At 39.9% G+C, this 71,595-nt stretch overlaps 3 protein-coding genes and 1 pseudogene across 8 annotated transcripts; 2 read left to right on the top strand and 2 right to left on the bottom strand.

Moving 5' to 3' along the window:
* Positions 1 to 17,343: 17,343 nt before the first annotated feature.
* On the bottom strand, positions 17,344 to 20,374 carry C3H7orf25 (chromosome 3 C7orf25 homolog). 6 transcript variants are annotated; one of them, XM_025378088.1, is made up of 2 exons: positions 20,295 to 20,374; positions 17,344 to 18,989 (listed from the first exon to the last, which is right to left on the bottom strand). In XM_025378088.1, exon 2 carries the CDS (start codon positions 18,966 to 18,968, stop codon positions 17,703 to 17,705), a length of 1,266 nt encoding a protein of 421 aa, XP_025233873.1. In that variant the 5' UTR covers positions 18,969 to 18,989; positions 20,295 to 20,374; the 3' UTR covers positions 17,344 to 17,702. The 6 variants fall into 6 exon arrangements, with proteins under 6 accessions (XP_025233873.1, XP_025233868.1, XP_025233871.1 ...); XM_025378083.1 differs by lacking the exon at positions 20,295 to 20,374 and adding an exon at positions 19,987 to 20,234; XM_025378086.1 differs by lacking the exon at positions 20,295 to 20,374 and adding an exon at positions 19,987 to 20,162 and having other exon boundaries at positions 17,344 to 18,984.
* Positions 20,375 to 24,956: 4,582 nt separating this feature from the next.
* PSMA2 (proteasome subunit alpha 2) lies at positions 24,957 to 39,746 on the bottom strand. The gene is made up of 8 exons (XM_025378089.1): positions 39,641 to 39,746; positions 34,947 to 35,023; positions 34,110 to 34,242; positions 32,653 to 32,775; positions 31,427 to 31,508; positions 29,948 to 30,021; positions 25,870 to 25,927; positions 24,957 to 25,782 (listed from the first exon to the last, which is right to left on the bottom strand). Exons 1-8 carry the CDS (start codon positions 39,679 to 39,681, stop codon positions 25,666 to 25,668), a joined length of 705 nt encoding a protein of 234 aa, XP_025233874.1. The 5' UTR covers positions 39,682 to 39,746; the 3' UTR covers positions 24,957 to 25,665.
* Positions 26,538 to 28,710, top strand: LOC112620543 (annotated as a pseudogene).
* On the top strand, positions 39,723 to 45,310 carry MRPL32 (mitochondrial ribosomal protein L32). Its single transcript, XM_025378091.1, has 3 exons — positions 39,723 to 40,039; positions 42,472 to 42,653; positions 44,781 to 45,310. Exons 1-3 carry the CDS (start codon positions 39,910 to 39,912, stop codon positions 45,033 to 45,035), a joined length of 567 nt encoding a protein of 188 aa, XP_025233876.1. The 5' UTR covers positions 39,723 to 39,909; the 3' UTR covers positions 45,036 to 45,310.
* Positions 45,311 to 71,595: the final 26,285 nt, after the last annotated feature.

The raw sequence follows: 71,595 nt of genomic DNA, 5'->3' as shown, positions 1-71,595 counted from the left end.
CTAAAATGAATGAAGATTATTGCCTTTCCCAGGAGGTACCAGCCCCACGTCAGTCAATCCTGTGGCTCCCTGGGGAGATGACCACCTACTCCCTGAAATCTTTCCTACTAAGCCCCTCCAGTTTTCACCACAATCTCTCACCCTATATCTCCAAACATCACCACTATGATCCCTCTCTCCCCTTACTCTTGAGAAATCTCCAGCACTCAACCACAACTGCCTTACTTTTGAATAAGATACCAAAGCACCAAGAGGTGAATTGCAGTGAATTTCATTCAAAATGAAACCTAAAGTCATATATGGACTTAACTGACCAATTAAACATCATGATTTTCAAATTTGATCACATAGCAAAACTCAAACCTGTGCTATAAAACAAGAGACGTATTTAAAATATAGTAACTCCAAGGACTAGATTGCAGCTTCAGACAGAGCAGCATGCAGAGGCTTGCATTGTGAATTTTAGCTCCAGATCAACTGCAAGTAAAAGCCAGCAATCCCGAGAGGACCCACAGACCCTCTGAAGGAAGCAGGCTGCTCCTGCAGGACCCGGGAGACACCCCAGACACTGTGAGTGCCCCAACTGCGGAGTGGGAAAGGGTGACCCTCCTCTCCCAAACACATGTCCTCACTGGAGAAGCTGAACTTCTGTTTGCAGAAGTTTCCAACTTTACCTGGAGCTGAGTCAGGTTAGAGAACTGAGCGAAGTGCAGGGGTAGAGGAAGCAGCAGAAAGGCCCTGGGGAGCTCGCTGGGTCCCCAAGCAGCCCGTTCCTGCCTGGCACCACAGGGATCCATCGGGAGGGTGGCCAGAGGAACAGGGGTAAACCTCCACAAGGAGAAGGAATTCTCTACCTGAACTTTGTAACAATTTGAAAGGTGGAGAAGCCTCCTGGCCAGAGCTCAGTGGGAGGGCACAAACTGGGCATGCACACTTCACAGGCCGGGAAGAACTAAAGTGCTTTTCTATCACAGCTGGGAGGCAGACAGCCTCTGGCAAATTTTCAAGCCAGTCTTGCCCTTCACCTGGAAATGGACTCAGGATGTTGGGGGAGTGCCCGGTGGGAGTGAGACTGGCCCTTCAGTTTGCGTGGGAGCTGGCTAAGGCCAGCCATTGCTGGCTTTCCCCCACTTCCCTGATAACCTGCATGACTCAGCAGAGGCAGCCATAATCCTCCTAGGTACACAACTCCAGTGACCTGGGAATCTCACCCCCTCCCCATCCCCTACAGCAGCCACAGCAAGACTGGCCCAAGGAGAGTCTGAGCTCAGACACCCCTAGCTCCGCCCCCACCTGATGGTTCTTCCCTACCCACCCTGGTAGCAGAAGACAAAGGGCATATAATCTTGGGAGATGTAGGCCACACCCACTGCTGGTCCCTCTCCACAGTACTACATAGAGCTAACGCTTTCTGGAAAGCGCCACCTCCTGGCAGGAGGCCAACCAGCGCAAAAATAGAGCATTAAACCACCAAGGCTAAGGACCCTCAAGGAGTCAATTGCACTCTTCACCACCTCCACTGGAACAGGCCTTGGTATCCAGGGTTGAGAGACTGATAGACTGTTCGCATCACAGGACTCTGTGCAGACAACCCCCAGTACCAGCCTGGCACAGGTAGACTCACTGGACGGCTAGACCCAGAAGAGAGACAACAATCACTGCAATTAGGCTCACAGTAAGCCACATGCATAAGAAAAGGAGGTGAGTACTACATCAAGGGAACACCCTGTGAAACAAAAGAATCCGAACAACAGTCTTTAGCCCTAGATCGTCCCTCTGACAAAGCCTACCCAAGTGAGAAGGAACCAGAAAACCACCCCGGTAATATGACAAAACAAGGCTCTTCAACATCCCCCAAAAATCACACTAGTTCACCAGCAATGGATCCAGGCCAAGAAGAATTCCCTGATTTACCTGAAAAAGAATTCAGGAGGTTAGTTATTAAGCTATTCAGGGAGGGACCAGAGAAAGGTGAAGCCCAATGCAAGGAAATCTAAAAAATGATACAAAAAGTAGAGGAAGAAATATTCATGGAAATAGGTGGCTTAAATAAAAAAACAAAGACTCAGGAAAATTTGGCCACACTTTTAGAAATACGAAATGCTCTGGAAAGTCTCAGTAATATAATTGAACAAGTAGAATAAAGAAATACAATAACACAATCCAACAAAGACAAAGAAAAAAGAATAAGAAAATATGAACAAAGTCGCCAAGAAGTCTGGGATTATGTTAAATAACCAAACTTAAAAATAATCGGCGTACCTGAGAAAGAAAAGAATTCTAAAAGCATGGAAAACATGTATAGGGGAAGAATTGAGGAACACTTCTCCCGCATTGTGAGAGACCTAGACAGCCAAATACAAGAAGCACAAAGAACACCCGGGAAATTCATCACAGAAAGATCTTCGCCAAGGCACATTGTCATCAGGTTATCCAAAGTTAAGATGAAGGAAAGATACTTAAGAGCTCGTGAGACAGAAGCGCCAGGTAACATATAAAGGAAAACCTAACAGATTAACAGCAGATTTCTCAGAAGAAACCCTGCAAGGTACAAGGGCCTAGGACCTTATCTTCAGCCTCCTCAAAAAAACAATTATCAACCAAGAATTTTGTTTCCAGTGAAACTAAAGCATCATATATGAAGGAAAGATACAGTCATTTTCAAACAAACAAATGCTGAGAGAATTTGCCGTTACCATGCCACCACTACAAGAACTGCTAAAAGGAGCTCTAAATCTTGAAACCAATCCTGAAAACACATCCAAACAGAACTTCTTTAAAACATAAATTACACAGGACCTATAAAACAAAAGTACAAGTTAAAAAGTAAAAACAAACATACAAAAAACAAAGTACACAGGCAAAAAGGGCATGATAAAAGCAACAGTACCTCACATTTCAATACTAACATTGAATGTAAATGGCCTAAATGCTCCACTTAAAAGATACAGAACCGCAGAATGGATAAGAACTCACCAAACAACTATCTGCTGCCTTCAAGAGACTCATGTAACACGTAAGGACTCACATAAACTTAAAGTAAAGGGGTGGAAAAAGGCATTTCATGCAAATGGACACCAAGAGTGAGCAGGGGTAGCTATTTTTATATCACGTAAAACAAACTTTAAAGCAACAGCAGTTAAAAGAGACAAAGAGAGACAGCATATAATGATTAAAGACCCTCTCCATCAGGAAAATATCACAATCCTAAACATATATGCACCTAACAGTGGAGCTCCCAAATTTATAAAACAATTACTAATGGACTTAAGAAATGAGATAGACAGCAACACAATAATAGTGGGGGATTTCAATGTTCCACTGACAGCACTAGACAGGTCATGAAGACAGAAAGTTAAAAAATAAATAATGGATTTACACTATACCTTGGAACAAATGGACTTAACATGTATATATGGAACATTTCATCCAACAACTGCAGAATACACATCCTATTCAACAGCACATGGAACTTTCTCCAAGATAGACCATATGATAGGCCATGAAATGAGCCTCAATAAATATAAGAAAATTGAAATTATATCAAGCACTCTCTCAAACCACATTGGAATAAAACTGGAAATCAACCCCAAAAGGAACCTTCAAAACTATGCAAATACATGGAAATCAAATAACCTCCTGCTGAATAAGCACTGAGTCAAAAACAAAATCAAGATGGAAATTTAAAAATTCTTCGAACTGAAGACACAACCTACCAAAACCTCTGGGATGCAGCAAAGGTGGTGCTCAGAGGCAAGTTAATAGCCCTAAACACCTACATCAAAAAGACTGAAAGAGTACAAACTGACATCCTAAGGTAATACCTCAAGGAACTAGAGAAACAAGAACAAACCAAACCCAAACCCAGCAGAAGAAAGGAAAGAACCAAGATCAGACTCCAACTAAATGAAATTGAAACAAACAAAATACAAAAGATAAATGAAGCAGAAACTGGTTCTTTGAAAAGATAAATAAAATCGACAGACCATTAGCAAGATTAACTAAGAAAAGAAGAGAGAAAATCCAAATAACCTCACTAAGAAATGAAACAGAAGATATTACAACTGAAATACAAAAGATCATTCAAGGCTACTATGAACACCTTTATGTACATAAACTAGAAAACCTAGAAGAGATGGGTAAAAACCCTAGCTTAAATCAGGAAGAATTAGATACCCTGAACAGACCAATAACAAGCAGTGAGGCCGGGCGCGGTGGCTCAAGCCTGTAATCCCAGCACTTTGGGAGGCCGAGGCGGGCGGATCACGAGGTCAGGAGATCGAGACCATCCTGGCTAACATGGTGAAACCCCGTCTCTACTAAAAATACAAAAAACTAGCCGGGCGTGGTGGCGGGCGCCTGTAGTCCCAGCTACTCGGAGGCTGAGGCAGGAGAATGGCCTGAACCTGGGAGGCGGAGCTTGCAGTGAGCCGAGATCGCGCCACTGCACTCCAGCCTAGGTGACACAGCGCGAGACTCCGTCTCAAAAAAAAAAAAAAAAAAAAAAAAAAAAAAAAAAAAAAAAAAAACAAGCAGTGAGATTGAAGTGGTAATTTAAAAATTACCAACAAAAAAAGTCCAGGACCAGACAGATTCACAGCAGAATTCTACCAGATATTCAAAGAAGAATTGGTACCAATCCTTTTGACACTCTTCCACAAGATAGGAAAGAAGAAACATGCCCTAATTTTTCTATGAAGCCAGCATCACCCTAATATCAAAACCAGGAAAGAACATAACCAAAAAGGAAAACTACAGACCAATATCCTTGATGAACATAAATGCTAAAATCCTTAACAAAATACTATCTAACTGAATCCACCAACATGTCAAAAAGATAATCAAGTGGGTTTCATACCAGGGATGCAGGGATGGTTTAACATAAACAAGTCAATAAATGTGATACACCACATATACAGGATAAAAACAAAAATCACATGATCATCTCAATAGATGCACAAAAAGCATTTGACAAAATCCAACATCTGTTTATGATTAAAACTATCAGCAAAATCAGCATACAAAGGACATACTTTAATGTAATAAAAGCCATCTATGACAAACCCACAGTCGACATAATACTGAATGGGGGAACATTGAAAGCATTCCCTTTGAGAACTGGAACAAGACAAGCAAAGTTTCTGGATACGAGATTAATGTACACAAATCAGTAGCTCTTCCAAACACCAACAGCAGCCAAGCAGAGAATCAAATCAAGAACTCAACTGCTTTTACAATAGCTTCAAAAAATAAAATAAAATACTTAGGAATATACCTAACCAAGAAGTCAAAAGACCTCTACAAGGAAAACTACAAAACACTGCTGAAAGAAATCATAGATGACACAAATGAATAGAAACACATCCCATGTTCTTAGATGGGTAGAATCAATATTGTGAAAATGACCATACTGCCAAAAGCAATCTACAAATTCAATCCCCATCCGAATACCACCATCCTTTTAAACAGAATTAGAAAAAACAATTCTAAAATTCATGTGGAACTGAAAAAGAGCCCGCATAGCCAAAGCAAGATTAAGCAAAAAGAACAAATCTGGAGGCATCACATTATGGGATTTCAAACTACACTATAAGGCCATAGCCACCAAAACACCATGGTACTGGTATAAAAATAGGCACATAGGCCAATGGAACAGAATAGAGAACACAGAAATAAACCCAAATACTTACAGCCAACTGATCTCTGACAAAGCAAACAGAAATATAGAGTGGGGAAAGGACATCCTTTTCAACAAATGGTGCCAGGATAATTGGTTACCCACATGTACGAGAATGAAACTGGATCCTCATCTCTCACCTTATACAAAAATCAACTCAAGATGGATTAAGGACTTAAACCTAAGACCTGAAACTATAAAAATTCTAGAAGATAACATTAGAAAACCCTTTCTAGACATTGGTTTAGGCAAGGATTTCATGATACCCAAAAGCAAATGCAATAAAAACAAAGATGAATAGCTAGGACCTAATTAAACTAAAGAGCTTTTGCACGGCAAAGGAACAGTCAGCAGAGTAAACAGACAAGCCACAGAGTGGGAGAAAATCTTCACAATTTATACATCTGACAAAGAACTAATATCCAGAATCTACAACAAACTCAAACAAATCAGTATGAAAAAAACAAACAATCCCATCAAAAAGTGGGCTAAGGACATGAATAGACAATTTCCAAAAGAAGATATACAAATGGCAAACAAACATATGAAAAAATGCTCAACATTGCTAATGATCAAGGAAATGCAAATCAAAGCCACAATGTGATACCACCTTACTCCTGCAAGAATGGGCATAATAAAAAATTAAAAACACAGTAGATGTTGGCATGGATGTGGTGATCAGGGAACACTTCTACACTGCTGGTGGGAATGTAAACTAGTACAACTACTATGGAAAACAGTGTGGAGATTCTTTAAAGAACTAAAAGTAGTACTACCATTTGATCCAGCAATCCCACTGCTAGGTATCCACCTGGAGGAAAATAAGTCATTATTCAAAAAAGATACTTGCACATGCAGATGCATGTTTATAGCAGCATAATTCCCAATTGCAAAATCATGGAACCAACCCAAATGCCCATCAATCAACAAGTGGATAAAGAAACTGTGGTATATATATATATATATATATATATATATATATATATATATACACACACACACAATGCAATACTATGCAGCCATAAAAAAGGAATAAATTAACATTTATAGTGACCTGGATGAGATTAGAGACTATTCTTCTTATTATTTATTTATTTATTTATTTATTTATTTATTTATTTTTGATATGGAGTTTCCCTCTTGTTACCCAGGCTGGAGAGTGATGGCACAATCTCAGCTCACCACAACCTCTGCCTCCTGGCTTCTAACAGTTCTCCTGCCTCAGCCTCCCAAGTAGCTAGGATTACAGGCATGCACCATCACCCCCAGCTAATTTTGTATTTTTAGTAGAGAAGGGGTTTCTCCATGTTGGTCAGCCTGGTCTCGAACTCCTGACCTCAGGTTATCTGCCTGCCTCAGCCTCCCAAACTGTTGGGATTACAAGCGTGAGCCACTGTGCCTGGCCTAGAGACTATTATTCTAAGTGATGTAACTCAGGAATGGAAAACCAAACATCATATGTTCTCACTGATATGTGGGAGCTAAGCTATGAGGACACAAAGGCATAAGAATGATACAATGGACTTTAGGGACTTGGGAAGAGTGGGAGGGGGACGAGGGATAAAAGACTACAAATATGGTGCAGTGCATACATGGGTGATGGGTGCACCAAAATCTCACAAATCACCACTAAAGAACTTACTCATGTAACCAAATATGACCTGTACCCCAATAACTTATGAAAAAATAAAAAAATAATAATTCAAAGGCTAAAAAGTCAAAAACAAATAAAAAGAATGGAAAAAGGTATACTAGGCAAATTAATACTATATTCACCGGGAGGTCCTGATCTTAATATCAGACAAAATAAAAAGAGTATTAAGGATGACAAAGATAGATACTTTCTAATGATAAAAGCTGTACTTCACAATTAGAAGTTAACACATTTTTATATACCAAATAAAAAGCAATTTGCACAAAACAGAAACTATTGAATATTCAAGGAGGTGTTACTATACTTTCTCAATAAGATAGATTAAATGAACCAGAAAATGAGAATATATAGAAGAAATGAACAACATAGGCAGGATGCAGTGGCTCACACCTGTAATCCCAGCACTTTGGGAGGCTAAGGCGGGCAGATCACCTAAGGTCAGGTGGTTTGAGACCAGCCTGGCCGTCATGGTGAAACCCTGTCTCTACTTAAAATACAAAAATTGGCTGGGCGTGGTGGTCAGCACCTGTAATCCCAGCTACTCAGGAGGCCCAGGCAGGAGAATCACTTGAACCCGGGAGGCAGAGGTTGCAGTGAGCCGAGATCGCACCATTGCAATCCACCCTAGGTGACAAGAGCAAAACTCCATCTCGGAAAAACAAAGAAAAATAGAGGAACAACATAATCAAAAAGGTAGCCCTAAGAACACATGGAATGTTCACAGACAAAAATAAAAATGCAAATTTCCCTTAAACACAGAAAAAGTTTCTCAAGCTCATTCTTAAAAGGGAAAATGCAAATAATTAACTAATTAAATAATGCCATAGTGAGACAATACACTCTACTGATGAAGCTACGGAAAAACAGTCACTCTAGCACATTACTGGTGAGAATGCAAACTGTTAAAATTCCCAATGAGAGACACTGGATAATACCTGGCTACCAAGACACCCTTTGCTAACAAATTCTCACTTGTATAGATGCACTTTCACAAGGACAAACAACAACAAAACAAAACCACAAACGATGCACAAGCTATCCTACTGGCTTTGTTTGGAAAAGCAAAAGTTTGAAAACAATGCAAACATCCATCAGGATGGGGATAGTGGCCTACACTGTGGCCAACCCAAACCTTTGAGTACTATGCTCCTTTCATAGGCTTGATGAGGATCACTATCTCGAGGAGTGACCTCGGGCTTATATTTTTAAATGAAAAAAAATGACAAATTGCTACCTCTTATGAAGAAAAGGAATGGGGAATAAAAGCTATTTGTATGTATGTGCTTTATATGAGAAAGAGAAGAAAAAAGGAAAGAGGGAGAAAGGAAGAAAGAGAGAGGAAGGAAAGAAGGGAGGGAAGGGGAATGGAGGGGAGAGTAATGAGTGCAGAGGGAGGGACATACAGAAACGCTACATTTGTGATGGCAATTTTTATGTAGTTTTTGCTTTTGAGCCACAAATTTTATATCCTTATATTTTAAAGAATAAAATTAAGTCAAAAAAGAGAACTCTAAAATTGAAAATAAACTAGAACAAATGAAGCTCACTATATATCAAATTAGTAACATAGCCTCACAAAAAAAATACAAATCATATGACTTTAAAACAGTACTTTAACCTTATATCTGGCATAAAAGGACAGAAGAACTGCAAAGAAATATTCATATTGATTCAGTGACTTTATTGTAACCCGTAATAATCATATGTTGAAACATTTTCATGTACAGCACAGCATAAAGCAAATAAGTATGTTAGGAAAAAAGATTTAAAGAGCAAAAGTTTGAAATTAATGTTAAGTAAAAATCTGGGAATGTTATATAATATTACTTTAGATCTTCCCCATCAGTTGAAGATATTTTAATTAATTTGAAATATGTAAACATTTCCATTTTGTGCATTGCAAGAGCCCGGGATCAATGACAATGGAGTGGCACTGAGTACCCCTAGCCCTTGGACTTTTCTTTGGAAATGCCACAAACTAGGAAAGGCTCCCCAAAGAAATAGTGGATTCCAGGTCTCCGGCAGAAAGCACAGGCAACTCTGAGACATCTTGTTCTGCCAGAAAGCATGAAATCAAAGAGCATGGGATTATGTGAAAAAGACACAGGAATCTTGAAGGTGTTTCTAATGGCCAAAGTTTGGACAGTTAAACCATCAAAAAGAATGATAAATAAAAGGGCAACATGAGAGATCCTACAGTGGTGGAAATACTCGGCATCTTGACATAATCAACATCAATATCCTTGTGATATTGTACTATAGTTTTTCAAGATGCTCCCACTAGCAAAGACTGGGTAAAAGGTACACAGGTTCTCTCTTTTATTATTTCTTACAACTTCACATGAATCTATAATTATCTGAAAATAATAACTTTAATTTTAAAAAGTAAGGTAATTGATGTGGGCATATTTGAATATATAATAATTCATGAGTCCAATATAGTACTCACAACATACAATCTTCTTCCTAAAAGGTTCATTTGATATTATTGGAGGTGATCATAACATGACTCCCTCACTCTGAAATCATTAACTGGAGAGAAAGAATCAAGGATACGAACTGCCATTCCAGAAGGGGAACCAAATGGCCTCAGTTCCTAAGGGAAAGCTCTTCTTCATGGAAGAATGATAACTGGTAAGTGTAAAGGAAATGATAGAATTGGGGAAATCACCATTTTGTCACTTGAATGGAATAACTGATTAGGGTTATAATCATCAATGCATGCTAAAATCTTAGGCAAAAGGGCAATGGGTAACTGAACATTCACAGTGGTGCCAAAGCATGACTTCACAGTTTACTTACTAGTCACGAGGGCAAAAATGTAACTTCACAATGGAGAGTTCTAGCTGTTACCACCTTATTCAAGGAACAATACTTAACATCACTAACAGGGGAAAAACCAGATTTTATGTGCCCCCTGGTGTAACGAAAACGAGGAACACAGTATCAACCACAAAGTATTCTTGCCCAAAATGTTTAACCAGAATTGAATCCAGCCTTTAGATCTCCTTTTCAGTTTACAGGAAATCAAACTGACCACTGGAAAATAACCAGAGAAATCAAGAATATAGGATATTCTGTAAGACAACTGTCCTGGTGTCTTCAAAAAACTCAAAGTCGTAAAAGGGTAGGGTAATACCACAGATTGCAACAGAATTAAGGAACGCTAAACCCAAATGCAGTATCTGGTGTTTCACTGGATTCTGGTAGACAAATCCCCTGACATCTGATTATAGATAGGGCACTAAAAGATGCTCAGAATCATTAATTTAATTAGATGTATTCATGGAATCATGGTTGTCTAGAAAAATGTTCTTTTTAGAGCCAAGTGCTGAGGGATATATGTTAAATATCATGATGTCTGTAATTTATTTTAAAATAATTTCAGCAAAAGAAAAACCTAGATAAAGCAAATAAGGCAAAATAATGACTCTGTTTAAACCTCGGTGAATGGTACACTGGTGTTGGTATTCTATTCTAATTTTTTGTCTGTAAGTTTGAAAAATGAATGTGTTCCCTTGTTCCCATTCTGTCTATTGTCTCTTTGTGGAACAAATAAACTTTAATATCAGCTAGAAATATTTTCAACTATATGTAATGGAAAAACCAACTACAGTGGCTTAAATAAATTGGGATTGATCTTTCCACATAGCAAGAAGTCCTGCGGGAAGCATATGTCAGCACCAAAGGCTACAAGCTGCACTTGGTCTTTCTCTCATCACCATAACACAGAGGCAAGTACAACCATCGACCATATCCAACCTTGTGGTGGAAGGAGAAGGCAGCACTATTGCACTTCCACTCGTGTCTCAGAGGCAAGGAATCTGGCCGCCCCAGCTAAATGCAACACTGGGAGTGTGAGGGTTTTAGTCTCCAGCCTCTATGGCACAGGCAGGCAAAGGCGGTGAGGACGGGAACCCGGCTTTGTGCTCAGTCCATATTGTCTGCCAGAACCTTTGATGGAATGGACTTATTTTTTCCTTCATGTCTCAGCATCTTGTTTATATTTTTCATAATTTAATTTATTTGTTGACTCCTGGGAAATTTACTAAGATCTATTCATTTCAGAATTTTTTAGTTTATCTTAGCTACTATTTGAAACTTTATTTCTGAGATTGTAATTTTAGTGAGTTTTCTATTTCCTGAAGTTTTATTTGCTTGTACTCTTTCCTTATAGCTTCTTTTTTTTCTTTCTTTTTTTTTTTTTTTTATTTTTTATTTTGAGACAGAGTCTTGCTCTGTCCCCCAGGCCGGAGTGCCGTGGTGCAATCTCAGCTCACTGTGACCTCCACCTCCTGGGTTCAAGCGATTCTCCTGCCTGAGCGTCCCTAGTAGCTGGGATGACAGGCGCACACCATCATGCCTGGCTAATTTTTGTATTTTTAGTAGACGTGGTTTCACCGTGTTAGCCAGGCTGGTCTTGAACTCCTGACCTCAGGTGATCTGCCCACCTTGGCCTCCCAAAGTGCTGGGATTACAGGCGTGAGCCACCACACCTGGCCCCTTATAATTTCTATGCCTTCTTTTATCCCCTTTAATCATTTGTTATTTAGGTGAAGAGGGAAATGCCTTTTTTCCCCATTCTTACTTGCATGATGGCGGGGAAATGGAGGGGTTATATCCCCCAGTATACTCCTGGCCCTTCTCTCCTGAGAATATAGAGAAATATATTTGATTGCAAGTTTGAGAGGAATGCCTGGAAGCTTGGCTTGGCTCATCTCTGTGCTTTCTCCTCTTGTGAATAAGCTTGCCACAGGGTGAGGTGTTCTCTGCAGCCCTTTTGGGACAAGCTCTTCCTGACACACGCCCCAGAATTACCTGCAATCAAGTGGTTAATGTCTGCCTAATTCTGGGCTTCAGTGTTAGGAAGCATACTTGCTGCGCAGATAGACCACATCCTCCACCTGAGCTGTGTGTGCAATGTTTGATTGCAGGTGGTATTTTCAGCCTCCCTCTGCCGCTTTGAATTACTACTTCTTTTTTTTTAACAGAGGATAGATAGAGAACAACTTAGAAGATCTCAAACTTACTTTATATTATATTTTGCTATTATATATTTTACATATATATTCTATAATATCATATATTTTATTTTAATGTATTTTGTTATAATCTTAAATTTTTGAAGAACTAATGCTCCTCTTTCTGTGTTGCTGACTCACTGGTGGTGGAAGGTTTCCTTCTACGTTTTGACAATTTCTCACTGTAAGCGCATCCAATCAAAGCTCAGTTTTTCTATAGAAATCTACGTAGCTAGGAAACTGAAGAGTCCCTAAGTCCAGAATGAGGTTGCCTATGTTGTTCTCAGGTGTCTGAGAGAGAGTACTTGCCAGTGGCCAATTTTTATACTAATTTCACATCTCTAGGTTTCCCCCATGGTGCTGTTAAAAGACTTGAACTCTATGTGGGGCATAGTCTGGGCTTTGATTTCTTTCAGACTTCTTCCCCCCACCCCTTCACCCCGCCTCCGCAGAACCACTTGAGTCAAACCCTTGCTGTGTCCCTGCACAAAGTTTACAAGATCCTCTTTCATGGGCATTACAGCCTTAAGGTTCTGGTTCACTCAGTGGGGGTCTTGGGGTTACCTCTTTACCTCAAGCAGGGCTTGTGCCTCTGATTCTATCCCAGCATGGGGTTAATCCCCACAGTCCTACTATTAAGGTTGGGAACTCATCCTTGTCTTTCTTCCTCTTGGGAACAAGATTTTCAGGCGCAATGGCTCACATCTGTAATCCCAGCACTTTGGGAGGCCGAGGCGGGTGGATCATCTGAAGTCAGGAGTTCGAGATGAGCCTGGCCAACATGGCGAAGTCCTGTCTCTACTAAAAATACAAAAGTAGAGAAGTCCCATCTCTACTAAAAATAATCTACTAAAAACACTCTACTAAAAACACCACTGGCCGTGGTGGTGCGCGCCTGTAATCCCAGCTACTCAGGAGGCTGAGGCAGGAGAATCAATTGAACCCATGAGGTGGAAGTTGCAGTGAGCCAAGATTGTGCCACTGCACTCCATCTAGGGCAACAAGAGTGAAACTCCATCTCAAAAACAAAACAACAACAACAAGATTCCCACAGCATGAAATGTTCTCTGCCTGAATCCATTTTGTCTGTAATGCCATTTTGTCTGGCATTTGTCTGTTTATGTATCTTTTTAAACTGAAATTTTGTTCCAGCTTCTTTTTTATGCAATCTTGTTAGGTTTTAGTATCAGAGTTATACTCATGTTCCGTAAAATGAGTTTGAAAACATTTCCAATACAATGATGACCTGAGACAGCCTGTTATTACATGAGTCAAGAAACACCCCATGGGCTTCAGTCCCATACCCAGGCCCTGTTCTCAAACAGGAGAGCAGGCCAAAGTTCTCCTCTTGGGGCAGGGGACAGGGAGTAAGTGGAACAACACATCTTACCATGTTACATATTTCAACCCCACTTACAGGGTCATGCTGCATATTACCTTTTAGAGCATGGGGATTATTCAGTATTTTAAAGTAGGTAAAAACTTGTCTAATAAAGTTAACTGGACCTGCACATATTTCGGAGAAATTATTTAACTACTTTAACAATGTTTTAAATGGTTATTGCTTATTTAGGCTTTCTATTCAATTCTAATTTACATTTCCTAAGACAGTCATCTGTTCCAATGAGATTTCCCAGTATACCACAATTGTCTATATGTTTCCCTCCAAAGCTGTTTTATATCCTTCTTGTGCTTGCAGCTAGCACTCTTATTTTATGCTTCCTGCTTTTTATGCCTCATTCACAATTCTTTTGTCTTTTTCTTTTTGAGACAGGGTCTCACTCTGTTGCCCAGGCTGGAGTGCAATCAAAATTCACTGCAGCCTTGACCTCCCAGGCTCAGGTGAGCCTCCCACCTCAACCCACCTTGTACCTGGGACTACAGGAGCACACTACCATGCCTGGCTAATTTTTGTATTTTTTGTAGAGACCAGGTTTTGCCATGTTGCCCAGGCTGGTCTTGAAGTTCTGGGCTCAAGGGATCTGCCCTGCCTCAGCCTCCCAAAGTGCTGTGATTATAGGTGTGAGCCACAGCGCCCAGCCCGACATGTCTTTTTCTACACGGACTGCGTTTATTCTCCATCCTCACCTTTCGTTTGAAATTTATTCAGCTATTCAGCTTGGTTTAATTTATACTATCAGTTATGTTTCCTGTTTGACACTCAAAACTAAATAGCTCTATTTTTCAATAGCAAAATTTCAAAGCGTCTGTTGACTCTAAGTAAGATGAGGATTTTTAGCATGCTTTTACTTTCCTCAACCACTTCCAATTCCCAGGCATAATGATAGTAGATTACATATCTTCACTCTTTAGAACTATTTGGATATTTGCTTTATAGCTATAGCTATGTGATTCCTTTGACATGCCAGTTAACTGATATTTAATTGAACATTCCTTTTATAACTTCCCTCATTTTTTTTTTTTTTTTGAGACAGTCTTGCTCAGTCACCTGGGCTGGAGTGCAGTGGCATGATCTCGGCTCACTGCAAGCTGTGCCTCCTGGGCTCACGCCATTCTCCTGCTTCGGCCTCCCGAGTAGCTGGGACTACAGGCGCCTGCCATTACGCCCTTTTTGTATTTTTAGTAGAGACGGGGTTTCACCATGTTGGCCAGGATGGTATCCATCTCCTGACCTCGTGATCCATCCGTCTTGGCCTCCCAAAGTGCCGGGATCACAGGCATGAGTCACCGCGCCCGGCCCCCTCATTGTTTTTATTGTCTCTTTTTTTTTGAGATGGAGTCTTGCTCTTGTCACCCAGGCTGGGGTCAATGACACGATCTCGGCTCACTGCAACCTCCGCCTTCCAGGTTCAAGCGATTCTCCTGCCTTGGCCTCCTTAGTAGCTGGGATTACAGACACCCACCACCATGCCTGGCTAATTTTTGTATTTTTAGTACAGACAGGGTTTCACCATGTCAGCCAGGCTGGTATCAAACTCCTGACCTCAGGTGATCCGTCCGCCTCGACCTCCCAAAGTGTTGGGATTACAGGCGTGAGTCACCACATCCGGCCTTTATTGTCTAATTTTTTACCTTTATGAAAGGAATGTTTTGGCCAGCTGGAATAGACCTTGGGATACAGTGGTTTCTAGGGAAGGTGTTATTTCTTACATTCCAGGATCCAATGCCCTACGACTTGAGCATATGTACTGCTTGCATTATTTATTACATTGTTAAAGAATTGTAATCACTGGAATGCTTGAAAAAACATCATGGTGTTTGGCAGGGCCACAGCTGTGGTCACTTCACAGAGCACTTTCCTAAAGAGTGCTGTGGCCTGTCCACTTCCTAGTTGGCAAAGATCCCAAGTTCTTAAGTATTGATTGATTCATAGGGAGCAAGGATAGAAATCTACCTTCTTCCTGATGCCCCTTTAAAAAAAGTCTTTTATATGCCATGCCCCTTGTACTGTGTCTGACACATGGCTGTCACTCGATGCTTATTAAATGAATGAGTACATTAATATGTCAATTCTGCCTCAAACAAATCCAACATGTACCCATGACTCTACAGTCCATCATTCCTGCTCTAGCTAAGGTCATTATAGTCCAAACTTTCCTTCCTTTAATTCTTTATCCACACTACAGATTTTTGTGGTTTCCTTAAGAGACCTGATCATAAGCCACACACTTTCTTAAAAATCACCAATGACTCTCTAATGCCAAACTCTTTAGAGAACTTTGACTTTTTTTTCTAGCTCCATCTCGTTTTATAAACTGTCCACTTTAGCCTGGTCCCTGAACAGGTCCTCATGTTCACAGTTCTGGTACTTTTCCAATCCCACTTCTCCATGTACTTTTGAGTACCCTTTCTCACACATCTTGTGAAATTTCACACCCCAAACCCTCAAACGTCACTTCCTCTCTGACTTCCTGACCCCATAACAAGTACTCCCTTACTCTGTCCCCATAGTATTTTAAACGTATCCTAGAGAATTTAGTACATTTAATTGCACTTCAGTTGTTTACTTCCACTTTAGACTTAAGAATTCCTTAGAGGAAATATTCATCTTTTCACACCAAACTATTATAATGCTTGGTACTTAATAGTACCAAGTACTATGTGACCTTAATAGGTGCTCAAAAAGCTTAAATTCAATTTCTAACACTAAACATACACCACTCTACACTAAATTGGAAGCAAATCACAGCCTTTCTGCTAGGAAATGTATTCTGACTTAGCAAAACAATCTCTCCCCAGAGAACCACCCCCATACACTTAATTCTGCATTCATTTCAGGGTGTTCATGAATGCCAATAACCAAATTCCACCCCCTCAACAAACAGCGTGGCTGTAAACTGAGATTCTCTTCTCAACAAATAGGACATCTGGCATGGTAGAAAGAGATCAGACTGTGGCTAGAAACATCAAGTTTTAATACCAGCTCTTACACTTAGCATGAGTTAATATTTAAGCTCCAGGGCTCAAATTCCAAATTTTTTAATGTGGTGAATACATATCAACTTTGCTAGTTTTGCTTTATTGAAAACTGATAAAAGTAGCGCAATGTAGCCACAGAAGTGTATTTTTAACTACAACCTGTGTCATGCAATTGGTATGGAATATTCTGTCACCATCTCATGAAAGTGAGGTAATGCAGTTGCCACTTGCAAATGAAACATGAAAATAGTATTCATTGTTCAAATACTTACAATATGGGGGCTTTTTGTATTTAAAAATAAAATTGGAATTTTTAAAATCTTTTACATAATCCTTTTTCAATTCATTCAAATTAGTATTTTTACCTTAAGTGTCCTGGGTTTATCTTATAGTAGTAAGATTGTTGGCTTTCTTTTCACAAAGGTCTACCAATGGGTTCATGGCACTCAAATAACCATAATTCACTTTTTCATTTCTTCTGTATTATGTACTTTTTGTAAAAATACCTATCAGACTGCACCTGACATACAGCAATCAAGTAAGATTTTCATTAATGGTTATTAACTTTAGAATCACCATATAAAGCAATACAATGAAAAACAGGCTTGAGGTTTCTCCAGATATTTAATGCAAGATGCAATGTAGCCATATTCCATGAAACGTGGTTAGCAGTAGGGAAGTTGTAGCCCTACTGAATCAAACAAAGTATTACAATACAGCTGAAAGCTTTATATAGATATATTTGTTCTTAATTGCACTAATGCAGACAATTTGATAGATAAGCTTGTCTCTTGTGCTTTTTCTACTTTGGGAGGTTATATACTTTAGATGCGACACAAAAGAAACTCTACTGGTTTAAGAGTCGTAAGTTTTACTTTTACTATAGACCTTTTTTCCCCCCAGTTTAGATGGGAAGACCCAGCCTTTGGTATAAATAACTTACTTCCACGACAATATTTAAAGGGTATCTTTAGTGTTCACTGTCAGTTGTGTAGTCTTTTGGTAAGGGGGTGGCTAAAGCCTCTTTACTCTCAGTAAGTGCTCTGGGCTGATGGATAAACACACTAAATTTAACACCCTGGTTGTTTGCAGCTCTGACAAAACCACTATTAGCAGTCATTGTGATGGCTTTTAGGGTGTCTCCTGTCCCAAAAATTGTTAATGAGCGGCTATTAATTTTCGAACTGGCCACTAGTCTCAAGGCACGCTCAGAAGGTTGGTCTGGTACCACATTAATTCGCTTAATTAACATAGTGGCCCTCTCTCTCTCCCCAGGTCCTCCTAAGGTATCTAAAATAGACTGAAAGTCCTTGACAGCAGATTCACAAGCAAACAACTCCTTGTCCTTCATAAAGGCCTCCAGCTGAGGTAGAACCTGCTCTTTCCTCTCTTGCTCTGCTTGTTCTGTGAGCACTTTTTCTTTGAAAATAAAGTGGCAGCCTCCATAGCTGAGGGCAGATACATATGTAATTAAAGTAGTAATGTCCAGATTTACTCTTCTGCACACATCGACCTTAATTTCTGTTGGAAACGCAACACTTGCTAGTATATTTTCTCGGTCGACTCTGGTCACCTGCAAAAGTTCAGGGCCCTCATCATCTGATTCACTCTCACTCGGTTGGAGCTCTTCAGGGTGATCTAACAGAGCGTTGACTGCTACTATGTCTCCTCTCACAGATATGCCCATTTCTTTCAGCTTCTCTGCCATGGGGCTGGAGACACTGTTATAAAACGCAAAGATGATGTGAGGGTTGCTATACTGCACTGGCTGCTGGTGACTGGCCTGGAGGAAGTCTTCAGCCTGCTCAATGATGCTTTTGTCACCATACTGGCCCCTGCCCAGCCAGATGTTATGAAGAGCTTCAGCCTTCCGGCCAATGGCTTTCACCCAAGTATGACCACCATTTGCAACTACATCTACCACAAGGGTTTGCTTTTCTCCAAAGGTATCTGTATAACCAAAGACATGAAGAACACTAACAACTTCTTCCAGGTTTTCTGCTGATTCCACAATGGCTCTCAGGTGTGTTAGGTTAGTGCTTTGTAAATGAGATTCTTTAATAGCTACTTTCCCAGCTTCTACTTTCTGTAAGAATTTTAATTCTGCCTTCAATTTGCTGCACAGCTTTGCACCACCTTCTATGCCACCTTTTCTTGATCTAGAAAGTGATTCTGCTCTCTTGATCAGTTCCTTGGCTATGGCGATTCGTTCACAGAGCATGGAATGTGCAGACATGCTGTCAGCATTATTCCTTTCCTAGGGAAAGAAATAAGGCAAATTTGAGTAGTCTCCTAAAATTATGACAATCGATTCTTCACTGGTGATTAAAAACTTCAATCTAGCAACACAGCTTATGGAGGCTGAGTCTATGAACCTGGGCTTGTGTATGTCTCATTTTGGAGTGGCTCCTTCCTCTGATAGCTAAGGGAAGGATGGCAGCTACACTTCTGAACTCTTTAGGTATGTCTGACCTAAGACCTTCATTTCTTCAGCTTGAAAGCCATGGGGACACGGCATGGTCCTAGGTTTGGATACAATGCAAGAGTTGGGCAATCTGCTATATAAATAATTCCCTTATGTCTATCAGCGGCCTGTTTAACTGCTGAGAAATTTTAATGAAAGGCTTGGACACTCAAGACAAAAATGCTGAAAACAAAAATAAACACAGACTGGCTAGTTAACTGTCCAAAGCAAGTGTCTGTCCTAAACTGAGCACCTCAGCCTCCCTAACCTTTTCCTCCTTCCTTAGTTGGTCTCCTTCAACCGGTTGCCTCATGATTTCCGCCCAAGGCTCGGGGTACTTACGCCAAAAAAAAAAAAAAATCAACACTGCCTCATTTCTGCATTTGACGTCAACCCAGATTATTTTAAAAGATGGAAGAAGACCACCAACTTGCGCGCCACTCCCACTTCGAAAGAAAACCCGAAGATGAAACTAAACTCCGAGGCTGCACCCCGTGGCGGCCGTGCAGGCGGCCACAGCGCAGGTCGCCCGGTGGGCGGGCCAGAGGCCGGCGGGGCCTTCTCGGTGGGCTGCGGGGCCCTCGGCCCTGCCCGGCCACCTGCACAGCCGGGCCCTGCCAGGAGGGGCCGGGGCCGAAAAGCCCCCACCGCTAGCGCCGCGGCTCAGGAGCGAGGCGCTGAGAGCGCGCGGCCGACCCCCTTCCCGCCGGGTCGGCCCTGCCCAGCCCCCTCTGGCCTCAGAAGGGGCGCCCAGCTCCCAGCCTCCCCGCCTCGCTCCCCGGCTCCTCACCGGCAGCGCCAGAACCGCGAGCGCGAGCACGCAAGCGCGTGCAGGCAGAGGCCAGGACCCGCCAGGAAATCTCAACCGGGTAGCCCCCACCCCGCTCGAACGCCGAGGCGGCTCCACCCGCGCGAGCCCCGCCGCCTCGGGTGCCTCCTGCGTCACGTGGTTCCGGGCCGGGTGACGCCAAACCTGCGATTCCCAAGCGGCAGCGCGGCCTCCCGAGCCGGGTTGACGCCGCCGCGGCGGCATGTTTGTTGAGGGCACCTGGCTTCTCCCGCTTGCGCCGCCAAGTGAGCCTGGAAGCGCGCACCCACCTGGCTCCAGGAAGGAACAGGGACCGAGCTCGCGTGCTGGGCCTCACTCCCAATGGGGGCGTCGGCCACTCCATCGCAACCGGGTCCTAGGCATTTTGGGGGCTCATTGTAACAGAAGAAACACGCTGGAGAAGCTTGTTAGAGGTGACAGCTGAGAAGTACTGCTGCTGGGGCTTCTGCCTCCCAACCAAAGTACTTTCCACTGCATTGTTCTGGGCCCTCCATAGAAGATGTGCTGTCCTTCTGAAGAGAAAAAATGATTGCATGGCTTCTGCATATTAGCATATTAGCCTAGTAGAGTGTCCAGAGTCACCCAGAAAGATTAGGGCTGTAAGAAAGTAAAGCTAATTTAAAATATTAAAGAGGACTTCCAGTTATAATTAATCCTGTGTATCCTGCTCCTTCTCCAAACCTTAAATAACGGTAAAGCAATGACAAAGGGAACAAACCCACAAAGGCAAAAAGAACGAGAAGAGATGACTGCAGACCGGTTATACCAACACATTTTTGGAGGACAAGAGCAATAACTTACTCATTCCTTACAGCGTGGCAGACATTGTTCTAAGTGTTTTACACATCGTTCAATCCTTTAAACAACCTAAAAGGGAGATATTTAGTATATGTTACAGATAAGTGAGCCATAGAGAGGTTACCTGAACCCAAGCACCCTCTCTGCAGATGGAAGTGTCAGGAGAACTGAGGAAACTGCCTGTAGAAGGGGATATTTAGCCAGTGATTCACAAAGCAGAACCCCAGAAAGCTTCAGGTGCCTTGAAGGTAGAAGGGAGGGCAGGCAGGATTGAAAATGTAAATTGTTCAGGCAGAAGACTAGTTTAAGATGCTAAAGACAGGGCATCAGAGGGATTCTAGACACACAGACTAACAAAGGACAACAGGTGCCATCATGAAGTTTTCCTACTGAACAGAGCAATGCTAGCAGCCACCTTCTCTGCCCCTCCCATAATGCAGGCACCCCTCCACCGCTCCCCACCACTCTCTTCCCATAACCCTATTTTTCTCTGAAGAAATGAGTAGACGAAAGACCCTAGAGAACTGGCTCGGCGATACCAACATTCAGCATCCCCTGGTGTGAGCCTCACAAACACAGCATTTCCCAACATTTTTGTTTGATATTTGAAGGAAATGGAAAACGGGAAAAAATGGTCTCAAAAAGTATTTTATAACTAGGATCTTCAAATAAAAGATATCTCAGCTATGAAACAAGAGGATTTCTTTTTTTAAGAGGAGACAGCAGAGCACAGGAAATGGTTCTTCTATAGTAAAAATGATATCCCCAATTTTAAAACATCAATATGAGTTGGAAAAATTTAGAAAGTAGAAACAGACGAAAAATGGAGCAAAACCAAAAGGATCCAGTATCCAATTAACAGGAGTTTAGAAACAAAAACAAAATGAAGAGAAAATTTTTCAAAAACCTAATACTAGAAAATTTAGCAGACAGAAACGTTTTTCACAGTGCAACGGCCCAGAGTGCTCACCACAATGACTATTAAGAAACCCACACAAAGGAACATAGTTGTTAAGTTTCAGAACACAGCAGATAAGAGAAAAACTAAGAGCTGCAGAGGGGAAAACTTACAAAGGACTTGGCATCACATACACAATAGTATCAGGCTTCCTATCAGCAACACTGGCATTTAGAAGGGAGTAATGCTTTCAAAATGTGGAGATAATTTATGTCTAACTTAGAGTTTTAAAACCCAGCCAATTCAGAGAGAAACCAAGGTGAATAAAGATAGTTTCAAACAAGCACCTAGCCTGGATTAGAACAGGAAGACAGGGGGTTCTAAGAGAAACTTCTCTGAGGTGTGGGGAAGTGAACTGATACAGACTGCCTGATATCTGACTGATGAGGAAAACAGTAAGCAGAAGGTGTTAAAATTTCTGTTGGGGGAATCTGGCAAGAATTGGTGACAGCTACACAGAAAATAAAGTAACCAAAAAAGTGGGCTGGGTGCCGCCATGGCTCATTTGTAATCCCAACACTTTGTGAGGCCAGGACAGGCAAATCACTTGAGCACAGGAGTTCAAAACCAGCCTGGACACTGTAATGATGAGATCCCTGTCTCCACAAAAAATAAAAAAATTAGCTGGGCATGGTGGCTGACATCTGTATTCGCACCTACTGCAATGGCTGGGGTGGGAGGATCGTTTGAGCCCAAGTCAAGGCTGGGGTGAACTGATTTGTGCCACCTCACTCCAGCCTGGGTGAGAGAGTGAGACCGTCTCAAAAATAAAAATAAAAAAATAAAAGCAGTTATCACCCCCAGGAAAGTTGTTCAGAAAATGTAATAGTAGTATACTTAGTCACAAGAAAAATCTTCAACATGATTTAATTGAGGTAGGAAGAAGGAAGTCAGTGTGATATGAGGATTCTAAATTCTCATCTTGCACCATGGGAAGTTTGGCAGCTCAACTCCAAGAATCCAAGAAAAAGGCATATAATCCGACTGTTTTGAAATATGGAGGCAAGTACCTGATGAAATACCTAAAAAATTCAAAAGTGATGGCTTTCAGGGAGTAGCACTCACATGTAACTTTTCAAATATGCTCATGCTTAGGAAGTTACCAGTTAATTGGCAGCCAGATATTGCTAGTTCCGTAAGTTTCTTGAGAACAGGGTAGAGGGAAGAGCTCTAAATTGAAGGAACTGTGTGAAGCAAACGTGACATTCATACAGAACCACCAGGACTGGTTTTCAGGAAATTAGGATTCTAATCCAAGGGAACTCTCAACTCCTATATGTTCTTGGGCAATTCACTGAACATCAACTTGCTCTTCTTTGCAATGGGGGGCTCAGAGAGCTTGCCTACATGGACGAGTAGACTCCTGAAAAAAAGGTGAGGTAAATACTAAGAGTTGGCAGTTTCATTCTATGAAGAAAATTGAGGAATAGATGAAAACCCTTCAGTGTTCATTTATCACCTGCTTGATGCCTGAGAGACTGTGCAAGGTAATTATATCAAGGTCGGGTTTTTTTTTTTTTTCTTTTTTCCAGGGATGCTTGAGTGTATCAGCACCTGATAATTATAAGGCTCTATATTAGTCTTCTTTATTCCCCATGTATGTGAATTTTAAACATCTCCATGTTTCATTGCTAATAACTGCTTTGCAAATTTAAATTCATGGTTCGGTAGGGAACTGGGAAGAAGTAGAACAAATGGAGTTAAAATGTTTTAAGGGTTAGAAGATACAAAAAGAACCAAAAGAAGGGAGAGGCTGTGAACATTAGGAACATTATGATACTTAAGCTAAAATCCACAGGCTGGAAATGGTTCAAGAGTTTTGGAATGTTTAGGGATGCAGTGAGTTGCTACATCAAAGAACTCTTTCCTAAGAACTGGGACAAAAAGGAACAACTTAATTTTAAGGTTCGTGGAAAGAATACACAGAACAAAGGAAGAAGTGTTGTAGGCAGCTTGAACTGGAACTGGGCTTTGCATTTAATGGGGGCAGGAGGCGGAAAACAGAACCTGGATCAAATCTCGTTCCGCTGATTTCTCCTCCCTTTATTCTTTAGGACTAATTTTGCTGGCACACAATAAAAACCTACACGAGTCTTCCTTACCTCTGAAATATTATATGCCTTTAATTTTCCCTTCTTTGATTTGTAGAATTTTGACATTGCTTTGGTCTTTTGATGCTGGACATTACAGAAGGACTAAACAAATTCAACAGCAGCTAACAGAGTAACTATTAACCACACCAAGCTTTAACTTGTGTTATCAAATTTAGTCCTTAGGAAACCCTGAGATATGGCCAGGCAGAGTGGCTCATGCCTGTAATCCCAGCACTTTGGGAGGCCGAGGTGGGTGAACCACTTGAGCTGAGGAGTTGGAAACCAGTCTGGGCAACATGGTGAAACCCTGTCTCTACTAAAAATACAAAAATGAGCCAGACATGGTGGTACATGCCTGTAGTCCCAGCCACTCGGGAGGCTGAGGTAAAAGGATTGATCACCTGAGCCGGGGAGGATGAGGCTGCAGTGAGCCAAGATCATGCCATTGCACTCCCGCCTGGGTGACACACACTGTCTCAAGAAACAAACAAACCCTGAGATAATTACCTCGCATAGTCACTCAGCCAGTAGGTGGGATAGCTGAGACTTGACTTCAAAGACCCTTTTTGCTACTATGTCCGCTTTCTAGTGTGCTAAAGTGAAAATATATCAGAAGCCCATAAGAGAGATTATTAGATGAGGCCAAGATAAACATCTTGAAACAGGAAGTCAAAGTTACCATCTTTCATCTCCTATAATGCTTTTGCCACCTAAAACAAGATATGGGTGTTATAGTGATGGTAGGTAACAGAACTGGGGACCCTGAGAAAAATCTCCAAAATAAGATTCTTTTGCCCTTAACTAAATCTTAGAATCTTTGAGCTACATTTAAATCATGGAATTGCCCACTATACTTTCACATTGGTAAGAATGATTATGCTTATAAACTCTCCTTATGTTCTGTAAAGAAAATTAATGATTTTATCCTAAGATGCCTTTAAAAAAATTTAAAAAAAAAAAAAAAAAAAAAAACAGAACTAAGCACTGCCTTCACGAGTTCAGATACTTAATTATAACTTTCATTATAGTGAAGGTACTTATTATACTGAGATTAATGAATTAACAAGAGTCTTAAGCCACAGTTTTGACACTTATGTATTAGAATTTTATTTCAAGCACTTATGCTCATCCTTGAGTTTAAAAAGTCTAACAAAATCTAAGAACCCAGGTTCCTTTAAAACCTACTTGTGATGGAGACACCAACAGGAACTAGCAAACCATTGTTTATTTACTTACATATTGTATCTCCCATGGAGACCTATTTGGCTTACCACTCTTCACAGGCCTAGTACAATCTCATAGAGCACCCTAGGATTTCACTGATCAATACCTAATGGCACCTAAAAGCACCTATGCTTCTTTTCTTGTCCTATGAAGCTGTGAAAGTCTGCAGATCCTCCCAGCTCTAGAAGCAATGATGTTTTTCACCAAAATCAGCATTTTGCTTTATGGAAACACAGGCAACATCTGATAGTGAAGAGGGCAATAAGATTTAACTTAACCAAAATTGCTTGACAACGAAAAAGTGATTTCATCACTCTGCTTCGCAATGTAGTCTTCAGAAATCAACTGTGATAAAAAGCAGGAAGTAACTGTTAAAATTTTAGCAACTCCTAAAAGGCTGGAAGGTGGGTTTAACAGTTTATTAGGATTTATAAGTGTCATTTTAAAAACAGTCGATTTAAACCATGTAGAAATAAGTATGCAAAAAGTCTGCAAAACAAAACATACTTTAAACATGTTTAAGTAGATAGATTATCTGAAATTCTGGATTTTTCAGTCACTTCACTGTTATGCTATGGCAGCCAAGTAATCCTTAACTTCAGTTGGAGTAAGTCTTCTAAATCCAGCTTCATTGCAGATTCCAACTTCTATGTTATCCTCTGTCATTTGCCCTTCAAAGCTTTCCTATTGAGGACGGAGGAAAAAAGGTCAATTTTCTAAGCAGTTAATCATGAAATCATTGTAAATCCAGTTGTTGAATATTGAGCTAACCTTTAGGGTTAAGATGGCTGTATGAATGGCATCTTCAAGTTCCAGATCTTCATTATACCTGAAGAATTTAAAAAAAAATTACTTATATCATTGTTTATATTCTTTATTTAAATACAATGACAGCAACAACCTAAGTTAAAACTCTAAACATCTTAAAAATACTAAATTACACATTCTTTTAATCACCTCCTTGTAGCTGTCCCCAGATAAAAAAACTGACAATATCTGGTGCTCAATTCCCAACATCATGAAGGGTATGACCCTAAAATGAGTTTAGTTTAGGAAACTTTTCTCTTTTTTGAGACAGAGTTATCTTGGCTCACTGCAAGCTCCACCTCCTGGGCTCATGCCATTCTCCTGCCTCAGCCTCCCAAGTAGCTTGGACTACAGGCACCTGCCACCACGCCCAGCTAATTTCTTTGTATTTTTAGTAGAGACAGGTTTCACTGTGTTAGCCAGGATGGTCTCGATCTCCTGACCTCGTGATCCACCTGCCTCGACCTCCCAAAGTGCTGGGATTACAGGCGTGAGCCACTGCACCCAGCTGGGAAACTTCTTAAGTATAAATATTTTAACAATCAGGATGTGGTGGCATTATAATTTTTAAAACACAGAAAAATCAGAACTTTGCTAAAATCTCATCTTTTTCTCATAAGCTAAAACATAACATGTCACTTCCTGCCAATACCAGTGTGGACAGTGTGAATAGTGGCTGGGTCGTTTCTTTGGTTCTCCCCATCCCCTACTTTCCTCCCTCCGTTGTCAACTGTTGCTCACCCTTCCCCGACTCCCCAGCCCCTCCCTAGCTCCTTCCTAATTTCGGTGCCACCTTTTCCTGTTTCCCTGCCCAGCCCCAGTGCTAGGGTGAGGCCTGAAGGAACCCCGGGCGCTGTAGCAGAGAAGAGAAGACAAGGATGACCCTCAGTCCACCAGCCCAATCACTGGGTTCACCAGCTCCATAGCAATGAGACTGATGCTGCTCACCTGTTCTGGCCACACACGGCCCGTGGCTGACCTGGCCTTCAGTGGCATCATGCCTTAGGGGCTTTTTTTTCCCTCGAGACAGAGTCTTGCTCTGTCACCCAGGCTGAAATGCAGTGGTGCAATCTTGGCTCACTGCAAACTCCACCTCCCAGGCAGGTTCAAGCAATTCTTCTGCCTCAGCCTCCTGAGTAGCTGGGGTTACAGGTGCGTGCTATCACTCCCCGCTAATTTTTGTATTTTTAGTGGGGGGGGGGGGCGCGGTTCACCATGTTGGCCAGGCTGGTCTCGAACTGCTGACCTCAGGTGATCCACCTGCGTCAGCATCCCAAAGTGCTGGGATTACAGGCGCAAGCCACTGCGCCCGGCCAGCCTTACGAGTATTTCTAAATCAGTGCTTGCAAAGACGGCAAACCTATGCTATGCCAGGGAGATATAGGAGACTGATTTGGAATCCTTTTGGGTCATAAAGATGCTGTTTGGGGTATAACACTGAATAAGGATGCCATCAAAGCTGCCACAGCAGCTGCAGATTTCACAAAGTGTGGGATGCTATCCCAGGAGATGAACTGATGACCCTGGCTCATAAAAACATTGTCAAGACTATGGATTTCATGCAGGATAGTAATTATTTGTTAACCAGGGAACAGGATAAACTGTTACGCATATATGACTTGAACAAACCCGAAGCAGAACCTGAGGAAGTTAGTGATCACAGCTCTGATATAAAAAAGGCCCTATGGTGCAGTGTGGATAAACAGATTCTTTCTTCTGATGACAAAACTGTTAGACTCTGGGATCATGCTACTATGACAGAAATGAAATCTCTAAATTTTAATATGTCAGCTAGTAGTATGGAATATATTCCTGAGGGAGATATTTTGGTAATAACTTATGGCTGATCCAGTGCTTTTGATAGTACAGGAAGTTTGGAACCAATTAAATCCTTTCAAGCTCCTGTAACCATTAACTCTGAATCTCTTCACCTTAAGAATTTCTTTTTGCAGGTGGTGAAGATGTTAAACTTGTAAGTATGATGACAATAGTGGAGAAGAATTAGAATCCTACAAAGGACACTCCAGTCCTATTCACTGTGTGAGATTTGGTCCTGATGAACTGTATGCCAGTGGTTCTGAAGATGGAACACTGAGACTGGCAAACCATGGTAGGAAAAACATACAGCCTTTAGAAATGTGTGCTTCCTGAAGAAGATAGCAGTGAGCTGAAGAAGCCAAAGATTGGTTTTGCAGAGACAAGAGAAGAGGAGCTAGAAGAAACTGCTTCAGAGAATTCAGATTCCATCTATTCTTCAACTCCTCAAGTTAAGGCCTGAGCATCAAGCATGTGCCACAGATAATATACAACTGGACTAGAACGAGCAAGCAGAGAAAAACATCAGCCTTCCAGAATTACTCTCTGCTTAAGGCAAAAGCAGTAATAAATAATGAGGAATATGAATTAGCTCCATTGCTGGAACAACTAACTTGGTGTTACCTGTAAGTGAAATCTCAAGAGGATCAGATGAAGGGAGGCTGAGTTATCCTCTTGTAGTACAATGGCCTGTCATCTTTTTAATGAGTATGTACAAGACAACATCCCACTTCTCTTATTACAATTAAAAGTTCTTACAGCTGTTTATATCATTATGGAGAAGAAAAATATATTGGCTTATTTGTCTGACTTTCCCTTAAAGCAGAATGTCTTTGTTGTTGTTTTTTGCTTTGGTTGTAAAGAGGGAATACATGATAAAGTAACTGGTTTAATTTCTCTTTCATTGTACACTGGTTCTGAACATCTAATTATTTTTAGTTGTCTAAATAAAATGCCTCTGAAACAAAAATAAAACAAAACATATCATGTAATAACAATGTGAAATATTTGGAAGACTCATTAATATAAAAAAGAAAAATGAAAAAGTACCTTAAGAGCCTAAGATTAAATTTACCATTTAAACCCAGGCCTAAGATTTTTAATAACTTAACATTACATGAAAAATGTACTGTGAAGGCTCATCTGTTAAGCGGAGTTACAAAATTTTTTATTATTATTCAGCCATGAAAAAATGAAATCCTGTCATTTGTAGCAACATGGATGGAAATGGAGGTCATTATGTTAAGTAAAACAGCCAGGCATAGAAAGATGAATATTGCATGTTCTCACTCATATGTGGGAGCTAAAAAAAGTGGATCTCATGGAGGGAGAGAGTAGCACAGTGGTTACCAGAGGCTGGAAAGGGAGACGGGAAGAAGAAATGAAGGAAGTTGGTGAAGGGGTATAAAAATGCAGTCAGATAGGAGGAATAAGTTCTGGTGTCCGATAGTACACTCAGGAAATTATTTTTCTTCTCCCTATTTCAGAACAGCTAGAAGATCTGCAATGCTCCCAACACAAAGAAAAGATAGATGTTTGAGGTAACGGATATCCAATTACCCTGATTTGACACACTGTATACAGGTATTAAAATATCACATATACTGCAAAAATATGTGCAACTATTACATACCAAGAAATAAAACATTTTCCTCTTCAAAAGCTTGGAGAGTTTTGAAGGACTACAGTAACACTCAGACTAGAATACAGCTGGAAATAAGTGAGGGCAGCTTGTACTTGGGCACCGACAGATTTTTACATAGTGCTCCACTTTTTATCAAGCACACATATCAAATATTTAATATACCTTCAACTCCAGGCATTTGGTTTCACAATTTTTTTTACTGTCATAATGTAAACTATTATCATTAAATCATTTAAAAATCTGTCTCCCCAAATTTTTTATTCCAGATTCAATGTTCTTTTTCTCCCTCCTAAAATGGCAGAAAAAGTGAAGTAAAAAGTAAAACAAAACAAAACAAAAAAGCATTTAGGAAACCATAGAATGTAAAAAGACAACTCCTTAGGAAATGAATATTAATTACCACTCGATATACTGAAGGCTAGGAAACTAGGAGGGAGATAAGTTTTTGATTTATCTGTAACTAGATTAATATACAGAGTAATACAGCAATTTTCTTTAGTCCCATGATATTAATTACTTAAAGAGCACCAAAAACCATAAAGTGAGTTTGCTAATGAATGTAGTTACAGTGAGTGAGCCTACCTTTTCTCAAGGAAAGTTTTCCCATTCACATAGTTCTTTCCCATTGCTGTAGCTTTCCAGGCAAAGTAAGCTCCCTAATCAGGATAGAAAGAGTAAAGAACCGTATTTTAAAACACAAATACAATTATATTGCCCTGCCATTTAATTTTTAGCTTTATTAATTGTTCTCTAACTTTGAAGGTCACAGAATATTATTAGAATGGAAAACATCACAGAATAGGTTATTTTTTTAAGAAGGCTAGAAGGATGGAAACCAAAGAGGCATGAAGAAACTTTTGGAGGTTCTGGAAATTTTTGATATCCTCATTGTAGTAATGGTTTCTTCAGACATTTACATATATCAGAACTCATCAAACTGATGAAGCTGGTGATGATGCAATTAAGTGTACATAAATTATGTAACAAAGCCAGTTAAAAGAAATTGAGGTTAACTTAAACAAATAATCAAGAGTAGTATTTTAGCTTCACAGACAAGCGATTTAAGTCTCTCATATAAATCTGAAAAATGGTGACCAACTCTTGATCATTAGTGAATAAATTAAAAAGAGAGCATCTCATCAGAAAAAATACCAAAAGAAACATAATCCATTATGTTTTAAATGAAAACAATTGTTTTTTAGATACAACAGAGGAAAATAGGACAAAAGAAGAAATCTGGATTCCAGAAATGGTGGCTTCCGCTACCTTCTGAAAAGGAAGATAAGAGGGCTTGTCATTTAGCTTTGGAAACTCAAAGATGGAGTAACAGCACTATCAAAGTTCCCCAAATACTTATTTTTTCTGATTTAAGTAACAACCAAAATATTTTTCTTTTGCCATCTCAGGTTTTAAAAGTAGATCATAAGGTGTGCATTGAGTAAACTTGTAATTATCTAATAATCCATAAAACATGAAAGGTAATTTCCTAATCTTGAATTTTGTCTTAAGGTTCTCATAGCAAATGGGACAGATGTGGAGTAGTATTATCCTTTACAAATCCCTTCTATTCAGATACCATTCTTCTGCATTACAGCAGATAACTCACCCAAGGTACCAATTTCACAATCATTCTTGCAAAACACTGAATTCAAGACAGATTAATGTTTTTGCTGGAAAAGTCACTCAAGTCAACCCCAAGATTCAACTGACGGCAAACACCACAACACTGTCCTCCAGATTCACATCTTCAATTGCAATATTTCCCAAAGTTACAGGTTTAAATACATTTGATAATAACTATTTCAACAAATCACCCAAGTGTATGAAGTAAACATGGCAGAAGAAAAGAGGGTAGAACTAATACAGCTTCCTTATCAGAAGACCAAATTACCAAAATTTTAAATATACACACAAAAATGCACGACCTCATACCTTCTAAAGCCCAGGTGAAAAAGAAGAAAATACTGCTAAATTGTAAAGTTTTTATGGCTTCTATTTCTGTTAGATATTCAAAGAGCACTTTTAAAGACAAATCCCTCAAATACATCTACTGATACTTACAGATGGATCTGACTGAAATAAATATGGTCGTCCCTCATTCCAACCACAAATAAGTAAAGAAACTCCAAACGGACGAACACCACTGCAGACAGGAAAATGAAAATTACTTGGCATTTTCATGAAAGTCATCCTCAAGAATTTATCAGTACTCTCAAATAAAGTAAATTATCAGGCAAACTGAATTAGACTTGTAAGTTCCTTAAAACGTATTTAACACCTTTCTGAATGAATCAATTCAAAACTAATTCTCTTTACAGTAGTGAGGAATAGTAGCCAAAAAAAAAAAAATTTTGGATTGAACAGAGTGTCACCTAAGACACTGGGGTTAATAAGTGTGGAGTAACATTTAGTGTCCTAACAAAATAACAACTTTTAATTAATGCAGCTTTTTCACTAGGTTTACTTGTCACAAAATGACAACTTTCAACTGATGCAGCTTTTCCACTAGGTTTACCTATTACAAAATGACAATTTTCAGTTAATGCAGCTCTTCCACTAGGTTTACATATCAACAACTACCTATATGCTATCTCATCCACACCCAAAGAAGCTGGGGAATGAAAAGAAATATGAATGTGTCAAAGAGCTGCTTTCATCATGTGCTTACAATCATTTCTGGTTAGAAACATAAATTTGAAAGTAGAGGCCAGGTGCAGTACCAACACTTTGGGAAGCCAAGACAGGCAGATCACTTGAGGTCGGGAGTTTGAAATCAGTCTGGCCAACATAGTAAAACCACATCCCTACCAAAAAAAAAAAAAAAAATTAGCTGGGCATGGTGATGCATGCCTGTGGTGCCAGTTACTCGGGAGGCTAAGGCATGAGCATCACTTGATCCCAGGAGGCAGAGGTTGCAGTGAGCCAGGATCATGCCATTGCACTCCAGCCTGGGTAACAGAGTGAGACTCTGACTCAAAAAGAAAAAAATAAAAATAAATAAAAGTAGCAATGAATTTCTGCCCAGAAAGTGTTTTAATCACTGGCAAAAGAACTTTTTATATCTAGAAGCTGCTTTCTGCTGTTATATGAGCAACAAGAAAACATATTTTTTTTCCTTAAGTAAATATTCTAGATCCAGATAAGATCAGAAATATTCATCATAGTGATTTTGTCCACTTGTTAGGCAAATATAGGAATGGTAAGTCCCATTCTATGTATACATCTACTCTTTAAAATGACTTCCCCCTACAATTCATGGCACATTTCAAGTAAAAAAAGCAACTTACCCTGACTGAGTATATTCTTGCATCACAGAAGCTACTCTCTGTACCAGCTGAGCTGTAGGAATGGGTTCTTGGTACACAAGATAGTACTGTTGAGCTAGCTTTCGAGCTCTGTGCACAAGCACTCTAACAAGGAAAAAATAAGATTTAATTACAAGGAAGATGCTCTACTACCCAAAGACTCATTCTTCTTTTACAGGCACGTACCTGCAGCACCAGTTTAACATGTATTGCTTTAATGGTGGCTACTGGATCAAAGCTAGTCTTACTCTAACATTGGATTCCAGTTGATATAGAAGAAAATATCGAAGCATCATAGAGTACCAGTTAGCTTAAAAGTAACAGATTTAATGTACAAAAATGAGAATTTTATCTCACTCCATGGCTTCTTCAAGACTGTCCCCCTTATCCAAGGGCAGCCACTTGTCTTTTTATAGCTCACCCCAGTCCACACGTGCATACAAGCACACATAAACACACAGGCACACAATTCTGGGCATATTTTTCTCACTTCAGGTCACTACTTCCTGCAGACTGTTTTAATCTCTCTGCCTGTGCTTCAAAGAGTACCCTTCAGAGATTAAGAAACAGTAAGAAACTACTTGTAACTAAAAATGTAAAATTCAGCTGGGTGCAGTGTTTCACACCTTAATACCAACACTTTAAAAGGCTGAGGCAGGAAGATCACTTGAGGCCAGGAGTTTGAGACCTGCCTGGGCAAGACCCTGGGTTACTTTAAAGAGAACAACTCAGATGTGAAATAGGAGTGAAAATGAAGTGAAACTTTGCGTCTACCTATCTTGCTCCACAAAATCATGAGCAATAAAGTAATACTCCTTTTACTTGTTTAAATGACAGACACAGAAAGCTGTCAATCTCTTTCAACTTGGCTGGTACCCTGAGTAACAAGATTATTCTCTCTTCCTGTGAAATATAAAGGGGGTGATTATATGAGCACTGGGATCCTGGTTGGCTGCCACACTCAGTAACTTGCAGTGGTGTTTGAGAATTTTGTTCCTTTGTGAAGAACAGGAAAAGAGGTAAGGTTAACTCTGGATGGCGATGCTTTCTTTTGTTGCCTCATACTTTTTAGAATATAGTTTATTATAACATAAATTGCTCTTATCATTTTTAAACTGCATTGGCGAAAACTAAAGCCCTTATGCCCAGTTCCTGGGTAGTAGAAGAGGAATATGTCAGAAGGGAAAGACCACTAAACAGAGAAAAGAGGAGTTATGTAATCTGTCTACCTCCTCTTTCACATCTGAGTTATTCTCTTTAAAGTAACCTACACAGGCAAACTAAATTCAGCTCTCAATGAGGCTGCTATTGCTAAACAAAGCACACAAAAAAAGAGGAATCGGAAGATAAAAGGAAAACAACATTGGTTTTTCTCCTGAAAATACAGATTACAATCAATTCATGAGATGGTGAGAAACACTATAAAAAGTATAAAGTACCTGTAATCGGGGCCCATGCCACTGTACACCAAACCTATATGCTTGGTAATTGGTTCCACTTTGTGTACACTTCGCTCATCATACAGAATGGATTTCTGTTTTTTCTCAGTTGCTAATACCACACCATTTGCAGCTTAAAAAAAAGAGAGAGACCTAAATGTTTAATCATTTATAAGACTGTTTTAACAGCTTTCTATTATGGATGCACTAAACTCAAAAGTCCTTTATTTCCTTTAATTTATAAAACCCTTCCTTCCGTAGTCCTATTACCAAAATTACCTAAGAAATGGTAAGTCCATTTTTCCCTCACTGGTCATTAGTACTACACAAAAAAATCGTCCCTACAGCTATAGGTATTACATAACCTTTTGTAAGCACTCTAAAGATACCTGAGAGTTCACGTTTTAAAATAATGGATTTCTGCCTACTTGTCCCAATAGTCTCATAACATGAAATTTACAATAAATGATACAGCCTTTTAAAGTGAAACACAACATATTTAGCTTATGTTTTATAATTAAACTTTCCTAAATTATAAGGATAAAAACTGCCAGCAAGTAGTGATATAATCAGTGGGAAAAAAAAAAAAGAGTTTTCTGAATGAGAAAGACTACTGTGAATATTACAGCTAACAGATAAAGGTGTTATTATTTACTTTGAAAAGAAATTTAAATGACCTTAGACTTATTACTATTTAAACTCCAAAACACTGTAAATTAACAAAAAATTATTAAAAATTATACTACTGCAGCTCTGTATAAATTAACTACTAATTAATTCCAAAATAATTAAGATAACTACTAACAGGCATCTGAAATGAATGAAGCATTTAATTACCTTTAATTCCCACTGACGGGGCTCCTCCAGCTACAGCAGCCAAAGCATATTCAATCTGGACAAGTTTACCAGACGGGCTTAAAAGAAATACAGGTATTTGTTAAGTTCACATACAATCCAATATTTATTGTAAGAACATCTCTGAGATAGTACAGACATTCAGGTCAAATCCAATTTATCCAACCCCAGGGAGTAGCTGGCCTTTGACCTCTATCATGAAGTGGCACAGAAACCAAGTTTACAGCTGGGCACAATGACTCAAGCCTGTAATCCCAGCACTTGGGAAGGCTGAGGTGGGTGGATAACCTGAGGTCAGGAGTTCAAGACCAGCCTGACTAACATGGTGAAACCCTGTCTCTACTAAATATACAAAAATTAGCTGGGTATAGTGGTGCACGCCTGTAATCCCAGCTACTTGGGAGGCTGAGGCAGGAGAATCGCTTGAATCCAGGAGGTGGAGGTAGCAGTGAGCCGAGATCACACCATTGCACTCCAGCCTGGGCAACAAGACCGAAACCTCATCTCAAAAAAAAAAAAAAAAAAAAAAAGAGAGAAAAGAAAAGAAAAAATGAACGAAACCAAGTTTACAAGGCAATTAGAACATACTCCTACTGAAGCACTACTTTCTCTTTGGTTTTTGTCTGCCACATGGAGCAGTGGTATTACTGTTGCTTCTTTTCGCCCTAAGTTTTCTGTGCTTGTTTTCTCACCTGTAAAATGAGCACACAGTAACCACAACTGGCTTTCCATATCAGTGGATTCCACAGGGCTGACTATAGAACTTGAGTACGCCTTGACTTGGTATTTTTGGGAGTCCTGAAATCACCATCCCCTACAGGGGTCCTGTACCTATTTCAAAGCATTGTTGTGATTAAGTGAAGTAATTCCTATAAAACTGTCTGGCACAAAATCTGTAACAAGCACATACTGAATGGTAATGTTATTAAGAACATGTATGTGTTTGTTAAAAACCAAACAGCAGCATATATTTCAAGTGGGGGGGGTGGTTTTAGAACACAGACATGGCCTAAGACAGTAACACCTAGATATCACTCACAGTTAAGTATTCTCTACATAATACACAACTATTTCTAGAAGCCACGAGATGGTCACACTTAACAGATCTGGTTCCATGGATTTGGTAGCTAAACACAAGTCTTAAACTGGCCTTTTAGAGTTATACTTTATTTCAACCTAGTTGTTTAATTAGAATCATCGCAAACCAACCTAATTTCATATATAAAGTCTGAGTGAAAGTAATTTGTCCAAAGTGACACAGCTAGATCCTTATCTCCCAACTACTATTGCAAATTTCAGAAGTCTGTATTTTCTCTTCATATAATTACAAATATTCCCTTGGTCACCCAAATCTCAACTCCATCCCTCCTTGCTCCAAACACATAGACTACTCTCAAACTTCAAAAACCTCACTCACAAGCTAATCCCTCCATCTGAAATGCATTTCTCTACTGCCCTGTGAACTCTTTTCCTTCAATCATGTCCTAACGGAAGTTGCCCTGACCCCTCAGATTAAGTTGAATACCTATTCACTGATGCCTGTGATGTCCTGTACTTCCTCTTTGCCTAAGATTCATCATATCTGAATTATTATTATTTTTTTTTTTGTAGAAACAGGGTCTCGCTATGTTGCCCAGGCTGGTCTCAAACACCTGGTCTCAAGCAATCCTCCTGCCTTGGCCTCTTTATTATTTTTACAATGTTTGTCTTCCTCAATAAAGTCAGCTATGTTCAGTCAGGATTCCAGCACATAACCTAGTACCAGGAATCTACAATCATTTGGCTGATAGAGACACATCTAGACCAATTAAAGAAACAGACCTAAGGGTGACAGCTCTAAGGCTCTTGATATAATTAGTTAATTTGAGCAGAACAACATCAACTGACATTTAAATTAAAAAATTAAGCTGAACTTTTTTTCCTTTAATAGTCACTATTTCAATAATCATGTCATAACTTTCTGGGTCCATCCAGCTTTCAATTATTGTTCAATACCTAATTCATATACCCCTGGGTAACATTTAAAGGTTCATATAAACTTAATAGTTACCTTTTCTCTGTTCCTATTAACTGTACTTACCTATCTTTACCACTGCGTGAAAGCTCATTGAACTGTGAGCTGGCTGAGCAATCAACCATCTTTACATTCCATAATGCCACTGGCCCATTCCATAGCATCAGTATCCCTACATGGAATAACTGAAATAGCCTTCTATCTGGTTTTCCTTTCTCAACCTTACTTCCACCCCCAGTCAAAGTTGCCTTTGTACCATGTCACCTCCACTTAGATTTTCTAAGAACTTCTTTGTTCACTTAAAATTAAATTTCCTTCTCTGGCCTACAAAGCCCTACACGATTAGCCCTCTCCCACATCACCTCCTTGCTCACAATAGCACATTTGCCTCATTTTCATTCCTTTAAGAGCTCAAGCTCCTTCCCAGTTTCAGGGCTTTCAAACATGCTGTTTCCTCTGTCTACAAGTCTCCTTATTTCTAAATCTTCAAATAGCTGCCTACTTTTAATCTTCCAGTCTCAAAACTCACCCCGAAGCACAAGCCTTTCCTGATTACTCAATCTAAAGTCATATTCCTTTCTTCACCCTTTTTAAAATAAAATTCCTTAGTAAGAGAATTTATTAGTAGGCACCAATTTGTTTACTCATTTATTGTCAATTCCCCAACCAAATGTACTTCACAAGAACTGTTTCATCCTGTATGGTCTCTAGTCCCTTCCACCATTAGTTTAATTCTGATTACGAGAGGCTAGAAACAAATATTTTCTTTTTATTTAAAACAGCTGAATCCACCATGTTTAAAACAAACAAAACATAAGTTTGGTTTTTCTTAAAAAAAATTTTAGACATGGGGTATCGCTTTGTGACCCAGGCTGGAGTGCAGTGGCAGAATCACAGCTCACTGCATCCTAAACTCTTGGGCTCAAGTGCTCCTCTCGCTCTCAGGCACCCAAAAGCTTGGATTACAGGCACATGCCTGGCTAATTTTTTAATTTTTTCAGAGATAGGGTCTTGCTGTGTTGCCCAAGCTAGTCTTGAACTCCTGGGCTAAAGTGATCCTCCTGCCTCAGTCTCCCAAGTAGCTGGGATTACAGCTGTGAGTCACCCTGCCTGGCCAAAAGTTTATTTTAATAAAGAAATTTGTTACAAAAATATTGAGTCCTGAAGGTATATGGTTGTTTTATGTTTTCAGCTCCACTAGGATTACACTTTCTTTGAGATAAAAGACCACATTTGCAGCCCGGGCAACATCACAAGACCCCAAGCCTTAAAAAAAAAAAAAAAAAAGTGAAAGGCAGGGAGGCCGTCACCTCTAGTGCCAGCTATTCCAAAGACTGAGGCAGGAGGATCCCTTGAGCCCAAGAGCTGGAGGCTGCCAAGTCCCTGTCTCTAAAAAGAGGACCACATTTGTTTTCTTCACAAATATGAACAGTGAATACATCCTGCACACACTCTTCTGTCATATGTAATATGACACTTTTTATTGCATAATTAAATTAATCTTGTTCAAAGGTTACAAAAAAAACTATTACGTACACTCACTGCTTACTGAAAAGTGCCAAGAGAAAGGTGCTTTTGGAATTTAAGACATTATGTAATAGAAAGTGTATTAATTTTTGTTATCAGAAAAAAATCCAGTTTGAATGTCAACTCAGCTACTAACCGATGACCTTAGACAAGTTATTTAATTTGTACAAGCTGTGGTTAGTTCATCTGCAAGAAGCTGAGATAACATTCATCATAGCAGTGGAAAGAGATGGAGCAGGTTACGGTTAAGTTGCACCTACACAGAAAGTACTCAACAAGTTAAATCCCGCCTGCCTTCAGTTGTCAGGACTACATTTGAAGTAAACTGGGCATTACTGATCCTTAAGAAAATGGGTAAGTCAGAAAACTTCCCCAGTCAAATTTTAAAAGTCTTCGTTGATGACTTCCTCACATTGGGAGCCACGGTTCGCCTCAACTATTTTGGAAAGTAAACTTACTATTCTAATCCCCTGTTCTACAATAGAAAAGCCTACAAACTTGTTTAAAGTAAACATCCCCCTCTGCGTTCCCCCTCCACACACCAAAAAAAAAGGCCAAAACTCAAACTGTTGCCTCGTTGTTAAGGGTTCACAAAAAAGTGATAGGCGCTTTCGGTTTTTACTCCTTATGTTTCTAATTCATGCATCGAAGAAATCGAAAGCGGGAGGTTTTGAAAGACACTAGTGCCAAACGGAGACCAAGACTTCGACTTAACTGTAAAGCTGAGAGTTTTCCAAGAAAAGGGGATCCCACATATTTGCCCATGATTCCGAGTTTCAGAAACCACCGCATCAGGTCCACTTGAGCCAGGAAAAAAAATCCTGGGTTCGGGACGGGCCACCCAAAGATGGTTGAGCTAAAACTGCCTTCTTTTCTAGTCTCCAAAGTGAAAGCGAATCCTTGGCTATGTGCCTCACAGTCCCGCAGCCCCCCGATCCTCCAGCAGCCTCCGACCAAGGAAGCTCCAGGAATCCCGGGCCGGCCTGGCAAATGACTTTGCAAAGCCGCATTTCCACCTCCATTCTCTACTGGACCCTCCAGAAGCACCAATCCCGACGTCAGGATGGGAAAAACTAAGTCGACAGAGCTCCTGCAACCTCGACTACGCTGAGGACCTCGAGGGCCCCTTCCATACCTGAATGTAGTCAGCGAAAAGCTGTACCCGCGCTCCGCCATCTTTACCCGAGGAGCCAAAGCACATCCGCATACATGCGCACTGTGGCCGATTTTCTTTCATTTCCCCGCCCCTCGCCCTTCCTTTTCTCTCTATGATTGGAGGAGAGTCAGAGCTGCTCCAAGAGCATGCGGGGTGTTGTAGTTCTAGAAAGGGAGGCTTGCCCGATTATGTGCCTGTGCGCATGCTGAAAGCAGGGGCGGGACCGGGGCTGTCTTCCAGCAGGGAAAATGGCGCTGGCCATGCTGGTCTTAGTGGTTCCGCCGTGGCCTGCGGCCCGGGGCCTGCTTCGAAACTACTGGGAGCGACTGCTGCGGAAGTTTCCGCAGAACCGGCCGGGCTTTCCCAGTCCTCCGTGGGGTAGGTAAAGAAGGGAGAGGGGACTGATGACGGGACCTCGGGCAGCGTCGCAGACGCAGCTTACACTCTTAACCCTCTGCCCGGGTTCTCATCCGCGGCCGCACGTCCGGGACGTAGTTCGTGACATTCACATATTAGCGAGAACACGACTGTTTTTGCGCTCCCTCCACCGCAAAAACAAAAAACAAAAAAAACCTCTGCTTGTTCCATTCGTACACAGGATGTAACCTTGTGTCAAAGATAAATCATAGCCAGCCAGTAATTAAAGTGCTGAAAACGGATTTTATTCAGTAACTACTGCAGATAAAGAGCTGAGCTCCATCCCGGTTCGTGCAGAGGTGACTTGGGCGTTTTAAAGGGAGAATGAGCGAGGCGGGAGTGTAGGGGCTCTGTAGAGTCAGAGAAGTGTAGTACAGTGAAGTCAGTGCAAATGTGATTAGCCGGCTGTGTCTGCTAGCTCGCAGTCATCTTAGGTAGGATTCTGTCCTCCCGCAGATAGTGGGAGACAAAGGCCCTATCCTTCCTAATGATTAGATTTCGAAGGAATGGCTCTCAGGGCCTTGAGAGAAACGCTTCCGAGTTACTTGCAAGGGATACGTATTTACAATTATGTGCCCTTTCCAGGAAATGCTCTAAGGGAGTTCAGGGACCTACTATCAGGGGTATGTTGGCTAAAATAAATAGGAAATTTTCCAGGCAGCGTTGAGCTTTCTCAGGCAGGCACTTTAAAGGAGGGCCGAGGTCATCCTAGGATACAGTCTTATGCTGCTAGAAACTATGCTAGAGTTTGGTCAAGTCTGTTGAGTTCAGGGATTTGTACAGAGTTGTCCTGAGAGGACAGTTCTGCAGGTCTCACTTGGCATCAAGGCTCACCACTCTCTGGATCTGTCTTTCCTTTCCAGCCCTGTCCTCACCTCACCTCCCCTTCCCCTCTCCCCCTGTACTCTTCCCTTCCCTCCCCTCCCCTCTTCCCTCCTTTCCTCCCTCCCTCCCGCACAGTACATGTTTTCTGTGGTGTTTGAGCTCTGAGGAGATGAATTCTGTTTCCCATATTTCACTTGGAATTAATCTTAATTGGAAGTATCTTGGATGTTGAAACTGTCATTGCTTTGGCATATACATTCTACTCAATTTCTAAGCAGCCTGAAAGTGATAATATCCAGAAATATACCAAGAAAATATATGCCACTATATGCCAAGCAATGTGCCAAGCTTTCTACATGTACTTCCTGGGATAATGTTGACAACAGTCGTATTAGGTGTATACACTTTCCGACTGAAGCAGTAGGCTCACAATGGTCCCAAGTTCACAGTCCTGAGCCTGTGTTGTTAATCACCGGGGCATGCTTGGCAATACTTGTGGACATACTGAAAATAAATGCCAATTGTTAGGTGTTAGAGAGCTGTGTGCATTCTTAAGAGTTCTTAAAATCAAAAGAAGTATGGCGGCCGGGCGCGGTGGCTCACACCTGTAATCTCAGCACTTTTGGAGGCCAGGGCGGGTACATCACCTAAGGTCAGGAGTTCAAGACCAGCCTGGCCAACATCGTGAAACAGTCTCTACTAAAAATACAAAAGTTAACCAGGCGTGGTGGTGCACACCTGTAATCCCAGCTACTTGGGAGACTGAGGCAGGAGAATCACTTGAACCTGGGAGGCGGAGGTTGCAGTGAGCCGAGATCATGCCACCACTCTCTAGCCTGGGTGACAGAGTGAGACTCAGTCTCAAAAAAAAAAGAAAAGAAAAGAAAAAAGAAGTATGGCACTTGTGAGAAATAGCAAGGAAAGGGTAAAGGAGTCTCTTGATTTTTATAAGCAATTCATAGTCACATAAATAAGGCCATACAGAGAAATGGTGAGCTGGCTCTTTAGAGAGCAGACAGGAATCGGTATCAAACATGAGGAACTAAGTGACTTAAGGGGTTGTATCATAAAGGACCTGACTCAGTTTGAATATAAGAAAGGGCCAATTGGCAGTTACATCAGTGCTGATCAGAAGTATATTCAGGAAATCTGTCTAGATTTACTTGCAAATTAATCAGGTATTTACTACCCACCAAGTATTAATAGAATGTGGACAGTTGAGTGATTCTTTGCTTGTTTTGTTCAAGTTAGGTGCCTATCTAACTTGTTAAGAAACTTGATGGAATTTCACTGATCTATTTTCAGCAGGATCCACTAAGAAAAAATTCTGTGTTCCTTAAAATTGCATTGTATAAGCTTTAGTGTATTTTAATAGCTAAGGTATCCCATTATTGAGTTTCACATTCTCAATTTTATATGTAGTCTCTGTGTGTGTGTGTGTGTGTGTGTGTGTGTGTGTGTGTGTGTGTGTGTGTGTTTTACCATTGATTGTTAAGGAAAATGATATCTGTAAATAGTAATTTAGAAGCTAGAAACTAATTCTGTATCTCTTATGTTTTATTTCCTAGGACCAGCATTAGCAGTACAGGGCCCAGCCATATTTACAGAGCCAGCAAATGATACCAGTGGAAGTAAGGAGAATTCCAGCCTTTTGGATAGTATCTTTTGGATGGCAGCTCCCAAAAGTAGACGCACCATTGAAGTTAACCGGTGTAGGAGAAGAAACCCACAGAAGCTTATTAAAGTTAAGGTAATGCATTGATTTTTGTGGGTGTGCTTTTCCTCAAGTCCTCCACTGAATAAGCTCATGGTAGATTCCTATAGCCTAGGAATAAATTCTTCTCAGATTATATGTGTCTACTTTCCTCTGGCCTAAATGGAATACAATATTCTCATTATATATGCCTGCTGTCCTCTAGCCTGAGTATTAGAAACACAGTTAAGGAAGGAGTGAGTTTGGAGACTGGGCAAGGAACGAGGCTGTGAGGTGCCTACATGACTTTTGAATTGTGAGCTGTGCCAGTCTTGAGCTGTGTGAGTTTTGAACTACAGATGAGTAAACATCCTAACTACAGCAGAGCCTAGAATTAAATTGGAAGCAGTAGGTCTACTGAATCTTGGGTTTTACAAGCCCTTACATATTTATTTTTTTTTAATCATTTCCAATAAAATACCATGAAGGAAAACCCTAAGATAAGTAATAAAATAGCTAACAACGATTAAGTGTCTATGATGTATCTCAGTGCCTTATGTTTATTATGTCTCATCATGTCTTCACAATAGCCCTCCAAAGCAAATAAGATATTCTTCATTTTTAGGATGAAGAAACTGAGGCAAAAAGAATTTGCCTGTGGTCACACAGTTATGAAGCAGTAGATTTTCGAGCTCTGATTTTTGACCTCATGTTCTTTTGAAGATTTGCTTTGTGTTCTCCTATGCTCAATTTCATATTCTCCTCTCTGACAACATGGATGTACTGTCTTCACTGATCTAGTAAAAAGAAAAATTACAATGTGTATGACCTCTGATCTGTTCATATATGGTTTTAACAGTTAGGATTTCAGTTCCTGTTTCCTTCATGGCGTTCCACAGCAGCAGCACCGTACCGATGAAACTCAAGAACAGAAAACTGACTTTCATAAGCGTCCACATTCTGTTAAGCAAAACCTGAGAACTTAAGCCAGAAAGTATTATTGAGTGATGGTTGGGGCTGAACTTAAATGTAGAACTGAAAAACACTTTATTACTTAAGACTTAACAGTAATTCATAAATTTGCTCAAGAGGATGTAAGATTTTAGGAATGAGATCTTGCACTGTTCCATTATGTGACTTCCCTGATTGCATTTATTCTGAGGGAATAGTTCTTATCCTGTGCATTTATTTTCTTCCTTGAATTATTTTCTGTGACATATGGTATATAGTGTGTTATGTTGGGTACTTTGATCATGAAAAAAAGACCTACTAACTGTGGGTGTCTTCATACCTTCACTTGTACATGCAATCCAGTTTCCAGTAGTGGAGTAAAATGAGAATATGGTTAGGCGAGTAATATGCAAGCCTCTTTCTTCCCTTCGGAAAAGGAAATTCTTTCGTTATCTGCCTCACAGATGTTAGTATATTAATCTTACCAAGTGTTTAAAGCTTCTTTAATGTTCCTGTTTAGTATTTTTCTTTGTATTTTCTTTCAAACCTATGTCTAGAATAAGTTGATAAATCTTTTAGGGGTTATAATTATTTTATAGTTAAAGTTGGATATATATATATATATCATTAAAATACCCTAAGACTGTAACATAAAATAATTTTACATTAAGGAATAATCAGTGTTCATTTTTAAAAAGAAAAATTATACTATATACCAAACCTGTATTCTATACAGGAATTTGAATTACACCGTGATAAAAAGAGAAAGCCGAGGAGGTCAACTTGTAATGTTCTTATCTTGCTTTCCCTAAGATAGATTGAAAGACAAAGGGAATTCACTTTTCCTTGGGTGTCTTATTTAAGATGCTGAGTGTATGGGTCACTTAATTATGTTGGTGAATTCCTTATTTGATATTTAGTATTTGGAGTTAGGGGAAAGGAGTTTTTTTTTTTTTTTGGTTTTGGTTTTTGTTTTGTTTTTTACATAACTACAACTGCTGTGTTTACGTAAAGATGTACTAGATTGGCTAAAGTCTAGTTCTAGTTTTTCTCTAATTCAAACTCAATGTTGCTTGTCTTCAGTTAAAGCGAGGTAGAACTAGATGATGTATGATGACCTCATGTAGCCTGAACATTCTAAGAAAGTTAAAATGTAAGCATTGCTCCTGTCAGTGGTTATTTGTTCGTTATATTGCCTCTTGTTAAAATATGTTTTTGTTTATTGTTTTAAAGAACAATATTGACGTTTGTCCTGAATGTGGTCACCTGAAGCAGAAACATGTCCTTTGTGCCTACTGCTATGAAAAGGTGCGCAAGGAGACTGCAGAAATCAGACGACAGATAGGGAAACAAGAAGGGGGCCCTTTTAAGGCTCCCACCATAGAGACTGTGGTGCTGTACACAGGAGAGACGCCGTCTGAACAAGATCAGGGCAAGAGGATCGTTGAACGAGACAGAAAGCGACCATCCTGGTTCACCCAGAATTGACACCAAAGATGTTAAAAGGATAACTTCACAGTAAATCATTTCTCCTGAAATAGAGGAAGATTCTTTATGTTGTTGTGCTTGTTTTTAAATCATCAATATAGTTTAACACATTCTAAGCAGTTTTCTGTGGGATAATTTGAAGAATATATTATGAGTAAACTGAAAATTTTGTTTATCCAAAGGCTCAATGGATTATGTTTCTATTATATACAAGGTTTTAAGTAAACCTAAAATTTCCAGAACAAAAATAAAAAATTTAAAATTTATAGCAAGAATTCTGTGTTTTGGCTTTGGTTTTGTTTGCCAGCGCTTCTTCTTACACAAATACTTAACACAGATAACTCCATTTAAGTAAAACATGGAAATAGGTTATTATTTGCATTTTTGGTATTTTTTTTAAGATTGTAGTTGTGGCATTAAGAAAGGTTTTGTTCTTATTTTTGTCTTAGCAATTTAAAATTGCTTTTGCAGGAAATTACTTCTATGAAACACACTAATTTACTTAGGTGATAGAAGTAATTCTTTATATTTTATATTAAATGAAAATCATGTTCAGAATATATGAGATAGCCCATGGTTTGGAAGAGAGACTATTAGTAAAGATGTGAGCAGATTCCATAGCACACTGAAAATGTGGTAAGAATGTTCCTTGCACTTATCTTTGAATATGGCCTTTTAATTTATTTTACATTTTATCAATTTTACCTCATTGTAACAATAAGCTCTTTAACTTTTTGGGTTTTTTTGTTTTTTTTTTTTTTGAGATGGAGTTTCGCTCTTGTCACCCAGGCTGGAGTGCAATAGCCTAATCTCAGCTTCACTGCAACCTCCGTCTGCTGGGTTCAAGTGATTCTCCTGTCTCAGTCTCCCAAGTAGCTGAGATTACAGGCGCCCGGCACCACACCCAACTAATATTTGTATTTTTAGTAGAGACAGGGTTTCACCATGTTGGCCAGGCTGGTCTCAAACTCCTGGCCTCAGGTGATGCCACCTTCCTCAGCCTCCCAAAGTGCTGGGATTACAGGCATGAGCCACCATGCCTGGCCTTTAACTTTCTACAGTTCATTTCTTATTTTCTTCTACGTCTCTCATTCCTTTGTCCACCTTGAGCCCAAGGTTTACTATTTTGTTTCCTGCCTCATTCAAAATGAAAAAAGTGAGGTAGCTATTTAAACCACAATGATAAGCAACTTAGGGAATTATAGTTGAAGGGAATGTCGGTAGACAAGATAAAGCCCAGGGAAGTATTTACAGCAAAAATACATGCTGCAGTAACCTGAACATGTATATATTAGGCAGCATATTTGACTCAACGTTTTTTTCCTTTTTTTTTTTGAGATGGAGTTGCACTCTGTCGCCCAGGCTGGAATGCAATGGTGTGATCTCGGCTCACTGCAATCTCCACCTCCCAGGTTCAAGCAAGTCTCCTGTTGTCAGCTTCCCACATAGCTGGGATTAACAGGCACCCCCTACCACGCCCAGCTAATTTTTATATTTTTAGTCGTGACCTCAGGTGTTCTGCCCACCTTGGCCTTCCAAAGTGCCAGGATTACAGGCTGAATTTTTTTTTCTTTGGAAAGAAGGAAGATTCACTTGCATGGATCAGTCTTCACAAAGTAAGACAGATAATATAGAAGCTGCATCACTATCTTGGTACTAAGACCTGAAGTGTATTTATCTCATGGGGCTTCATAATGGAAATTGTATAATGGCACAATCTATGTTGACATTCCTAGAGGTAAAATCACCAATTTCATTGGGTACAGTATAGGCCAGTGTTATGTTGAAGTGCAATTCAGTAAAAAATTTTTAAAACTTCCAAAGTGTTGGAATCCCAGCAAATAACTCTTTCAAGGCTGAGCTTAATCCAAGCATTAAAAAGTTGAAATTCCAGAGGAATTGGTTATCTGCATATTATTTAGACAAACTTCTACAGATAATTATTTTTAACCCTGAGAAGTCATACACATGCTATATGTCAAAGATATACTTGAGGTGGAATCAATGGTTCATGAACACTGAGACTAAATATATTCAACTGTCTACTCAGTATCCTCAGTTGACCAATAGGTTGCAAAGCGTATCTCCAGGTAACAAATTGTCCTTTGATAGTATGGACTGAATGTATTCATATATTCATCTGGCTGCTACAGATGTGAGAAAAAAAAATTCTTATATTGAAAGCCTAACCTCCAATGTGATGGTGTTAGAAAGTGAGGCCTTTGAGCAGTAATTGGGGAATAAGGGTATTACCCTATGAATAAGATTGATGCTCTTAAGAGATAAGAGTTTGTTCTCTCTGCCCTCTGCCATGTGAGGCTCCAAGGAGAAGGCTGACTACAAATCAGGAAGGAGGTCTTCACCAGAACGAAATCTACCAGCATCTTGATCTGGGACTTTCCAGCTTCCAGAACTGTGAGAGATGAATCGTTTAAGACACTGTTAATTTCTTAACAGGAGTTTGAGCTAAGACAGAGGCTCTATGTGCAGGTTACCTAGTGAGAGTACGTGGGCAGAGTGACTGTTTTCTATTTTCAATTCATGAACAGAGAAACTTATTATAAATTGCATCCCCAAATTAGGCAATTATTAGATAGCAAAACCAGATACCTAGTTCATGTCAGAAAACCATGTCATAAAGGAGAGTACTTTCACTTTTAGGAAGGGGTTGTCCGTTCAAAGTTTTCTTTATAATACATTCTATCACTTCATGCCTCCAGTTTTTACTATGGCAGAAAATCATTATGAGTTGGAATTAAACCAATTATGTAACTGATTCAGGTTTTGAATTAGAAATTAATTCCCTTGTCCCTACTCATTCCCTACAACATGAAGATGTTGAGACACTTTGCTAGGTTATTTTGGAAGAAGTCTTGACTCTGATATCCCACCTTTTCTCCCTTTCACATCCAACCTGTGAGCAAATCCAAAAATCCCATTGACTCTACCCTCAATATATACTTAGAATCTGACCATTTAACATGAAGATTTATGCATACATATTTTTTCTTGGAAAACCAAAAATAGTTTTGGTGCACTATGGATGACCCCAATTTAAATAAATGGTGATCTTTTAAAAATATGATATTTTCATAATTTGTGTAGTGTGACTTTTAAGCTAAAAATTTATTCTTTAAAGTACAATGAGTAGGGGCCTTTGTAACATTGGTGATACAGCGATTGCCCTCCCACTCTCCTCAGAGAACTGTTTTCTACACCACCCTCCCATATGCAATTATGTTTCAGGGGCAGGATTTTCCCCTCAATATTTCTAAATCTGTGCTAAGGAATTCTGCTATGATTAATGTTTTTCTGGCAAATACACAAACATAGATGCTCTGTCTTCAACTGCAACTCTTAAGGAGCAGTGTCATTCCATGGTCTAGATTAGTGAATAACATTTCCATCTTGCCTTTGTAAACAGGATGGTGTCGCTTCCACCTGCTGTCCTCTTGTTTTTTCCTCAAAGGGTATCCAGAACAGCAACAGCTAAGGTAAATAGAGAGATGTTCCCTGGTGCTCAGTGGAATGTCCTGGGCTACTCTTTACCTTACTTCCAACCTTTGTGTTATCCCGCCCCTGTGTTCCTCTGCTGGCCCGGGTGACTGTGCACTCACCTCCTCCATGTTTGTGGAGTCTCTAGTAAGCATTAGGCATGCAATTTGGAGGAAGGACAGGAGGAAAGCTAGAGGGTTAACGAGTTCCAGTCTCTAGACCCTAGTGTTCAAGCTCAGAGCCAGCTTGATAGTTTCAGCCTTTAAACGCACATCAGGAACTGCTACAGTTTACTAGGCATCACCAAACCGCTCCACTAGGGGGCAGCAGGTGAATTGCACTGAAATTCTCAAGTGAAATAATAAACCATGAGGTCCAGCAATGCTGGGGACATTGTCTGTTTCTGCCAAAGCCAAAAGCCTGTGGCTAGCAGACAGGATTACTGCAGGGGGAGAAAAGGCTGTCGGCAACGCTGAGTGAAAGTTAGAGGCTGCCAACAAAACTGAGCCTCCCTACCACTGTGTCCAGGGGCTTCTCCTCCTCTGCCCTGGGTCAGTTTGCTCTCTGCCAGTGTGCCCTCCTTGACCCTCTTCTTTCCCAATCCTGCATCCTTGGGTACATGCAGCCAGCTTAATTCTAAAATCCCTTCCAAGAGCATTTTTCAGGATAAAAACTCTTCTCCCGTATTCCCCAATATTACATTTTGGTGACTAAAAAGAAGTACTGATTTTCTCATTGACATTCTTCTAATCAGTAGTTCTCAACCAGGGATGATCCCCCTTCCCATCCCAGGGGACATTTGGCAATGTCTACAGACGTTTTTGTTTGTCACACTGGGGTAGGGGGGTGAAGGATGATGAGAGCTACTGGCTTCCAGTGGGTAGAAGCCAGGGACGATGCTCAATATTTTCCTCTGTCAGACTCAATAAAACTAATTTTTTTGAATAAAAAATATGACATGAAAATATTTTAATTTTCTAGAAGTCTCAGTGAGCCATCTTATTTTCTTCCATAATTTAAACATGCAGTGATGACCCTCAGGTCTATGTATCTAGGTCTCATTTTTCTATTAATCTCCAGATCCATGTTTCCAAGTAATACGAGATTTCCATTAGAACGTCACATAAGTCTCAGTAGATCATAGCCTAACAACTTTTCCAAATCTCTCCCTGTAAATTTGCTTCTCTGATAGCCTAGCTTGGTTCGCTTATTCATTCAACAAATATGTCTAACATTTCTCCTACCGTAGACCACCTCTGATTGACTAATGGACATTTTGGGGTTAGCATATTGAAGACGAAACTGCTGATCACCCTATCCCTTACCCCACTAAACCAAACTTGTACCTCATCCAAACTTTCCCACCTTGACAAAAATGAAATTGCTCCAGCAAAATCCTACTCATTCTTGGTTTCTCTCTTCGCATCCCGCATAAGCAACTCCTTTGACTCTACCCCCATAATATATCCTGAGTCCCAAGTGGCATTCAGTTTGGAGTGACAGGAAGGGATGCCAGTGTAAGGAGAATGTGCTGGGAAGGGGCAAGAATGGATCTGGGGAGCCAGGCTAAGGGTCTCTGGAAGTAATCCAGGCTGAAGATGATGTAGCCTAAACCAGAATGGTGGCCAAGGACAGAAAGAACTAGAGGAAATAGAGATACATATTTCAGAAGAGGAATTGGTGATGACTTGGTTGTAGAAATGCAAGAGAGGGGAAAACAGGATAATTCCCAGGTTTCTAGCTTGAGTAACAGAGAGGATGTGATTAGGGAGCCTGTGAGAGGTGAAGGCAGATTATGTAGGAAATTCAAGATACCCATTTTCGAGAAGCTATATTTGAAATACTTATTGGACATCCAAACTGAGATGGCAAGCAGGCTAATGGATATGTGAGTATGTAAATTTGGAAACAGTCAACAGATGGAGTGTATTTAAAGCCATTAAAATGAATGAGATTATCCACAGCAAGTACTTATGAAAGAAGAGAGCCCTAAACTGAGCCGTGAGGCAGGGTAGCCTGTCGAGGAGGACATTAGACTGTCACACCACAGATTCCAAGGAGAGCATTTCAAGAAGGGGAAACCAGCCACCCTGTCAAATGCTGCTGGGAGGTGAAGATGAGGACAGAAAAGTACCCAATGATTGTGGCAAATGGAATTCATCTGCAAGATGACAAAAGTGATTTTATTTCAGTGTTGATGGCAGAAGACAGATTGGAGTGGGCTAAAGAGAAGATGTTTGCTAAGGTGGTACAGGCAGTGTTCCTAGACAGTTCTTCCCGAAAGTTTTCTTCTGCTAGGGAGTAGAGAAATGAAGCAATAGCTAGAGGAAGATATGGAATTAAGAGGCCACTGTGTGTATGAGTGTCTGTAAGTGTGTGTGCTGCACACTGAGAGATCAACATGTATTTATGCTGCTGGGAATTATCAAGTAGGAGAGGAGACTGTGGATGCAATGATGCCAGGTTCAGGGGAAGTCTTTAATGCAGCTTCATCATGAGAGGATGGGCCTCAAGGCTTGCGCTTATTAGGAAGAGGAATGCGTTCTCTATTGTTCCACCTGAAGGTTAAACCAGGAGGAGGACCTAGGACAATACCCTAGAAGCCTGATTCATTTTGATATTTTTCTGGAATATGTTGATATGGTTTGGATCTGTGTCCCCACCAAATCTCACATTGAAATGTAATCCCCAATGTTGGCGGTGGGGCCTGGTGGGAGATGATTGGCTCTGGGAGCAGATTTCTCAGGAATGGTTTAGCACCATTTTCTTGGTACTGTCCTCATGATAGTGAGTGAGTTCTCGTGAGATCTGATCGTTTCAAAGTGTGTGGCACCTCCCTCCTCGCTCTTTTGCTCTTGCTTTAGCCATGGGATGTGCGTGCTCCTCCTTTGCCTTCCACTATGATTGGAAGCTTCCTGAGACCTCATCAGAAGCAGATGCTGCTATGCTTCCTGTACTTTTCTTATAAATTACTCAGTCTTAGGTATTTCTAGCAATGCAAGAATGAACTGATACACATGTCTAGAAGCCTGAGTGTCTGAACCTGCCATCACCACAGCCCCATCTATAATTTTGCTTTTCATGTTTTTCTGCCACTAGATTTAGACAAAATAAAAAATTCCATTCAGTCAAATATATTGATTTAATGGCCAGTGTCATATGTCATATGTTTTTCCAAAGGTTTAATGGTTTTTTTGCTGATTTTGTCTTGCAGAGTATGAAGGCCAGGGAACTCAAAGTATGTACTTCTAGTTAGCATAGGATGTAGTTTATAGGGGGTTAAAAACAGTAATAGGTAAGACACATTCTCAAAGCTTTTGAAAAAGTTATTACCAGTAAACTTTCTCATTCAAAAACTATGTATTTATTAATATATGTACAGATATTTAATATGTTAAAAATATTTTTATTTATATATTCTTTACATTGAGCTCAAAATCATTTTTCTTCAATATAATGGGTGGCATTCACTCAACATCTATTATGTGTCAGACATTCTGCCTATGTTAATCCTTAAAATAATATTATGGAGCAGATAGTAATAATTGTGGTCACTATTTATTAGTGTTTACTATGCATCAGGCACTGTGCCAAGAATTTTACATAAATTATTATTTACATAAAGGAAAAAAATCTGACACTAAATTAGTTATTAGTAGAGAGTTTATTCGGGCCAAGTTTGAGAACTGCAGCCCAGGAACATAAATTCAAGTTGCCCTGAAACTACACTCAGATTAGCAGCACTTACAAGCAGGTTTTCTTTGTTTGAGACAGAGTCTCACTTTGTCGCCCAGGCTGGAGTACAGTGGTGCGATCTCAGCTCACTGCAACTTCCGCCTCCCGGGTTCAAGCGATACTCCTGCCTCAGCCTCCCGAGTAGCTGGGATTACAGACGTGCGCCACCACACTTGGCTAATTTTGTATTTTTAGTAGAGACAGGGTTTCTCCATGTTGGTCAGGCTGGTCTCGAACTCCCGGACCTCAGGTGATCCGCCTGCCTCCACCTCCTAAAGTGCTGGGATTACAGGCGTGAGCCCCCGCGCCTGGCCACAAGCAGGTTTTTAAAGGAAAAAAGAAGCAGCAGCTTCTAAGTTGTTTACCAGGAATTTGCATTAAATAACACAAACTGTTGATTGGCTATACATTGTTCTTTGTAATACATATTCCAGGAACATGAAGATAATGGGTGAGGCAGCAAATCAGGAACAAAATAACCTTAAACAATTGCCCCAGGTGGCGAGGTGTGACTGAAGGCCCATGTTCCTGTCTCTCTGGGCCTTTTGCAAAGGTCTGCAAAGGCTCTCTGAGACTTCTGCAGAACTCACATAGCTCAGGCTGCTCTGAGCTATTTTTCTTTTTTCACTACTTGTTAAATTTTTATATGGCACAATATTATAAAATTTTAACTGGTATTTTTTTCTATGACATTTTCATGTGTCTTTTGGCCTTCATCTGATTCAGAGAGCCAGAGCATTTTATTCATTTTCCCAAGGAAGGAAAAGCAGAAAGTTGGGGTGGGAAACATTTCAAAATCCTAGCCTTTTGGGGGGAAAAGCAAAGAACTAAAGTTTTGGAAAAATGATTGGGGAAAACACATGTTTATTTAGTAGCTGGGCTTTCCTGCCCCAACAACTAGACAAAAATGCCCTGGGCCAGAGGAGGGTGAGGGAGGTTGTGTGAGAGAAGCTAACAGGCTTGTCCAACCCACCTTATTTTGTTATTGCTGTTCAGTTTTGTTTTGTTTTAGGCTTTTAGCAGCCTGAAGCCATGGTTTTTACTTTCTGTCTCTAGTGAGCAGAAAAGAGGGACGAGGAAGGGGCTTTACTGGCCCAACCAGAAGCAGAACCCATAACTGTATTCTCTCCCCTGGACAACCCTGTCAGAGAGCAGGAGTCTGAAAAAGATCCCTGTCCTGTCCACCTCACCCAGTCCCCAGCCACAGTCCACCCCTGCAGGGAGGGCTGCTATCAGCTTTATGGGTGGAGCCCCAGGGAGGCAGAAAGACTCCCAGGAAGAAGTGGATGTGTGGTGTTTTTAAGTGGGTGCAGCCCTTTGCGGTGTTTCAGAGAAGTAAAGGACCACAGCAGTCTCTGGTCCTGATGAGGTCACGCAGACAGGAACCAAGGATGACCGTTGAGACTCTAGGTAGTGAAGACTAAGGGCCAGAAGTTTGATGACTTCTCATTGGATGCCAAGAGTCCCCATTCTCTCTCTCCCTTATCACTAGGCAAGCCCTCCAAAAATTAAAGAAAAAAAGTAAAAGCATCTGTGGGAAAGACAGTGTGCTGTGTGTGTGCACGTGTGTATGTGTGTGTTGGGCACAAAGGGAACCCACTGTCCCAAGCTGGCAGTTGTGTCCTCTGGTGGAATAGAGCCTCACAGTAGGAATTAAGTAACCCTGTGATGTACACTTGGGTGTCGAAGCAAAGTTTTGCCAATGTCAAACCAGCAAAGGGGCCAAGATTTGAGCCTAAACTGACTCCAGATTCTAATCCTAGGGAGTCTAACACTATACTCCTTGGGATTTATAGATGGTGAAGCATGACTCACAGGAAGATGAAAACACTTGCCCACAATCCAGAGCTCATGGAGGGAAGTTGGTGTCTGAACTCAGTCTTGGCTCTTCCTTCACATTCCTCACTGCCTCCTTAGAGTTAGTATGTACTAATTTTAAAGCTGCACTTTTTCTTTTCCTTTTTCTTTTTTCGGAGACAGAGTTTTGCTCTGTCACCCAGGCTGGAGTACTGGCACCATCACAGCTCACTGCAACTTCTGCCTCCTGAGTTCAAGCAATTCTCATGCCTTAGCCTCCCAAGTAGCTGGGACTACAGGCATGCACCACCACACCCGGCTAATTTTTGTATTTTTAGTTAAGACGGAGTTTCACCATGCTGGTCAGGCTTGTCTCGAATTCCTGACCTCAAGTGATTCGCCTGCCTTGGTCTCCCAAAGTGCTGAGATTACAGGCATGAGTCACTACACCTGGTCAGCTGTACTTTCAAAATTCTAAAACACTGTATTGGTCAGTCTCTCTAATGGAATATGGATATTTACAGCATAAACATGAAATGTCTAGTCCAATGATTTCGTTTTGGAGTAAGAGATATTCATGGAGAGGGCATAGAAGATGCAGTCCCCATAAGCCCCCAGAATTTATTCCCAGGAATAGACTAAGATGGCAAAAGATTCTTGTAGCTAAAGACAGTTAAGGATGGTGTTTGTGCTTATGTTGCTCTGGGTATCTTACAAATTTGTGGGGGGCCACCGGTCATCACAAACCCATTAATTCATTGCCTTCGATATCTCACAAATTTGTGTGGGGCTGCCAGTCACCAGACGGTCCCTCCTAGGATTGAATCTCCCCAGGATTAACCAGGCAACCAGGGTTGAGACCACTTACAGATGGAACGACTTAAGACAACCTGTCCTGAAGCCTGACAGGTTTGGAACAAAGAGTGTGCTGCTTAAAATATTACTTGTCTTGGGCTTTCTAATTAGTTTAGTCTGGCCACTGAATGTGACCAGAACATCATGCCTCTCAGATGGCAGAGACCAAAAGAGAGCACTCCCACTTGGTCACGACTCAGACTCTTAAGGATATAAAATGAGAGGGGAACCTCATCCGGTTTTATTTTGGAGACTCACAGCAAAATTTGTCTAAATAGACAAAAGTCTGGTCAAAACCACAAAACTGTCCAGTTTGCAAAGCCAGCTTGAACAACAGGCTTATAGAGATTTTAGGTGCATGTTCTACCCTCTGGTACTGTGAAAATAAATAATTCAAATTCTAAGCTGCTGAAACTCTAAATTATGTTTGAGCCTTAAAGGGATGTGATTATGGTACCTGAGTCACATGACAGACAGCTGTAACCTTTGTTTCTCTGATAATAGATTAAGCCCTCTTCCTTACCTGCCTTGTTTTGTAACAATTTTAGTTTACAACATTTTAGTTGTAGATGACAGAAGGGCACCAAGGAAGACCCCTTCCCTCACTCTGCTGATCTTCATGATAGATTAACCTCCCTCTTACCTTTTTCACACAAAGACTTCATGGCTATCACATTGTCTTAAGGTGGAAGGTGAAATTCACTCTTGGCTATCACGTTGTCTTAAGGTGGAAGGTGAAATTCACTCTTGGCTATCACATTGTCTTAAGGTGGAAGGTGAAATTCACTCTTTCAATTGGAAAGGAAATGAAAACCAGCTATAAAGAAAACAAGCCATACTGAAAAGAAACGAATTGTACCTAATTAATTTATTATAACTCTATAACTTGTATAGAAAATGTTGAAGTTAATCCTATTACATTTCTTTGTCTTCCTCCTATATAAGCAAAAACTCAACTTTTAACTTCAGAGCATTGATCCCATTTCTCTGGAGTCTGTGAGTCCCAGAATGGCCCTTCCCAGCTTTTCACTTGAATAAACTCTTTAAAACTGGATTCTGACCCTTTTAATTATATTATTTCAGGTTGATATATCTGGCTACCCAAGAAGGGACCCAAAATGAATCTTGCCTTGACCGCTGCTGCTTTGTCAATCAACACCTGGTACCAGCAGGACTGTTTTTATCCAACTGACTTTTGCCAAAGTTTGCAGGAGCCCTTGGCAAGGCCCCTCCTGGGTTCCAAACATTATCTCTAATATATCCCACCTTATTACAAGGTCCCATTCCTCAGAGTAAACACTTGGTCCAAATGGTGGGTGTTATAAATACTCCTGTATCAGCACATAAGTCTCAACCTGTAACTTTTCAACTAGGTCCCTTACAAGGGACACATGTTTTACTTTTGGTTTCCTTAGTTTCCATCCAGTAAGAAAACTTCTTAGAACTATGTAATACCCATATTTATTTCTCTTAGAAAGGTGAAATGTATTTAGAATTAGATGCTATACATGATAAAACAAAATTAACAGACAGAAAATTTTTCAAAATCAGCTGGGCGCCTGTCATCCCATCACTTTGAGAGGTGGAGGTGGGTGGATCACCTGAGGTCAGGAGTTTGAGACCAGCCTGGCCAACATGGTGAAACTCCATCTCCACTAAAAATACAAAAATTATCCAGGCATGGTGGTGTGCACCTGTAGTCCCAGCTACCTGGGAGGCTGAGGCAGGAGAACTGCTTGAATCTGGGAGGTAGGGATTGCAGTGAGCAGAGATAATTCCACTGCACTCCAGCCTGGGCAACAGACTCAGACTCCGTCTCAGAAAAAAAAGAAAAAAGGATTTTTTTCAAAATCTAATCCAATTGCTATCCATCTTGCCATCAAAGACACTGACTTACTAAGTGATGAATTACAAAATGCAGTAAGGCAATATCTGATCAATTGTGGTCAAAGTCCTGCATTGATACAGGAAAATATTTTTTTAACTACTTCAATAAAAATTTAAGTAGACTCATTGGAAATGGCTTCCAAATAGCAGACAATATCCCTTGAGAACTGAAGCCCTAGAAGAAAAAGAAAAAAAAAGTATAATCTTGGATTATATAGAAAGAGTACTGGTCATTCTCTGTACAAGTCCTTGTAATGCACCGATTCTCCTGGTAAGAAAACCTAATGGTAGAGGGTGGAGGTTTATGCAGGATTTGAGAGCAATAAACAGCACAGTAATTCCACGGCATCCAGTTGTGCCTAATCCTCGGACACTGCTCACAGCCATCCATCTAATGCAGAAATTTTCGGTCATAGATTTTTTTTTTTTTTTTTTTTTTTTTTTTTTGAGACAAGAGTCTTGCTCTGTCACCAGGCTGGAATGCAGTAGCATGATCTCAGCTCACTGCAACCTCTGCCTCCCAGGTTCAAGTGATTCTCCTGCCTCAGCCTCCCAAGTAGGTGGGATTACAGGCGTGCCCCACCGTGCCCAGCTAATTTTTTGTATTTTTATAGAGAAGGGCCAGGATGTTGGCCAGGATGGTCTCGATCCCTTGACATCATGATCCACCTGCCTCAGCCTCCCAAAGTGCTGGGATTACAGGTGTGAGCCACTGTGCCTGGTCAGTCATAGATTTATGTAGTTGCATTCTTCAGTATTCCTTTAGATCAAGATAGCTAATTGCTCTTTAACTTCATATGGAAAGATAGACAATATACCTGGACAGTCAGGCCCCAAGGATACACTAAAAAGCCTGACTTACTTTTTACAAATATTAAAAACAGACCACTCAGACATTGACTTCATTGAGAAGTCTATCTTAATACAATATGTAGATTATTTACTTCCTTGATTAAAGAACAATGGGCTTTCATGTACAACAATTGGCCCTAAAGAGTGATAAGGTTTATAAAGGAAAAACTTCAATTTTGTCAAAATCAAGTAAAACACTTAGACCATCTGATAAGGTTTGGCCCAGTGTCCCCACCCAAATCTCATGTTGAATTGTAATCCCCATTGTTGGGGGAGGGACCTGATGGGAGGAGATTGAATCATGGGGATGGACTTCCCCCTTGCTGTTCTTGTGATAGTGAGTGAGATCTCATAGATTTGAATGTTTAAAAGTGTTCAGCATTTGCCCCTTCACACACTCTCTCTCTCTCTCTCTTCTGCTCCACCGTGGTAAGACGTGCTTGCTTCCCCTTCACCCTCCACCACGATTGTAAGCTTCCGAGGCCTCCCAGCCATGCTTCCTATACAGCCTGTGGAACTGTGAGTCAATTAAACCTCTTTGCTTCATAAATTACCCAGTCTCAGATAGTTCTTTATAGCAATGTGAGAACAGTCTAATATACCATGTAACAGTCAAGGAAGGACTTTCTATTAATCCAGCTAGGTTGAAAGGAATTCTAGCTTTTCCACCACCGAGAAGCAAGAAGCAATTGAGAGGGTTTTGGGGGCTGACAGGATATTGTAGAAACTGGATCCCCAACTTTTCTTCAAACACCCAGCCTTTATATACTCTCTTATAACTGGACATTACAGACCTTCTAGACAGGACAGAAAAAAATCAAATAACATTAGAAATGATCAAAAATGACTTTGCTAAATCCTCAGCTTTGGTATATCCAAATTATTATATAACCTTCCATTTTCAGTACTCAAACACTAAAGTGATGGAAATGCTTTAGGGATTCTAACTCAAAAACATGGAGACCGAAATAGACTTGGGGGTATTATAGCCAATAAAGACCCTGTAGCAGGAGGATGGCCACCTTGTATGCAAGCCATTAACAGCTAATGCTTTGTTAATTAAGACAACTGAAGACATTGCAATGGGAACACCCCTTACCATCTTCATCTCTCATTCTATGGAGGCACTGCTGAACTCACACCATATTCAGTATTACTCAGTTCTCAGACTGGCCTCACATGAGGTCCTAGTTCTTTCAGCTCCTTATATCACCATATCTATGTGTTAACAATGTAAACCCTGCAACTCTTTTGCCTTTGTTTTAAGATGAGCTACTGCACAACAGCATAGCCCTAATTGATCAATGTCTTTCTCCCAGGTCATATCTATGAGAAATCCACTTTGCAAATACTGATGTTGTTGTTTGGCTTATAAATGGACCTTACTTAATGGATGAATCTGGATACTATAGGGCTGGATACACTATAGTGCCTTTAACTGAAGAAACAGGAAGTGCCTATCTTCCAAAAGCCACTTCACCTCAACAAGTAGAATTAATAATATTAATTAGGTCCTGTCAATTGGCAGAAAAATATATTCACTAGTATTTACACAGACAGTAGATATGTTTTTGGAGTAGCCCATGAGTTTGAAATGTTATGGAAACAAAGAGGATTCTCAATTTCGTCAGGTCAATCCATTAAAAAAAAAGACATCTTATTTCACAACTACTAGAAGTCATATTATTGCCCAAATCATTGGCCGTTATTAAAATTCCAGGTCATTCGAAAAAAGATACTCCAGAATGCAGAGGAAATTAGTGAGTGATGTGATAAGGTCACAAAGAGCGCTACTCTAAACACTTCTAAACATGAAAATCTACCTGTATTAACCTTTAAGGAAGCACTTGAAATTGATATAAAATTAACTCAATCCAGAGTCCCAAAATGCGCGCAAAAAGTTTGGGACACAAAAGGGGGAGAATAGTCACCAAAAGATGAAGAATGATGACTCGCCCATACTTCTTGCTGAATTACAGCCATCATATTTTTAAAGACAGGGTTTCAGTCTGTCACCCAGGATGGAATGCAGTGGCATGAACATGGCTCACTGTAGCCTTGACTTCCTGGGATCAAGCCATCCTCCCACCTCAGCCTCCTGAGTAGGTGGAACACGCCACCATGATGATTGGCTAATTTTTAAATTTTTTGTAGACATGGGGTCTCACCATGTTGCCCAGCCTGGTCTCAAACTCCTGGCCTCAAGCAATCCTCCTGCCTCAGCCTCCCGAAGTGTTGGGATTACAGGTGTGAGCCACTGCACCTGGCCTACAGTTATCATTTTTAACATATGTGCGTGATGTAACTTACTGGAGTCCTGCCAAAATGGTTGCCTTGGGAAAATAATATTACTGAAAACCATTTCTAACAGTAGCCCATAAGGACACAAGTGGTCATATTTGCCCAAAATATAATCCAGGAAAAGCACTACTTACTTCCCAAAGATACTTTCCTTTATCTGAGACTCCCTTTGAAATACAGCAACTAGATTCTTTTCTAATTGCCACTTTCATAAGACTACAGATATGTCCTGGTAATTATTTGCCTGTTTTCTTATTGGGTAGAGGCATTTCCATGAAGAAGAGCAATTGCCTTAGCAGTAAGTAAAATTATTGTAGAAAAAATTATTCCAACCTGGGCATTTCATTGGAACTTCATAGCAACAGAGGTACCCACTTCACTGGAGAGATAATTCAATCAGCATGTAGTATCTGGCCTATTTTTCAGTATTTCCATTGTGTTTATTACTCCCCATCATCTGGGTTAGTAGAATGCACAAACAGAGTAATAAAAACCCAACTGGAAAAATTAACTGAGGCTTTTAAAATTCCTTGGCCAAAATCCCTTCCATTGGTTTTGCTAAACAAAAGATTTACTCCTTTTGGTAAATACCAATTATCTCCATTTAAAATAACAGGCAAACCTATGAAAATGTCTCCTAGAAATTGTGCCTCCTTGTGACTTAGTAAAATAATCTTTTCACAGAAAACTTCTTGGAAACATAAATCTAAAGAACCACAGAATTGAACCTGGAGATTCTGTCTATTGGAAACATTTCTTAAAAGACTCTCTCCAACCAGGATACAATGGGCCTTACCAGGTACTTCTCACTAATCCTTGTACTGCTAAATTAGAAGGCATAGACTCCTGGATTCACATCTCACATCTAAGGAAAGCCAAGCCTCCTGAATAGACTGTTTCACCAGAGAGTAATCTTCTACTTAAGATAAGGTGATGCCCAATTGAGAAGAAGATGGCAGCAGACATGGTTGGGTGTCTCAAGACCTGGACCAGGTCTGTATCTAAATTAATGCTTAATATTAACAACCATTAATAGATGGAGAATATTTTATTTTACAAGCTTCTATAAACTTCTTTTTTTCTCTCCTTGGTTCTCATGCCTTGGTACTACTATACCACTTGTTGCCCATAAAGCAACCTCTTTTTGCAATGGGCCCAACACTATGCTAATAGGTTACAAAAGGATGCTCATTGGGTATGTGGTCTCATGTCCCTTTCCAGTAGTTCTGGATTTCCCATGGTGGAAATCTCTTCTTCAAGGGCAAGATTGGATAGAATATCAGAAATATTATATATCCATGTTTCCCCAGAACAGTTATTGGTACTTAACACTGTTATGACTAAACATAATAACCATCACTGGTCTATTACTGATACCTTACAAAATAAAGGGTAAGGGAAGAACTTTTCCATAAAAGAAACTAATTCACTAGCTTTAATGCTGTGCTGCCCCAATTGAGACATGAAACAGACACTGCCCCAACTGAGAAATAAGACTGTAACCAAACGTAGGTTCAGCTGCTCACCACTTCCCAAACTGAATAACAAGGACAAGGTTCAGTAGAAGGAAAGTGACTTCATTTTCCAAAGCTAACAGTGGGGAAGTGGTTCAGGCTCCTGTCTTAATGAAACTGCTTCAAAATTCTTGGGCAAAATGCTAGGGTTTAAGGAGGGGAAGTTTGGTATGGAGGATATGTAGTGGATGGGGGTGGGGTGGGGGGCGTGCAAGGCGGTGCTGGTCTACGTGACTTGTTTTGATGACTTATCTTGAGTTATTGTCCCATCTTGAGAATAATGGGTTGGCACCATCTCAGGCTTGACCAGGTTGTACATCAGCTGCTGCCTTGAAGTAATCTCCTGGTGGGGGATAATTCCATAGGCACCTGGATTGTCTCAAGATTCAACCCCTGGAATTTCTGAGCAAACATAATTAGATAAGCTAGCAATGCAAGGAAGTACCTGGTAGAAAGAAGGAGAGTAAAGCTTATTATTTCATTACTAATAATTTGTACAAAGGACTGCAGAAGGAAAAAGGAAAAAAAAAATAAAGTCCTTGGTTACAACACCTCACTGTCAAATGCCATTCTATTTCTATGGAACACAAGTGACATATTCATTCTAGTGACTTCCTACTGCAAAGGGGTATAGTTAAAAGGTATTGGAATGGAACTGATCTACTTGGAGGTGAAAGTGTTCTCAAGTACCTGGGCTCACGGATGAAACCTGTTGCAGCATTATGGTGAAGACCCTTGAAAGTCCCTGGGAAAGTCTATCTTGTATCCCATGCAAAAGATATAGCATCAGTAAAACCCACAGCAAAGAAGTATCCCTATTTCCCACAATTATAGTGAGAATTACCAGTAACTGTTCCCATCAGGATGGTCCTGACCCAAACTAGGATGTAAACCATCTAATGACAATGTAGGGTCTGGGTCTAACATGACTTGATGTAAACCATCTAATGACAATGTAGGGTCTGGGTCTAATATGGCTTGAATTTTATGCATGTCTTATGTATATATGTATATATATGCATGTGTGTGTGCATATATATATGTATATTTAACAGATTACAGGAGGAGCTATGAATGTTGTTGAAGATGGTGATAAACTCTGTCTAGTTCTTAAGAATAGATCAGTTTAGTTAAACAGCTGTTTCCCGTTCCAGGAGGTACCATTGCAGATGGGCTAGGTCTCAATATGTGATAAAGGTGAATAGGAGGTATTTTTATGGAAACAGAAGAAAAACAAAGGTTGATGTTGGGCACAATCTATCTTCAGTTTCAAAAGAAGGCAGTGGCAATCTGACACATTTTTCTCACTTGTGTCTCAAGGAATAAGCTTTAGCTTGTAGGGCCTCAGTAAAAAGGTAGCAGCAATTTTATTGAGTCCAAGTCAAAAAAAGGGAAAAATAAATTTAAAAGCATTAGTTTGGGGAATTGTTGCCTGGAAAAAATCAAGATACAATCCAAATTGCAGAGAAAAATAAAAAATCAAAAACAGTGGACAAGACTAGACTCTAACAATAGGTGTACTATAGTTTTTTTTTTTTTTGAAACACAAATTTTCTTTTTTCAGTCCCCATTTTTACTACAGACAAATCATAGAACAAATTTATTTGTAAAACAAGTTTTAGTATTATTATATTTGGCCTGATTAGCCTCATTATTTGTATAAAGTGCAGCAAGAATAATTATTTGCCATATAGGCCCTTTTAAAAAAATTGACTTTGCTGGAATGCTATTTTTTTAAAAAATTGACTTTGCTGGTTTAGACTTTTTAAAGCCTCGAGTTCAGCCATGGATTTATCTGCCTGCAAATATCTGTATGAATTGGGTAAATTCTTCTCCTTTCAAGATCCCATAAAAACTTGGAGCTCCTAGGCCTATCAGAAAGTGACATTTTTTACTTACCACAGATCAGGAAAGCTATATAGGGACTATATAGACAAGAGGTGAGGCCAGTTTTACTTAGGGTTCTTTTATCAGCTCTATAAGTCAACTTTGATTCCTTAAAGCAGTCTGTTTATAACTGAAACCATGCCATTCCTGTCAATGCCTTGGTAAAATGACCAGTGCCTCCAATGATGTCCTGTTTAAAATTAAAAAAAGAAGACAGATTTTTATTAAACTTATACAAATAATTATACTGCCATAAATTAAGTATAGTTACAAATAGTTTTCAAATTCTGGAGAAATCAGGTAAAGGACAGAAATGTTTCAAATTTTTTTCACAAGAATATACTCTGGAAATCACTCAAAAGAAAAAGAAAGATTTTCTGGACTCTGAAAAACAAAAGAATTACCAATACTTTAAATAAAAGTCATAAAAAGATTATTTTGGCCTTCCATTAGTTCAGTCTGTGTAACTAACTCTTGTTCTGCTTGATATTCATGAACACATTAGCTCTTCATGGGAGTCTTGGAAGTTTTTTACTTTATTCTAATGTCATAATCTCAAAAGTTATCAGAAACCTGCATTCAAGAGCACCTACCTATGGGATCAGAGTCCTATAGCTGATTATAAATCCACACTTTGAAAAGAATCAAAATAAAACAACAATTATGGATGAAACAATTTCAGAGCAGCCATGGTTGAAGACACAATTGACAAGGAAGTCTCATCATCTCTGTGGCACATAATAATTTAACATAGCAATCATTATTACTGACAGCATATACTGAGACATATCAGAATTATAGGAACCTTATACAGTTTTGAGACAGATATTAGTAATACATTTATATGAATGTATAATGAATCCAATAAAGTTAAACATTATTTTATATTTCACAATGCTTCCTGCATGATTTTAATTTCCAAATAAGCCAAATATGTCTCTTTTAGACTTTAGAAGATGTAATATCTAAAAAGGTTAATGAGATCTAAAAAGGCTTAATTTAGAACTTGGAATTTCAATTTTGGAAGGTTTGTCATATATCAATGGCTTAAAACATCTGATAACACAAAATGGAATCACAGGTTATTCATTTAGCTGAAATGACAACTCAAAATATCAAAAGACAAAAACCTTTACTCACTGATAGAGGGGATACTCAGTTTTCTAAACAACAAACTTACATAGTTTGTATATTTGTCCCCACCCAAATCTCATGTTGAATTGTAATTCCCAGCATTGGAGGTGGGGCCTGGTGGGGGGTGATTAGATTATGGAGGTGGATTTCTCATGAATAGTTTAGCACCATCCCCTTGATGCTTTTCTCACAACAGTGAGTGAGTTCTCATGAGATCTGGCTGTTGAAAAGTGTGTGGCACCCACACTCTCTCTTGCTCTTGATCTGTGAGATGCCTCCTCCCCCTTTGCCTTCTGCCATGATTGTCAGCTTTCTGAGGCCTCCCTAGAAGCCCAGCAGATGCCAGCACCCTACTTTTTATAAAGGTTGCAGAACCACCAGCCAATTAAACCTCTTTTCTTTATAAATTATCCAGTCTCAGGTATTTCTTTATAGCAAGAAAAGCCTAATATAAAGACCAAATAAAGAAATCACCAGGCCAACTAAATCTCTCTCTTCTCTCTTTCTGTCTTCTTTTTTCTTTTTTCTTTTTTTTTTTCTGTAGCTTACTCAAAAGGCAAAGAAAACCTTTTCATTATCTCTCAATGTTACATGAAAATTTTGTTTAAAAAAGAAAAACAAATTTCATCTTTGTATTGTTGCATTACTAACATTGAGGTTATATTTTTTCTTTTCTTTTTGTTTTTGAGACATAGTCTCACTCTGTCACCCAGGCTGGAGTGCAGTGGCATGATCTCAGCTCACTGCAACATTCACCTCCCAGGTTCAAGTGATTCTCATGCCTCAGCCTCCCCAGTAGCTGGGATCACAGGTGCATGCCAGCACACCTGGTTAATTTTTGTATTTTTAGTAGAGACAGGGTTTCACCATGTTTGCCAGGCTGGTCTTGAACTCCTGGCCTCATGGGATCCACCCTCCTTGGCCTCCCAAAGTGCCGGGATTATAGGCTTGAGCCACCATCCCTGGCCTAAACTTAATTTTTTATAAAATCTTGAAAGCCGGTCTATTAATTTGACCATAAGGTAAGATTTTTATAAACGCTTTATTACTCTTTGTAATTTTTTGTTAAAGAGCAGATCAATGCTCTAAGAAACCTCTGTAATTTTGACACATGGGCACAGATTCTGGCCCTGCACTAGTGTCCTTTTATTTTAATGCTCAATTTATGGATATACAAAATAATATCCTTTAATTTTAGCCAACTTGTTCACACATAGAATTTATTTTATAAGATTAATCAGGCTGGGCACTGTGGCTCACACCTGTGTTCTTAACACTTTGGGAGGCTAAGTTGTGTGGATCATTTGAGGTCAGCAGTACAAGACCAGCCTGGCCAACATGGTGAAACCCCATCTTTACTAAAAATACAAAAATTAGCCGGGTGTGATGGCGTGTGCCTGTGATCCCAGCTACCAGGGAGGCTAAGGCAGGAAAATCACTTGAACCTGGTAGGCGGAGGTTGCAGTGAGCCAAGATTGTACCACTGCACTCCAGCCTGGGTGACAGAGTGAGACTCCATCTCAAAAAAAAAAAAAAAAAAAAAAAAAAATTAATCTTCTATAAACTTTGTATAACTTGCTTAAAATTGGTTTTATTCTTTTTAAAAAAATTTTAAACAATCTTTAAACATCTAAACTAGGCAAAATTACTTTATCTTTAATAAAAAACCATGTTTCCATACCTTTTTATAACTTTTTACCAAGACATATTCTACTTTCTTTAGACAACTTGCATGTAAAACTGTTTTTCTAGTAGTCCCAATTACATATGGATAATGTAAACTCCTAGCAACTTTTATTCTTAGTGAAAGATATAGGAAGTAAGCAATTTTAATTATATACTAGGTGTAGAATCTAGGAGACAGGATAGAACTTCAGATAATGTTTGACTTTTTCCAGCATAGCCAGGGAGCATAACTAAGTCCGTGTGTCCCCTGGCTTTACTTAGAATTTAATGGCTCCAAAACTGGTGAGTTCAACAATTTTTAAAATGTCATAGAAGCAGTTTGTGATCTTAAAACATCTAGCAAAGACAGTATCTGGCTTGCCTAATTCAGAGTAAGTGTCTAAATTCTGAAGACAACTTTATTTTATTTTACCAATAATCTTTACCACTCTCTTTATTTCCCAAAGATTACTAAAGTCACATGACATTTTAAAGCTTTTCTATTTTTCTAATAAAATATTTTGTTTAGCTGCTTATTTTTTTTGAGCCAATTAATTAGAGCTCTTTTCTATATTTTGGTAGTGAAATATCACACACACAATACATATAAATACACAGAGAGACAGACAGAGGCAGGTGATATGATTTTTCATTTGCCAGTTTTAAGTTTCTTCTTCTCATTTTAGATGATCAGTCTCTTGATTACCTGTTCCCTGTCCCAAACAATTGTCAGCCAGACAGCTTCAAATTTACATTTTTATAGAAATATTTATTAGGTGAAATAAAATATAGAACTCATATTTGATTTAGAGTGAGGAAAAATGGTGTGGGTAAAAGTTCAGTCAAGACAGCCGACGAAGGCAGACACTCTTACAAATGGAAATTTTCTAAAAGATCTAAGTTTCTTAATTGGATTATTGGCTTTAAGGTGGAAACTTTTAAGGAACAGGGCCAGGAAACATGCATTTTGTAGGGCTAACAAGCAGGCACAGCTGGAAGGCCAACAGACCTCCCCAAATCAAGGATCTCATTTTTCCACCAAATCCTGGGTCCCCCAAAGAGGGAAATGTTACAGGATAGATAGTGCAATGCTTTCATATTGTATCCCATCAAAAGGACATTTCTGTGAGGCTGGTGGGCAACACAAAGCCAATCAGCCCATTCTGTAATCAGCCCATCCCCCATTCCATACCTTCCAGTTGTCCAAGAGCAAACTCTGCTTATTTAAATGCCCAATGAAAGTTGCATGGCCCTGTAAGAAGAATTATTTATTATAACTGCCATCAGTCATTTTACAAAGTATATTTTTAAATCTAGCTATTACATATCAAAGTCAAACTTTTCTCATAATGCCAAGTAATTTCTGGTTCCCCCACCCCACAAAGTAAAAAAGATTAGATAAAAGAGGAAGGAACAACAGGCAGGAGTATATGGAGAATCAGACAGAATTCTGCTGACTAAGAAGTGTTTAAAGAGAGAGAGCAGGGTCTTTAAAACAATATAAGTCCTAAATATCAGTTTTAAGTAAGTTGACTTTCAACTATAAGGCTCTCAAAATAAAATCCTTTCAAATCTTTTATTACCAGATTTTAGCTAGGAAAAGTAGCCAATATTTCTGGCATTTGAATTTTTTTTCCTTCAATTTTGAATGAATTTTCACCATTTACATTTTAGTTAGAAGTGGCTGAACTGTATAAGAAAAACAAAATCTCAGTACTAGTAACTTAATAATAGCAGATTCGAAGTAGGCAGAAAAGAAAAGAAATAAAGAAAGATAATGCCCCAAATTTAAATGGTACACACTCACACAGTCACAGTTTCAAATGGTGCTCTCCCAAACAAGTCCCCGCTCAAGGGGCTGGGTAAAGTGCCTGGAAACCTCCTCCGTCCCGATCACAAATGGCTCCAGGAGTAGCTGAGTCCAAACAGAGCAAAGCTCCAGTGGCATCACAAACACAAATAGTGTACATGCCCAAACTGTGTTGTGAGCAGCTAAGTCTAAGCAGACCAGAGCCCAAGCAATACCATCCAAAAAGACAGAGCTAAGCTGGGTGCACACCAGCTGCCTCATTCAGTTTCCAAAGTTTGTCAACTTACTCAGAGGTCACTTTCTTTGTACCAGCGAAGTGCAGAAGCCAGCCAGTGCCATGGCGGAAAGAGCAGGGAGGCTCCCCAGGACAAAAGTGTCCTGTCAGTTTTGGGGGAAATTCCACAGGGTTTCGGCCATAGTGTCTGCGAGCTATAAGCAGCTGGTGCTCACAGGCAGCCCCCTGGCCCATTTGGCAGCATGAAGCCAGACTGACAGACTAGGATCACCCAGAACACACAGCTTCCCTGTACAGGACTCCAAAAATTGTAACTGAATGCATATTTGGCCGCTTGTCACTTGCAGAATCAAGTAACAAGGACAAAGTGCGATAGAAAGAAAGTGAAGTGACTTTATGTTCCATTGTTGACAGTGGGAAGTAATTCAGGCTCCTGCTTTAATGAAACCACTTTAAAATTCTCAGGCAAAATGCTAGAGCTTAAGAAGGGAAAGTTTGGTATGGAGGAAATGCGCGAGTGGGGGGTGGCAAGGTGACTTGTTCTGATGACTTATCTTGAGTTATTGCCCCAAATTGTGAATGAGCTGGTGCCATCTCAGGTTCGACCAGGTTGTAAATTAGCTGCAGCCCTGAAGTAATCTCCTGGTGGGGGATAATTCCATAGGCACCTGGATTGTCTCAAGATTCAATCTCTGGAACTTCTAAGCAAACATAATTAGATAAGCTAGGAATGCAAGGGAGTGCCTGGTGGAAAGAAGGAGAGTAAAGGATATTATTTTATTACTAAAAAGTTAATAGAAAAGGATTGAAGAAGAAAAAGGAAAAAAACCTTAAAAATAGGATACTTAGTTATAAGAAAACTCAACTTCAGTACCATATAACACAAATTTAAGATGGGTTTATCTGGCTTATTCCCTCCCGTCAACTCAGCTACTTTGTCTATGTTGGGAACAGAGAAATTACATTTAAGATACCTGGCCTAATTGCACCAGAAATATGGGATGGATACCCAAAGAACAGTATTTCCACACCATTATATTACAAAATACTCACTGGCCTGCCACTGAATAGACACAATAACTGAGTATTTCTTGGTTAGCTTCAGATGGAAAGTTTTGGCCATGTGGCACTACTATATGGACATGGCTACCCCCAGGATGGATAGGACAATGTTCTTTGGGTTATGCTTGGGCACAAGGTCAAATAGTTCATACCCTATCAAAACCTGCAAATTTTCCTCATTTACAATCCTGCTGGGCTTGTTCTGTGTTCCATTGTTATGTTCATTTAGCTTCCATCTTCATCCCACAACTGGATATTTGAGACTGTGTTTTAGCATGTAGAGGCCCTGATCAATTATACACAAAAGGCTCTAAATGATAGCCACATCAGTACTTTGTTATTACACAGTGAAGTTGCTGTTACAAGAAAGGCTGTATTGCACAAGCTTTAGACACACCCACTGCAGCCCAAGTTACCATCATAAAAACTGAATGTTGGGTCTCTATCCTAGATGAATCTAATAACATCAGTAAATTAGTGGCTGATATGCAAACCCCAATAACCAACTTTTCAGATTCCAAATCTTCTCTAAGTGACTAGCTAAGTAGATGGGTTGGATCTTGGATAACTTAACAGCAAAAGCTGTTACTTATTCTAGGAATTGTAATTGTATATTGTGTTTTGTTCTGGTTTTGTCTACACTGTTGTTACAGCATTTCTTTAAAATGGAGTCAACATGTGACTGAAAAGACTAAAATAATGGTCACCCAAATAATTGCATAAATTGAAGACATAGCTATTTAGCCTGACACACAAAATCACTTTCTTTATGTTGACTTAAATTCAGCCTATACTACATCAGCTTACAGCTGGTTTAATCATCCTTTGCTATGGGACATGACATCCTAGGAATGAGCCTTCCTAGTGACGTGGGATCAAAATTTCTCAACATAAAAGGAGTCCAACCATTAAATTCATCTATGATGGTTTCTTCAAAAAGTTCTTGAAGAACTTTCCTCCAAAAAGAAGAAAAATGTAAAAATAAATAATCCAAATTGAAGGTGTTGAAACTCTAAAATTATTTTGAACCTTAAAGGGATGTGATTATGGGTCTGCGTCACATAACAGACAGCTGTAACCTTTGTTTCTCTAGTTATAGGTTAAGCCTCCTTCCTCACCTGCATTGTTTTGTGTTAATAAAATGACAGGAATGACAGAAGGGCACCAAGGAAGACCCCTTCCTTCTTCTCTGTTGATCTTCATTATAAATTAACTTCCCTCTCACCTTTCTCACACAAAGACTTCATGACAATCACATTGTCTTAAGATGGAATGTTAAACACACTCTTTTACACTGGAAAGGAAATGAAAATCAGCTATGAATAAAACAAGCCATACAGAAAAGAAAACAAACTGTAACTAATTAATTTGTTATAACTCTTAAACCAGTATATAGGAAATAAAATCCTGTTAAATTTCTTTGTCTTCTTCCTATATAAGCAAAAACTTGACTTTTAACTTCAGAGCACTGATCCTATTTCTCTGAAATCTGTGTGTCCCAGAATGGCCATTCCCAGCTTTTCTCTTGACTAAACTCTTTAAAACTAGATTCTGACCCTTCTTATTATTTCATATTAACACAATACCTCTTTATGACAGAACAACACAGAAAGACAAAGACAAAAGAAAAGACTATTTCTGGGAGGAAAAAGACAAGATGAATTTTCATACCGAAAAGTATACCAGAGTTGCTACACCTAAGACTAGGCTCACAAATCCTTTTCCTCCATTAATCAAGACTTTCAGCTAGGTACGGTGGCTCACTCATATAATACCAGCTCTTTGGGAAGCTCAGGCGGGTGCATCGCCTGAGGTCAGGTGTTTGAGACCAGCCTGGCCAACATGGCAAAATCCCATCTCTACTAAAACCACAAGAATTAGCACCACCACTACGTAGTGGTGGTGCATGGCTGTAATCTCAGCTACTTGGGAGGCTGAGGCACATGAATTGCTTAAACCTGGGAGGCAGAGGTTGCAGTGAGCCGAGATCGTACCACTGCACTTTTGGCAACAGAGTAAGGCTCTGTCTCAAAAAAAAAAAGACTTTGGAGAGGAAAAGGGACAGCGACTTTTACTGTCTACTGGACCAGATTGCACAAAGAGACGCTTGGAGACTGGCTGTTAAGGATTTCTTATCCTACTGGTTTTTTGAGTCCTGGGCTCCCTTGACTGTGGCTTCCAGAAGAACAGAGCAGTTTTGTTATCCTGCTCACAGTGCAAAACTGTAGGGGCCAAGGGAAACTTCCGCTGCATCCTCTAAAAGTTCACTGAAAATCAACTGACAAAAGGCAGATTAATAGGAGAAAAAGCATAAAAATTTATCAACATGTG

This window comes from Theropithecus gelada, chromosome 3, assembly GCF_003255815.1.
Source record: "Theropithecus gelada isolate Dixy chromosome 3, Tgel_1.0, whole genome shotgun sequence".
NCBI lineage: Eukaryota > Metazoa > Chordata > Mammalia > Primates > Cercopithecidae > Theropithecus > Theropithecus gelada.
This window is presented reverse-complemented; position numbering and strand designations above follow the sequence as displayed.

Coding starts and splice junctions, on each gene's coding strand:
- C3H7orf25 (XM_025378083.1), bottom strand. CDS start 20,229: ATGCCGCCGCGGCGGCGTCAACCCGGCTCGGGAGGCCGCGCTGCCGCT. Junction 18,990..19,986: donor TCGCGGTTCTGGCGCTGCCG/GTGAGGAGCCGG, acceptor TTCTTTCCCTAG/GAAAGGAATAATGCTGACAG.
- PSMA2 (XM_025378089.1), bottom strand. CDS start 39,681: ATGGCGGAGCGCGGGTACAGCTTTTCGCTGACTACATTCAG. Junction 31,509..32,652: donor CAAGAATATACTCAGTCAGG/GTAAGTTGCTTT, acceptor TCCTGTCTGCAG/TGGTGTTCGTCCGTTTGGAG. Junction 25,783..25,869: donor CAGCCATCTTAACCCTAAAG/GTTAGCTCAATA, acceptor CGTCCTCAATAG/GAAAGCTTTGAAGGGCAAAT.
- MRPL32 (XM_025378091.1), top strand. CDS start 39,910: ATGGCGCTGGCCATGCTGGTCTTAGTGGTTCCGCCGTGGCCTGCGGCC. Junction 40,040..42,471: donor CTTTCCCAGTCCTCCGTGGG/GTAGGTAAAGAA, acceptor TTTATTTCCTAG/GACCAGCATTAGCAGTACAG. Junction 42,654..44,780: donor AGAAGCTTATTAAAGTTAAG/GTAATGCATTGA, acceptor ATTGTTTTAAAG/AACAATATTGACGTTTGTCC.